This window comes from Nilaparvata lugens, chromosome 2 (genome assembly GCF_014356525.2).
Source record: "Nilaparvata lugens isolate BPH chromosome 2, ASM1435652v1, whole genome shotgun sequence".
NCBI lineage: Eukaryota > Metazoa > Arthropoda > Insecta > Hemiptera > Delphacidae > Nilaparvata > Nilaparvata lugens.
Window position 1 is genome coordinate 42,650,093 of NC_052505.1, and position 72,089 is coordinate 42,722,181.

The window sequence follows — 72,089 nt, forward strand, 5'->3', positions numbered from 1 at the left end:
GCTGAACCCCTCTCTTACATTGTAAATAAATGTTTTGAAACCACTGTATTTCCTGATTCATTTAAAATAGCAAACATTAAACCGATTCTTAAAAAAAGGGGTTAAAAATAATCCAGGTAACTATAGACCAATAAGCTTAATTAGCAACCTTGCCAAAATATTTGAAAAATTATTTAAAAAACGAATAATGAAGTTCATACAAAAAATAACATTATTAATGAAATCCAATATGGTTTCCAACCTAATAAAAGTACTGAGGATGCGATAGTATATTTTGTAAACAATGTAACAGATATGTTAAATTCCAAGAAAAAACCACTTGCAGTCTTCATGGATTTATCGAAGGCTTTCGATACCATACCACATGATAAAATTTGCAACAAATTGGAGAGGTATGGTTTCAGAGGTCATTCATTAAAGTTCATAAGACGTTACTTGGACGATAGATTCCAAATTTTAACAATAAAAGTATAGAGAAACTGTCATCTTACGGCCTGCCCCAGGGAACTGTACTTTCACCAATTTTTCTTCATTCTTTATGTAAATGATTTGCTGAATATTACGCTAAAAAATGGGAGAATTTCATCTTTTGCTGATGATTCAGTTATTATATTTTCAGAAAATAATTGGAATGATACTTTCATTGTTGCAGAGCAAGATATGAATATTGTGAAGAATTGGATGGACTCTAATGCTTTGAGTTTAAATGTAGAAAAAACCAATTACATAGCCTTTTCAGCAAATAGAGAGGGTAAACCTAACAATCAATATAAGTTAAAAATCCATTCAAACTGTTCTTCAATGAATCAACCAAACATTGATAGATGTTCCTGCCCTGTTATTAATAGGAAATCAAACCTCAAATATCTTGGTATATGGATCGATGAGTGTCTCAAATGGGACATCCATGTAAACTTCCTATGTAAGAGACTAAAATACCTATCTTATAAATTTTATAAATTGAAGAATGTACTATCTTTCTCAGAATGCAAACAGGTATATACGGCACTAGTAGAATCCCTAATGCGATATGGTTTAATAGTTTGGGGTGGGACTTTCGATACCCATATTAAAAACCTTTTTCTAATACAAAAATTCATCATAAAGACAATTTTAAAGAAACCTAGAACTTATGATAGTAAGATTTTGTTCAGTGAATTTGATGTTAAAACTATACGAGTTATATCTTAGTTGCACATCAAATTACAGTTTTAAATATGAGCATAGTTCCCCTCTAGCCGATGACATAAATTATAATCTTAGACCTAATACAATAAGAAAATATGAAATATATAAAACCAACTCAGCTCTTCTTAGAAGGCAACTCTACCACATTAGCAGTAAATTCATAAATATACTAGAAAGTGAATTTCCACTTATAATTTCCGAAATAATAAACACAGAAAAAGAGCCATAGAGGCATGGCTGAACTTGAATTATTTCCAATCGTTGACTTTTATACAACAATCAACTTCATATTATAAATTATATTTTCGAACACTTCATACGCTAAATTCAAGTTTATATATTACATCCCTGATTAAGCTGATTTACGACTCACACTGGCGCACAAGGAATCTTCCTTTTGCCTCACCTACTGTACTTATGCATGTGAACATAAATTGAATCTTCATTTTATAACTATTATTTATAATATAAAGGATATCATTTCGTCATTATATCTAATTAAATAAATGTATGTATCTTGGTTTAAGTAGTAGCATATACTTATATTTATTTTTTGTAAAGCTTTTTTGTATTTTGTTTTTGGCAAATAAAATTCATTCATTCATTCATATTAATTATAACTTCTACAATATTTCCATTAATAAATAAATCCTTAGTTTAATTAATGAAATTAACGTTTTGGTAGAGAGTTAGTGGGGAGGATATTTTTAATATTCTTTCCGAAGAATGGACATTGATATGTCCAAAGCTCCGCCAATTTATGTAGATACATAATAATATAATTATCTACAGTTATTACAGATTGCTTTTTTATACAGTTCAATAATTATTTTCTTAGTCTATATTATGTAAATTCATCTATAATTTCGCTGTATTGTAAGCTATTGTATATAAGTGTATAAGCCAGTATATATTGTAATCTACATAAAAAAGTACTCAATCAATCAATCACCTACAATCAAGGGTAGGGTAGGTCTCGTTTCTGCAGCATACATACTCAGCAAAAAAAGTAAACCACCACAGGAAAATGTCAATATGCAACTAATTCATATAAACAATTGAAGTAAGAGTCAGTTTCGACACGAATAGGCCTTATATGTGTGTTAAGGGGATTGGGAAACTCAACATGCAATACGTCAGCAAAAAGTGAGAGACGAGTTCTGAAAGGGTTGTGAACACAGTTTGAGCCATTAACTAAATTCTCTTTCTCTAGGGTACACGTGTTCAGGTGATTCAAATATGGAGAACAGAGCGCTGTGATGTTTCTAATAACCAGGAATTGTAAATAAAGCTGGGCAATTCAGTTGAGTAAGCAAAGTGAAAAAAATCGGCCACTGTTGATTTTTGTGCCAGGTCTCGTTAGTCAGATGTGATAGGGAGGGGAGCATCTGTTATTACTTGTGGTGTAATTGGCGGGAGAGACAAAGTTTGGCGGTCCTGTTTACAAGAATAATTGAGCAGGAAACTAACTGCCGCGGAAGCTTTGCGCGGTGCGCTATTCCTTTCATTCCTGTGTTCGTGTTTCTTTCCACTCCGTCAATCATTTCATCTCAATTTTTTCAAGATGGAGATATTAATGAAGCTAAAGAAGGGGAGGTGGATATAGCCAGCTGTGAGCGGGGTGAACGCCATTACAATCTCAGCCGTAAAACCGATATGAAATTTCATACCTTGATTAACATATCGGATTACATCGGAAGGAATAATCCCATGTGAGAAGACTCGGCCGAGAAACTTTCAAATTAAGGAACTCAATAATTTTAATTGGGAGGGTGGAATTACCAGAGGCCTTCTAAAACTGTTTAGTCTGACAAGGAAACACTTTTCCCGCAACGGATAGCAATATTAAGTTTTCAACAAATTTTAAAAAGTAAAAATATAAAAATGTCTTATTTCCCAGTTACTAGTAATGGGATTCAGCATTAGCACGAGTTTATTCAATTTTGGATTGAAAGTCTAAAAAATAACATCATCATTATCAAAAATAGAATTTTTATTAATTGTATCGATTTGTATTGAAATCGTGTATAGAATATTTGTAAAAGCAGCTGGTATAATTTATTTTTATGTAATACCTATTTCCGAAAGTGTGAATATTTCATCTCTGCGTGGTCCTGTAATAATTGAGAATCATTAACATTTTGATGCATTTAAAAATAATGTATATCAGTCTAGTTTTCAAAAAATCATCAAATATTACTCTTCAAATACTCAATTACAGATTTCCATCCACGTAATGTCAATTTAGAAACTAGCATATTATCAAGAAATGTGTGTGTGTGTGTGTGTGTGTGTGTGTGTGTGTGTGTGTGTGTGTGTGTGTGTGTGTGTGTGTGTGTGTGTGTGTGTGTGTGTGTGTGTTTGAGAGAGAGAGTGTATGTGCGTCTGTGTATACGATATCTCATCTCCAATAAACGGAATGACTTGAAATTTGGAACTTAAGGTCCTTACAATATAAGGATCCGACACGAACAATTTCGATGATGAAAAGATGGCGGCTAAAAATAAAATGTTGTCAAATCAGGGTTTTTCGCGATTTTCTCGAAAACGGCTCCAACGATTTTGATCAAATTTATACCTAGAATAGTCATTGATAAGCTCTATCAACTGCCACAAGTCCCATATCTGTAATAATTTTAGAAGCTTCGCCCCATCTATGCAAAGTTCGATTTTAGATTCCCAATTATCAGGCTTCAGATACAATTTAAACAAAAAATTTCGAGTGGAAAAGATTCAGCACGAAAATCTCTACAATTTATTTCTAGTAACATTTTCACCTAAAATTGAAAATAAGCTCGAAGTTCGAGAAAATGTAATTATCCAATTGCAAACTGTTATTAAATGATTCACTATGAAGAGATAGCAGACCTCGTATGTATCCAGCGTTATTGTCCTGTCAGCAGCTGGCGACTGAACACTAGCGTCAGGTGATCAATTTTCATAACGGCAAGGAAAGTTGTGTGAGTGCGCCACACCAGATTTTCAATAACTGTGATTGATAAATGTTTGAAATTAATAATCAATTAGTGATATAAATTTATTCATGTAATAGGAATGAATTGTAAATTGAAATGAAAACTATTAAACAGGTGTAGACTATGCCCGGTTGCAGAGTCGACAAATAACGTCGCCCATAGTTAACAGCGCGGACTTAACTATTGAACAGGCCAATTTCGTTGCAGAGACGTTATGTTAGCTACTGCTCTGCCGACAGGTAACAGCGCGCCAACAAACAGGTTTTTTCGTTGCAGAGACGAAAACCCTACAGGCAGATGACGTCATCTGAGGCTACCAAGAACTAAATGTGCTCTTAATTCAAATGCCCAAAATCAGTGGCATAACGTTTCCAAACCGGGCTCCCCCCCAAAAAAAATTCTGGGCCCTTCTTCTAAAATCATACCACCTTTCTCCAGCCCCCTTCTCACTTAATCCCAAGCATTAAACTCTAATGTGAATGTACATCTTTCATGAGTAAATTACATATAGTTAAAAAAATAAAACTTGTTCTCGATTGAATTCTACAATTCAAGTCAAATAAATAAATACATTTATTGAAATAATAAAGATAATTTATAAAAACCTTTGATTTTATGTCTCCTACAAGCCTCCAAGTTCTGCAATCACTGCTTTCTGGGCACTGTAGCACTTTGGTTCTTTTTCCCACATGTCTATTTTCTCACATTCTGATGTATTCTGATTTCTTGTTGAAGAAGTTTAAGTTTCAGGTTTTAGTAAAGAAGTTGAAATTTTTCAAGGTTTTAAATTAGAGTTCGATTGATAATATTATTTATTTTATTGATTTGAAAAAAATGTTCAGAAGGAATAGTAGCCTACCTTTGAGTTGTATGATTTACACTTTTAAGGCTGTGCAAAGGCTAAAAATAAACTTTCTACTGGTGATATTTTTCAAAGTTTTTCGATTTGTATATCATCAAGCTATCAAAATGAATAAGTTTTATCAGGGAAACATTTTTTTCGATCATTACTTTTTGAGATATGAACGCCTAAAGTTTAAATGTTTGGGACAGAACATTTCAAATTCGGTGAGAGATAAATCCATGAGATTTGGAGAATTGATTCTTCATGGTATTGTTGATCTAGTAAAATAAAAATTTTCTGAGAATATCAATTTTTGATGAAGTTATTTAATTTACTAAAAATTACCAAAAATAACTTTTAGTTGAGTTATTTTCGGTCATTTCTGGTAAATTGAATAACTTTCTCAAAAATTGATATTTTCGGAAAATTTTTGTTTTATAAGATCAGCAATACCATGAAGAATCTATCCTGTAAATCTCATGGATTTATCTCTTACCGAACTTGAAATGTTCTGTCCCAAACATTTAAACTTTAGGCGCTCATATCTCAAAAAGTAATGATCGGAAAAAAATGTTTTCCTGAGAAAACTTTTTCATTTTGATAGCTTGATAGTATACAAATCGAAAAGCTTTGAAAAATATCACTAGTAGAAAGTTTATTTTTAGCCTTTGCACAGCCTTAAAAGTGTAAATCATACAACTCAAAGGCACAGCCTTAATTTATTCTGTCGTCTTGCTTTTTAAGATGCAAATATTCTGATAACTCAATCGAGTTCTATTTCACGGGCTTAGCAGAGCAAGATTAGAAAGACGGTCTTGCTTCATACTACTCCTCAAGTTACTTTTTACTTCTGCTTTTTTATCAAAAGTTACCTTCATGATTATTTAATTTTTATTTTTAAAGTATGCAATATATAATTATCATTTCGGGCCCTAACCCGGGCTCCCTAGGGACCCGGGCCCCCTCTCGTCGCGGGGGCAGCGGGGTGTACGTTACGCCACTGCCCAAAATCGTGCTGCCCAAAATCGCCACTGCCCAAAATCGTGCAAAAACTATACATTCGCGCCAAGTGTATTTTAAGGTTATGTTGACTTGTTTGCATGTTTTAAAAGACAGACGAAAATGATCATACATAATTATAGTTGATTACATTATAATACCGTTAACTATTTGAAACTGCAGATAGAGTGTAAATAAACTGAATGAAATATCATTAACTATTTGAGTAGCTTGGACGAAGATTTAATACAATTTTCAATAAATTGTATAATTTAATAGATTTGAATAAACAATTATTATTAATTTTAATAATAAGCATAGTATGCAGAGTATATGCAGAAATATATCTAGTATACTGGCTGCTTTGCTTCCAAGATAAATCAAAATGCCAGAAGGCAATAAAATAATTCTGGTCAAAATTCTTTGTTTTTTTTTTTAAATTAATATTATACAATAATAAATACACCAGTCACTCATTTCACTTCTTCTACCTCTAATCTTACTTTGCTTAACTCATTCATTTAGCTATCAAAAATTCAAACTAACTTGACTGAAAATAATTACAAGTTATGCCCGGTTGCAGAGTTGACAAATAACGTCGCCCATAGTTAACAGCGCTGACTTAACTATTTAACAGGCCAATTTCGTTGCAGAGACGTTCTGTTAGCTATTGCTCTGCCGATAGGTAACAGCGCGCCAACTAACAGGTTTTTCCGTTGCAGAGACGAAAACCCTACAGGCAGATTACGTCAGTTGAGGCTACCAATAACTAAATGTGCTCTTAATTTAAATGCCCAAAATCATGCTTATAAATCCACTATACAGTCGCGCCAAGTGTATTTTAAGGTTATGTTGACTTGTTTGCATGTTTTAAAAGACAGACGAAAATGATCATACATAATAGTTTATTACATTATAATAACGTTAACTATTTGAAACTGTAGATAAAGTGTACTTTAACTGAATAAAATGTCATTGACTATTTGAGTAGCTGAGTAGTAATTCAAATAATCAATATTATTAATTTTGATAATAAGCACGATATGCAGTCATTAGAAATATATTTCGTAAATTGGCTGCTTTGCGTAGGTACAATATAATTATATCAAAGTTTTATTCAAGATACTTTTTTCAAAATGTAGATATATCACCAATATAAAAGATTCTCTCATATTAGAGAGAACATTATATTCTCTCATCTCCTACTAAGTCTAGTCAGAGACTAAGGTCTCTTCGCATTGATCCTTATTCAGAATGAATTTTACCGTTCCTTTCAGAATGCATTCTCTAATTTCCGAACACAGCAGGAACTGTAAGTGGATTTAATGTACTGTGATTAAAATAATGTAAAGCGGCTTTACAGCTTTAAATGGCACCATCTACCCTGGACCGATATATTTTTTCATACATAGTGACGACGAAAATAGTCTGATGTTCCATGTTGAAAAAGTCAAGGTTGACGTGGGTTTTCCTCTGCAATAGTTTGAAAAAGGGTTTTTCACATTTGAAATGGTCATGACGATTCTAAGTGGCTGAGAAACTTCTAGAAGTGAATATTACCTTATACAGAATCAAACACAATGGAAAGTCATCTAGGTTTTACTTTTCAAACTGATATAATGCATTATTTAATTTCAGGACGCCTTTAATACAACACCGAATACAGACAGTTTACAGAATATGACAAACTTTTCACGATTTTTCTGTACAGGTTGCGTTTACGTTCAACTGAGAATCCTGGAGACTAAAAATTCAAAGCATGAAAAGGCTAATCACCAAACAAGAGAAAAAGAATAAAAATCCATCAATTATTTTATTGACCGGTGTAACAAATTCATATAGCATTAAATAAAATAGCCTACAGTTTTACCAATAATATGAATCTCAACCCTAATTCAATCCATAACCAATTCAATAACGATGAAATTTATTTTTATAATATATTTCGACAATGATAACATACTCATTTCTATCCATGAAATGAAATATAAACAAGGATTGAATTTATTAATTATTAACAGATATATTCTTTCAAACTATTCTATGACTTGATTGGAGAGACAAATCCCCTTTCTTACCATCTGCACAGGAAAATAGTGATATGCTACTCTTCAGTAGTACTTGAAGTACTGTATAACTGATTGATGTAAGGAGGGTTGGTTTGTATGCTTTGCGAATCAACTGCTCTTTTAGTTGACTGGCATTTGCTCATTCCAAGTGGGATGGAGTAAATTTCTCAAACGTTTAAAAACATTGCTCTTATGTTGAATCGGTCCATTATAATATGACTGTTCTTATTATTGATTGACAGCTGATCTTGTTTGAATTGCCTCTCGAAAAATGAAAAGCTTTGAAAGGTCGAGGCGGGTCTTTTTGCTGGTCAAGTCCTGATTGACAGACTCTAATCGTGAGTCTCAAACGGGAGCTCTACAATGATCTTATCAATGAGCTCTACAATGAGCTCTATCATTGTGAGCGCAAACCTTAGTCGACTCTTACTTCCACTTACCTACAGCTTGCAAGTCTAACGATTTTTTGGCATTGACGTTCCTCTCTAGTGAGCTAGAATGTTTTACAAACAACTAATGACGATGAATATTCAGAATTTCAATGAAACACGAATTTAGGTTAGCATTCTATGCCAAAATGACTTTGATTGGCTTCATGAAGCTGACATGACATCTAACAACTAAATAATATTTCGACATGAATAATTTCTCTGTATTTTTGCTTTACTTAAGACTGAATTAGTATGACAATGGACTAAAAACAGTGAGACTGTAGAAGAGAAGTATTTGCAAACAATAAGGGAGGAGAACAATGGGAAGTATTTTCAGCTACATTTGAGAAACATTCAGTTTTAACATTTTTGATGTATTCTTACTCGTATGAACTCATTTCTCCACATTCAACTAAAAAGGCTAGATATAATAAAACAAGTAACTACTAGATTATTCTCAAGTTGTTACTTAATTCAGTGTTGATTAGAAGAACTTCTGTATCCTATTATATTAAGGCTGTGCAAAGGCTAAAAATAAACTTTTTACTCGTGATATCTTTCAAAGTTTTTCGATTTGTATATCATCAAGCTATCAAAACGAAAAAGTTTTCTCAGGAAAACATTTTTTTTCCCGATCATTACTTTTTGAGATATGAGCGTCTAAAGTTTAAATTTTTGGGACAGAGCATTTCAAATTCGGTACTATATAAATCCATGAGATTCAGAGGATGGATTCTCCATGGTATTGTTGAGAAAACGTTTTCATTTTGATAGCTTGATAATATAGGCTACAAATCAAAAAACTTTGAAAAATATCACGAGTAAAAAGTTTATTTTTAGCCTTTGCACAGCCTTAAGCGAGCAATCTCTGTATATTTATATCTGGTTATTTTTATATCCTATTATATTAAGCGAGCAATTTCTGTATATTTATATCTGGTTATTTTTATATCTGGTTATTTATGTTCAACGGATCTCGAAAACGGCTCTAACGATTTTTACGAAATTTGGAACATAGTAGGTTTATGATATAAAAATTCGATTGCACTAGGTCTCATCCTTGGGAAAACTCGCTGAACGATATTGAAAGGATAAATTCATCCTTTGAAAACAGATGATAATTTTATTGTCTCTCGATAACAGAAGATGCGTGTGCCTGTGTGGGAGAGAGACAGAATTATTTCCAGCTGTGTAAATCATAATCAATCAGCGAGAAATTTTATCTAGCTAGACAATTTAATCGACTTGATCAACGAAATCTGATTTTTTGACATGTCGGTCATGATAATCCTCCTAAACTAGAGTATATTATAATTTTAAAGTTGATCATTATTTGACAATATTAAGTGATTAGTGAGTGTTATTTTGTTTTTCAATTTGGATTGTAAATAATATAAATTATAAATTTTTTGTTTTCAAATGTTTGAACAGAAAATTGAACCTGAATTCAAGTGTATGGAACATAATCTGGACTATTTATAGTGTATAAATCAAAATTCGGGGAGGAAACAATTTTGGGATGTGCCTGTTAGTCCTTCCCCAATCATTTTAAAGAAGTGTGTTCGGTTTATCAAAAGTCAATAAATAAATAACGAGCGAAGCTCGGTGCCCCGATATTGTGATTTGAAGAAGGATGACATTTTTTGGAACTTTAAAAAATTATGGAATGAATCTGTTTTCGTAGCACTCTAAGCATTCAAGATTATTTTGGCGAAAAAGTGTAAGTTATTTTACCGTGAAGTATATTCTATAGCTAATCACTTGAATTCAGAACCTGTTTTTCAGTAGCAACAATCCACAACATAAAAATTACAAATTATACTAAATTTTTAATATTGTAGATGATGAAAGAAAACACTTTTTTCAAGTAGAGGAGTGAATATTCCAGGAGTTTCAAGAAGAGGGAAACAGACAAAGTTTGTTTGACAATCTCTCCAACCAACTATTTTGTACTTTTCAATTGCTCATTCAGGTGACTTCAAGTGAACATCAATATTTACTGATGGATTCTACGATTCGAGTTGAATATACTGTATTATTCAATTAACAAATTCTCTGATAGGAAGGTTACAAAAATCGATTAAAAAGTTTTTGAGAGCCATCTTAAAACTTCGAGAAGATTCACTGCAAAACTCTAATATCCACATTAGAATTTTACAGTACTATTGATTCAGCAAAGCTGAATAATCAGAGTGCAGAATGTGAGTGGAATTCGCAGTAACTGAATATTAGATTTACTAACAGTGAGTGGGGGTTACAGGAGTTTGCGGTTTTGACATTTGAATGAAACGTGGATACAATTCGTCGTACTTTGATTGAATTTCATGCAGGGAAGCATCTTGGATGTCATAAATAACTGATAATTCAAAAATTTGTTCACTAATATTCTCGAAAAGACTAAATCATTTTCAATTTTAGTGATCATGGGTTGAGAAATTTCACCTTGAATATTTTTCAAAGTGAATTCTATTTTTTGAATAAGTCGTAATCGCTTATTGGAGAGCAATTTGTATTAAATGACACTCTTAGAACTGTCCATTGTTGTTTGATTTAGGACAGATACGTTAATTTTCGACTCTGTTAAGCTAGTTTCTGGATGATCTGTCATTGCGAAATGGTGAACAATGAACGCTTGGAGGTTATAACAATAATATTATTACAACAGCTGTTGGGCTGTGGGGTGAGCAGTACAGTGTGAATTGAATGGGGTAGAATTTGGTGTCCTCTCACCTGTCTTACTCACTCTCTCTCTCTAACCTGTACAGGTGAAGGCTGCATAGTCTGCGCAGGTTGATGTTGCTCCTATTCGTTCTCTCTCCAGGTGAACGTGGCGCTAGCACCGCTTGCCAGCTGACAGTTGCTGCTCCTATTCGTGCTCTCTCTAGGCGCGTGCGTGTACCGAACCAAACCGATTGGAAGTTGGAAAGAACAATCTCAGAAGCGATAAGGATAAACGATAAGCGTTTCACAGACAATGATATTGCACGTTTTGGCTTGAAGAATGAATCACGTTTTGGAATTACAGACTTTGAGAGAAATACGACAAAATAATAGAAATGCAATAACTATTTCACAATCACACTCGCGAATTTGAACACTTGACACTCAAATAAAAGATCAAATTAGTAAGAACAAAATTAGAACTTGGATGAATAAATTTTTGGTAAGGATACAATTCACAATTACAATAAACGAGAAAAGTTTATCAGTAAACTGTAAATTAATAGGAACACTGATTACATCTGGCACGGTTTTGGACCATATCAACAACGTGGGGTAGCTCTGAGGGGTTAACAAAATACAGAGGACTGAGGAAAAATACATAAAGCGGATTAACTTACTTGATGCGGTTGTAACGTTGCGGTTTTAACGAAGACTGAGGGTCTCAGCCAGCTCTGCCGGGAGATAGCACCCTTCTCCTCCTCCTCGGAGATAGACAGAGCTAGGTAGAGAGAGAGCGCGTGGGGGGGGAACTAAAAGCGATAAGACGCACTGTACTGTTTGCATTCTAACCATTAGGTTTATAATATAAAGATTCGATTGAACTAGGTCTCATCCCTTGGAAAGCTCGCTGAAAGACATTAAAAGGATAATTATTAATCATCCTTGGAAAAACAGCTGATAATAATTTCGTCGTCTGTTGGTGATGGAAGTGAGTGAGAGAGTTCATGTGTGGTGGACTGTGTCAAAATTATGACTCAGCTGTTGAACTTTTGTAATCATTCAATCAGGTACTTAGTGCCGGTTGCAAAAAAGCCGGGTTACTCTCAATCCTGGGCCCTGTTTCATAATACTTATAAGTCATGTAATACAGGAGAATCACCATTCCAATTACATGCTCAATATAGCCGATAAAATCAGCTGTTCCTGTATTACAGGACTTCTAAGTTTTTATGAAACAGGGGCCTGATTAATTCCAGTGGATCCATCTTTTTGAAATGGTCTTCTCTGATTTGGTTCACGTGAAGTTAATCAGGATTAAAATTTAACCGGCTTTTGTGCAACTGGGCCTTTGTGAGGGAAATTTTTGCCTTCCCTTTGGGAATTAATCTCAATTTACTGTGATTAGATAGAACATTTCTGTATGATTGTTATTATAATTTCTTCTTTCGTAATACATTTTTTATGCTTTTGTACTCCAGAGCGACGCTCGGTCCCTGATATTATTAACTAATATACTATTTTTATCGAAGATAATGCTCAACTTTGCCTACTATGGTATTGTCTTTGGTATATATATTTTTATTTTTAATATTTTGATTTTTCTTTGTACGTCGATTTACAGTGATAGAGCGTGTAGCCTGTGATTTATCCATTAATCATTATGATAATCATAAATCCAGATCTATTTTGAATAAAATGGATTCCAAAAGGACTATCGATGATAGGAAACTGATATAGATAGTATTTTTCACAAGGACTGTCACATTGTAAGTAAATATTATTCATTTATTGAAAGTTTCCAAATTTTCAGGCCAGAATTTCACGAGAAGGCGTTTTGAAAAGACGGCTTCTCAGATTCGTTATCGTGGAATTAATCACGATTAAAATTTAACTGGCTCTTGTGCAACCGGTACTTAGAGTTCAAATTCCCTTTTCAAGAGTGTAGAAATGCCGCAATGACAATCACTCCAACCAACTATTTCAACGTTAAATTGGGGTGAAAACATAGTGAAATGAAAAAATTCTTTATTAGGCGGAGTTAGGACTACGGTACTGCTCCACTATCCACTACTAGAAAGCGCAAACATTCAATTAAACGAACGTAGCGAGCTCTTACTCATAACTAGAGCCTAGAGTCGTTTGTGGGTTTTTTTGTATGTATGTTCAATGTAGCCCCCCCCCCGAGGTTAATAGGCGCCCGGGGAGAGATTTTGATATGCGCCCCCCCTCCAGTATGGATGGCGCTGTAAGGTTTAAAATAACACCCAACTATAAAAAGTATTTTCAATTTAGAATATCAACGGAAATTTAAAATTAAGTAGGCTTTAGCCTGCAGAATACAAGGTAAGAAAAGAGTATAAGATACGAAGTTTATCACCCCGCACACTCACCCAGCTTGGGACAATAAAGCGACCAATGACGACCTGCATGTTGCAGGAACAGTGGACGCGTACAGGCTCACTCAATGACTGGAAAGGCCCGGGAGGAGCCAGGGAGGCAAAGACTGCGAACGTGGTGAACCCGAAGAAGCAACGATGGTAGCGGCGGACAAAGATCTCAACAGGAGTAGCGGCGTCCGGAGACGGGAGATGGACCTCAATATTCGATAATCAGTGCTTCAAAGCTCGACTTTAGATAGCGCTGGTTTCTGCAGACGATTATAGAGTCGCTATACAGACAAACTTTGTTGACGCCCGATGTCGGCAGGATGCAGTACCCAAAGTGATGAGAAGGACATCCAATTCGATGTAGAAAGATTTTTCGATACTGGTTATACAAGAAATACAAGGTGAAATAAAGGTACTTGCTCCAATAATGTCGAGGCGGTAATCCTTATAAGACCGCGGCGCCCCCCTAGCCGTGGCGCCCGGGGCGATCGCCCTTTGGGTGGCCCTGTCGATGATTACGTTTCACTGTTTTCATGAATTAACTTTTCAACACATTTTCTTTGAATCAATATACAAATCTTGTTCGTTGGTCAACGGAATTGACTCACTACTTGGTTTTTTTGAGACTACAATTTGCATGTTTAATTTACTACCAGATAATGTTAAGCAGTTACCATTGAAAACGTTTTGTATTGCTGTTGATAAATGGCTCAAGTCTGAAGCTTTCTATTCTGTTAATGAGTACCTGAATATTTCAATGTGTATGTGTAAATTTGATCGTTTTTATAGTCCAACTTGTGGTATTTTTTTACTCATTAAACTCATTATTGACGAAGCCTATTGCTTACATGTTTGTAATATTGTTTTATGGCCAATAAAATTCTTGATTCTTGATAACATTGAAAGATCATTGAAAATAGGAGTGATTTAACGTCCAGCTGACTGTTACTTTCCTTGCCCTATTACCATAGGTAAGGAAAGTATTGCTTTCCGAAAAAATTAAGGTACCCCAATTTCTAAATTTCTATACGTTTCAAGGTCCCCTGAGTCCAAAAAACTGGTTTTTGGGTATTGGTCTGTATGTGTGTGTGTGTGTGTGTGTGTGTGTGTGTGTGTGTGTGTGTGTGTGTGGTGTGTGTGTGTGTGTGTGTGTGTGTGTGTGTGTGTGTGTGTGTGTGTGTGTGTGTGTATGAGTGTATGTGCGTCTGTGTACACGATATCTCATCTCCCAATTAACGGAATGACTTGAAATTTGGAACTTAAGGTCCTTTCACTATAAGGATCAGACACGAACAATTTCGACCAAATGCAATTCAAGATGGCGGCTAAAATGGCGAAAATGTTGTCAAAAACAGGGTTTTTCGTGATTTTCTCGGAAACGGCTCCAACGATTTTGATCAAATTCATACCTAAAATAGTCATCGATAAGCTCTATCAACTGCCACAAGTCCCATATCTGTAAAAATTTCAGGAGCACCCCATCTATGCAAAGATTGATTTTAGATTCCCAATTATCAGGCTTCAGATACAATTGAAACAAAAAAAATCAAGAGGAGTAGATTGAGCATGAAAATCTCTACAATTAATGTTCAGTAACATTTTCACCTAAAATTGAAAATAAGCTTCAAATTCGAGAAAATGTGATTATTCAATTGCAAATTATTGTTGATTCTATTAAATCATTCACTATGAAGAGATAGCAGACCTCATGTGTGTCTCCAGCGTTATTGCCCTGTCACCAGCTGGCTCAAATCTTTGAATAGTAGACTTGAGATGCGCGGGAACACTAGCGTTAGGTGATCAATTTTCATAACGGCAAGGAAAGTTGTGTGAGTGCGCCACACCAGATTTTTTATTTTGTTTTGGGAGTTATCAAACAAACTGCCTATCCTTCATGATATGCTCTGGCCAACGAACTTCATCTATATAATGGTTCAAATAGTATGAAAAATGAGTTGAAAATTTGGAGGTTGATGAAAACAATCAAAAGTAATATTCGAACGATCAAACAAACCCAATAAATACGTACATTACATACACAAAATGCCAAAAACGGACGACTCGAGGCTCTAATAATCAGTAAGAGCTCTCTACGTTTGCTCAATTACAATTGACTTCTATAGCAGTGATATTTCAAAATATTGCATCATGGAATTCAAGTTTTTGTAATTCTGGATTCGGTAATGATGAATGAATGGTACAGGTTTCTCAACCATCAATGAGAAAGATCAAATTTTGAAAAAGCTTTACTAATCTAGAAAAAAATCGTCTTTGAGCTGTCGCTAATAAACATTTTGTACAGTGTGTAGTTTCATATTTAGAAATAAAACAATATTTATTCTTATTCCTTTATTTTATAATGTACAATTACTATAATCAGGCAAAGGCATTGAAGAATCACGTCCAAAACTATTTCACATTACCAATTTTTTGAAAATAATAAATTATCATGAAAAAGGCTGCAGGTACATTTTGAATTGAAGTGCTGCAGAGACAGGTAATTTCACAATGACTTTGCAAAATAGATTTCTTCCAACTGAATAGAACTTGGTTCTCTTCAAATAACGCAGAAGGCGAAAACGAGACAGTAAATCGGCCAGGTACGTTGTACTATTTGGATGGGTAAACAAACTCAATTAATGAACAAACATCTATGAATACTGAAAGGAAATTGAAGCTATCATCAATGATAATGAATAATACAGTCATTTCATAACTGCTTTTGTTTGTTCCATACATGCTTCAATACAACCGCATGCTTGAAAAACTTCAAACGCAATTGTAGCTAATTTGAATTCTATTGTTTCAGTACAAGTGTGTTTATTCAAAATCCTAATGGGAGTTTTCGCGCTCCCATGATCACAAGGGTTGTTCATTCAGAAAGAACAATGCCCATTTGCCAATATGTTGCAGGGCTTCAAAAATTGAATTGTCCCTGGTGAACATAAAAACCTAAATGGAGCGAAATGGAATTGTAATGAGGTCTTCATAATTATTGCACAATTGAATTTTGAAAAAGACAGGAAACAAGAGAAAACCGTACTTGACAAAATAATTGAGTAATATAATCTTCAAAGATAAGCCTAACGTTTTTGATAGTAATGAATATAAATTATATAGGAATCATTATCGACTGTCGTCGAAGGATGGAACAAAACAAAAAGGGAAATGATTTTGTGGAATGCGTGCTCATGTAGCCTTTCTTTTGTTTCCGTGAAAAGGTAAAAGTGTAATTCATAGAATAACGGGATGAGTTTCGATGAAACTGAAAACAAGAATTAGGTATTGTAAACTGTTGTAACTCATGCTTGCACCAAAGATGAGAACAATAGTTATTTTCAAAAGAATAACTTCTATGGAATCATTGATTAGATTTCTGGATTCATTGATAACAACATTCATGGCTCAAAACTCAGGGTTCAGGGATTGTTTGGTGACAGCGAAAACGATCCAACAACAGAAAAAAAACATGTTTTCGGACAGAATTTCAGGGACCAAATTCAGGAATGGAAGACATTTTTAACATGTGTATGTTTTTTCTCATTGGGTATTCTACGCAGTTTGACTTTGATGAACGAAATACATTTGCTCGTCTTATCCTGTTTATCCAATACTGAAATATTAGAGCAAGTTTGGAAATTGAAATGTTCAACTTCATCCTCCAAGCAATAATTATATCGCATAAGTTGAACTAACGAATAAATGAGAAGGCTTCTATCCATATAACACAAATTATTATCAATTATTGTAAAGAAAAGTTTCCATGACACTAGAACATTTTATAGACTTGACTATGGACTTGAAAGTGAGAGTTTAGGGATCACTAAGGTTAAATTACATCTAACAATCAAGTGATATTGAACCACACAGTAGAGTAATTTTCAAATACACACAATAAAAGTTAGTGGTGTAGAAGTACCGTACTAGCCTACATATCTCTCCTGAGAAATGGGAGTAACATACCAAGAGCTCTACACATAATTCAACTAAGTTATTTGAATAATAACATTTATTTTCTAGCTACAGATAGAAATCAATACTCAAAACAGGCGCGAGATTGATAACAAACTGAAAAATACGGAGAAAACTATGTGGTTAGTTGTTGAACTCTTTTTTTTATGCAATAGACTTTTGTTGATAATTCGACTACTACATTTAATAAGAGAAGTCTGGTACTGTAGAGTTTAAAAATATGAAGGATGAAGTTTTTGTATGACTAAATTTGAAATCATATAATTGGCGTTACAAAATTATTAGTCTGTGCCTAATTATGTGCAGTCTATTCATAGGCCTACCGTACACATCGCGTGTGTAGTCCATGTTGAGTTACGCACAAATCTCTCTGATACTAAAATAGGATGGATGTGCAGTGCACTCATAGAATAAAATACCCTTTAGGCTATCTATTCCAAAATGACTGCAACTATTTCTGAGTAGAGGAGGATTCCTCAATAGAATATAACATTCATTATTATTATATACAATTTTATATTCTAAGGCTTTTGGAAAATATTATACTTTATAATATGTAGCCTACTGAATAGAATGTATAAGCTTAACATTTTCACCTATAACTCTGGATTAACATAATATCAATAGTGCAATTCAATAACATACGCGTAGTAGAGCACATCCACTTCATAATCCAGTAACACAAGTTCTCTACAAGATTATAACTTCAACTTCAACAACATAACCTACCCACAAATTAATACTCGTACAAAAATAATGAAATTTGATATTATATAATGAATAGATCATACTATAAACTATAAAATAGCTTGAGAGATCAGAATTGATTTGATGATAATAATAATAGGCCTGCATAGTTCACGTTTTGAAATATCGCAATATTTGAAATATTGTAGTAATATCGCATGCGGCTGCATTCTTCCGCTTCCCGCTTATGCATTTCCATACTTTAGTTTATTATATCGTAAAACAAAAATAGAACCATCCTTCCCACTCTAATCCAATTGATTGAACTTCCTAATTGGAATGCATTGTATGACCTATCTTATAGGCCTACGCGTGTAACACTAATTCGGAAGTACATCAAATACATCAAGTATAATAGCAACAACAAATGCAATATCTAGGGTATATTCTAGTCCTTGTTTAATGTGTATAATGTTCCGTAGAATAATATAAATTTTCTTTGGAATCAATACAGCTCATAAGTTCTGTGATAACGGACAACATTTTTAATAGAATCATCATGTAGCATGGCTTCAGTAGCTAAGTTATCTATGAGGCGGATATCTGGCAGGTCCAAAAATATGAACCAATTCTATAAAGGGCCATTCTTGACTATTCGAGCAGAACTGATAAAGAGGTTCCATCCCCTTTTGTTATATTCAATGAGAAGCAGTTTCCTCAAGTACTTTCCATTGAGCCCGGATATTTTGTTTGCTTCTTGTGAGATTTGATTTTTGAACGGAGACTACTTGTTCTTATTGTGGTACCTACATGGGAATCATCGATTTGGATTCTATCCTACGCAATAATGTTGAGTGCTGTATAGCTACACTTTCCACCTACCTTGACATTAAATTTGTATTATGTTTCAAGAACACAGAGCTAAAATTCCCGACCATCATAACGTATCATTTCAAACGTATATTACATTCCTCATTAACTTGCATCATTATCCTTTCAAGATTTCAACACAGCAATATAATCTTTTTTAATTTGGAATCACTCCTCAACTGATTTCTAAAGCAAAAGTAGATAACTAAAAAAATTGGTCATTGGCCAGAGACCTTTGCAATATCTTTAGATGTATAGACAATATCATATGAAATTTATGGAATACCTCCCAACAGAAAGGGTCGGGGAATTGTTTTGATAAACTAACTTTGTTTTTGAGCATCTTAAAGCGTTTTTAGCCTAAGAATGAAACACTTGCATAACAATCAATTAAATATATAGTCTATGTATTATTTATTTGAACAGGATTGTGTGAAGGAACATTTTTCTTACATTTTATTTGACAATTGCTTTAAATTATCAAATTAAGACAATTGATGGTCTAGTATGAGAAAAAATGTTGGTTCCTAACAAACACGAATTTATATGTATTACATTATACGTTTCGGTTGTCAACCCCCAACTTTGCCTTAATAATTAATCATTTGTGCGAAATCCGGGACGTTTGGCAACCCTGAACAGAGGTCATCATTGAAGATTATTTTAATGTAGTTTAGATCTCTAATAAAATTGATCTCTCTATATAATTATTTTATAACGCATATTGTTGATAACTCGAGCTTACGCACAGGCCTTTGTTGCCTATGTAAGCTCTTTCCTATCTTATACAAAAATTTTATACAAGAATAAAATTGTGAAAGCTCAAGAGTTTTATTGTTTAGTATAGTTCTATATTTTGTAGTTTGATTTTTGTAAGTATATTATATCGTTTCTTGAATTGTATAAACTTAATTATTGCTTAAGATTCTATGTAACTGCTTTGAATTGTATTCAGAAGGAAAAAATAAATTGAATGTGAGTAATGTTGAACAGTAGCGTTGCCAGGATATTGGAATTGTCCTCTATAGAGGTTACTAATGACCTTGCCAACATAAACTTGATAGAGAGGGGAAGGAAGGGGGGGGGTAGAAAAACGTCTCTTTAGCATACCCAACAATATAGGCAATTGCCTTTTCTTGTTTTTCTTATTGTAACTTGGTTTTCGTTGTGTTTTATGGACGTTCGGATTACAAATCCGACATTGACGAGACGGTTTGTCTCAATATCATTACCAATGTGATTGTTATTGCTCAAAGCCAATTATAAATCATATGGATGAGTTTAATAGTTTCCAACGTTCAGAAAACAATATTGTAGTTGAATAAAGTTATTTGCGATCATTTTTACAAGTTCGATTTTCGGGTCTCTTTTTGGGCTCATGGGGGGTTTTAAACTGAGCCCCCCTTTGCTACGCCACTGTCGTTGAAAAAAGTAATATTTATTTTTTGCTTTTCAAGATCATATTATTCACATTCAAATTAACGGGTCAGTAAGGTTGTTACAATACCCTTTTCAGTAAAAAATGACCTATTACCTTTCGTTCAAGTGGGATTTTGGTATATTTCACCGAGTTATTATTACTTTCCTTGCCCTATTACCATAGGTAAGGAAAGTATTGCTGTCCAAAAAAATTAATGTACCCCAATTTCTAAATTACGTTTCATGCATGACCCTCTGAGTCCAAAAAAAGTGGTCTGTCTATACGATATCTCATGACATATAACATGTGTATGTCTGTGTACACGATATTATCCCATCTACCAATTTACAGAATGACTTAAAATTTGAAACTGAAGGTCCTTACACTAAAAGGATATGACACGAACAATTTTGATCGAATGCAATAATCAATTTTTGATTGATCGGCGGCTAAAATTGCGAAAATGATATCAAAAACAGGGGTTTTCACGATTTTCTCAAAAACGGCTTCAACGATTTTAATCTAATTTATACCTAAAATAGTCATCGATAAGCTCTATCAAATGTCACAAGTCCCATATCTGTAAAAATTTCAGGAGCTCCGCCCCATCTATGCAAATTATTATTTTATATTTCCAATTATCAGGCTTCAGAAACAATTTTAACGAAAAATTCTAAGTGGAAAAGAATAAGCATGGAATTTATGTCCAGTAACATTTTCACCTAAAATTAAAAAAATAAGCTCGGAATTCGAGAAAATGTGAATATTCAAATGAAAACTTAATGGGAGAGAACTGTTGATTCTATTAAATCATTCATTGGTAGAGATAGCAGAATTGATCTCGTCAGCTGATCAATTTTAAATTATATTTCCGAAAACTCGGCGAGGAAAGTTGTGTAAGTGCGCCACACCAGATTTTTCTATGATTTGAATCCACATTACCTACTTTTCAATGAATATTATAAAAGTTTCTAGTATATTATCTGCATCGCATTGCGGCAATGCAATCGCTTTATCTCTTGAAGATCTTAATTTTGATCTCATCTAAGTTGGCAACTAGCAGTAGCCTGGCTAATCACGCCTGCAGAACACCCCCCCCCCCATGGCAATCACCCTCCACATGTTTTTCGAACCGGGTTTGAAAATAATGTAGCGCACTGTTTAGGGGAAGAGCATTATGTTGAACCCTTACGCCGCATCCGCAACGTAGCCTTCACTTTTTATAGACTGAAAACAAAAAAGCTTTGTTCATCTATATCCTAATTAAATGTACATGCTGCTGGCAGCTACCAGCTACCATACTAACTATTCACTACAACAGTCTACTTTACACGGCCGAGTTTGTGCCGAGTGGAAGGGTGAACTGCTCGCATGATAACGACACAATTTGAGCGAATAGGGAAAGTCAGTGATTCGCCCCTTCAATCACTTCCACCTCCCCTCCCGAACGCTCCTCCGTGCTTTTGTTGTTATGAGTGGGGAGACGATGCTGATAAAACCCTCCCCCGAATTCTTACGAGATTGCTGGAATCGTGTGGTGTAATTAAATGGGGAGTGACATAACTCCACAATAATTGGGACTATATAAAATGCACGCCCTTTTTATGCAAGAGTTGAGTGTGAGAGCACTGGAGTTGTACCAATATTACCACACAGAATTAAATTCTGTCTTATGATTAAAGAGAATAAATTTTATTCTCTTAATCATAAGACGGAAGATATGAAAATGAAAATGCATTGTATTATTTTTAGAGAAATTAACAAATAATCAAAATGAACAGATAAGATTATTGTTTAATCTCCACAATTCGTAAATCTCTAGAACAAGTCAGAAAATATATTTCCTTGCATATGGTAACAGAGAATGCAGTTTTGGAAAGATAAATTATTCATTTATTCATGGAAAGGGAATGAATAGCTTGAATATTGATTTTTAGATCTATCATTTTTTCAAATCATCATGGAAATAGCCTACTGATATATGGGTCTTTCTTCAAATTTCAAATCCCCTTCCAGGGTCGAGTCCTTTCAGGAATCGTATAGGCCTAACATATTTAATTTATAAATTCAGAGTTTTGCCTATGATGAAGCAGGGCTGTTCAGATTACAGTATTTTGCTGGCAACGCCTATAAGCTAATTTTGAGAAGAATTATTATGTGTTTTTGTTTTGAAAAAATTGTATTGTATTATGGCAAATAAAGAATTTGAATATGAATTTTCTATCCATCTACATCAAAATAAGGTTGTTGTTTGAAATAAAGTAGGTGGGTACCCCAAGTGACTTATGGAATCAATCAATATTAATTTTGATATACTGCACTGTTCAAAAACAAATACCACCTACCACAGAAAAATTGAATACAATACACTTCTATCCTCTTTGCTACATTTATTACATTTTGCAACATTCCTCAAAGATTCGATGTCTAGACTATTAATGGAGAATCATCAGTGAATCCATATTGCCATCTGAAAAGATTAACTGATTAATACATCGATAAAGGATAGAACATGGCGAAGTGGTGAAAGATGTATTGGAAATGGTTGAGAATAATTCATGTAATTAAATATTTAAATATCAACACATTGTGGAGCAGCCAAAAAAGATCACTGAGCTTTGATTACTGATTCCTTTTGACGCTTCAACTAGAAGCTCCAAACAACTAGATACAAAGCTCGAATATTCTTCCCCAATTTCTTTATCTCGAGAGTAGATTGGATCAGATTTCTTTTTGTAAATAGAATATATTCTGGCTTATGCGCTAATTCACAAGGAATGGCAGTATAAACCTGACAGTATAATATTTTTCAATCAATATTATCAAAGTTTCTAGTATATTATCTGCATCGCATTGCGGCAATGCAATCGCTTTATCTCTTGAAGATCTTAATTTTGATCTCATCTAAGTTGGCAACTAGCAGTAGCCTGGCTAATCACGCCTGCAGAACACCCCCCCCCCATGGCAATCACCCTCCACATGTTTTTCGAACTGGGTTTGAAAATAATGTAGCGCACTGTTTAGGGGAAGAGCATTATGTTGAACCCTTACGCCGCATCCGCAACGTAGCCTTCACTTTTTATAGACTGAAAACAAAAAAGCTTTGTTCATCTATATCCTAATTAAATGTACATGCTGCTGGCAGCTACCAGCTACCATACTAACTATTCACTACAACAGTCTACTTTACACGGCCGAGTTTGTGCCGAGTGGAAGGGTGAACTGCTCGCATGATAACGACACAATTTGAGCGAATAGGGAAAGTCAGTGATTCGCCCCTTCAATCACTTCCACCTCCCCTCCCGAACGCTCCTCCGTGCTTTTGTTGTTATGAGTGGGGAGACGATGCTGATAAAACCCTCCCCCGAATTCTTACGAGATTGCTGGAATCGTGTGGTGTAATTAAATGGGGAGTGACATAACTCCACAATAATTGGGACTATATAAAATGCACGCCCTTTTTATGCAAGAGTTGAGTGTGAGAGCACTGGAGTTGTACCAATATTACCACACAGAATTTATTCTCTTTAATCATAAGACGGAAGATATGAAAATGAAAATGCATTGTATTATTTTTAGAGAAATTAACAAATAATCAAAATGAACAGATAAGATTATTGTTTCATCTCCACAATTCGTAAATCCCTAGAACAAGTCAGAAAATATATTTCCTTGCATATGGTAACAGAGAATGCAGTTTTGGGAAGATAAATTATTCATTTATTCATGGAAAGGGAATGAATAGCTTGAATATTGATTTTTAGATCTATCAATTTTTCAAATCATCATGGAAATAGCCTACTGATATATGGGTCTTTCTTCAAATTTCAAATCCCCTTCCAAGTCCTTTCAGGAATCGTATAGGCCTAACATATTTAATTTATAAATTCAGAGTTTTGCCTATGATGAAGCAGGGCTGTTCAGATTACAGTATTTTGCTGGCAACGCCTATAAGCTAATTTTGAGAAGAATTATTATGTGTTTTTGTTTTGAAAAAATTGTATTGTATTATGGCAAATAAAGAATTTGAATATGAATTTTCTATCCATCTACATCAAAATAAGGTTGTTGTTTGAAATAAAGTAGGTGGGTACCCCCAAGTGACTTATGGAATCAATCAATATTAATTTTGATATACTGCACTGTTCAAAAACAAATACCACCTACCACAGAAAAATTGAATACAATACACTTCTATCCTCTTTGCTACATTTATTACATTTTGCAACATTCCTCAAAGATTCGATGTCTAGACTATTAATGGAGAATCATCAGTGAATCCATATTGCCATCTGAAAAGATTAACTGATTAATACATCGATAAAGGATAGAACATGGCGAAGTGGTGAAAGATGTATTGGAAATGGTTGAGAATAATTCATGTAATTAAATATTTAAATATCAACACATTGTGGAGCAGCCAAAAAAGATCACTGAGCTTTGATTACTGATTCCTTTTGACGCTTCAACTAGAAGCTCCAAACAACTAGATACAAAGCTCGAATATTCTTCCCCAATTTCTTTATCTCGAGAGTAGATTGGATCAGATTTCTTTTTGTAAATAGAAATATATTCTTGCTTACTCGCTAATTCACAAGGAATGGCAGTATAAACTTGACAGTATAATATTTTTCAATCAATTTTCTAAAGTATAGAGAATTTGTATTTGATCGAAGTGAAGATTGGATGCAATTTGAATTACAATGATCTCATATTGTTTTTCAACTACATAAATCACCTCTCTCTTAGCACAGCACAATCGGGATATGGTGGAATAGAGTTGTTGGAGTTTATAACTCAAAATAATACTCTTCAATGTTTCTTTCCATTAAGAACTGCTTGTTAATAATCACTTTTGAATACTTAGAATACTCAAAATAATAAATTATCATGTATTAATGTAAAACAAAGAGAATGGGGTTATTAGAGTTTTAAAATAATTAGATGGATGGAATTCGAATGGATTAGCTTATAGTGGATATATGTTTGAGTAGGTAGGTAGATAGGAATGATATTATCAAGTTCCGGTACCAGCGAAATTATTGTCATGAGAAGTTTCCATTTGGATCGGTGTTGCTCAAAACCCTTGAGCTTCAATCTACCTTTGACGCTCCATTTTTGACACATTTAAATACAAATACATGAATTATTTTCAACCCTCTCAGCTACCTTCACTGTATTTAGACCCAATATTTCGTAAATTGGAAATGCTCTCCTACAGGCTTTATACGTCATTGAAATGAATGAGTTCTACTATTTGGTATGATTAGAAATTAGAGTAGGCTATATGGTCTACCGATGTAGAAAAAACTAAATTCAATGTAATTACTGTATTATCTTATCTACCGGGAATAAAATTGATATTGCTTAATGCTTTTCTCATCCATATTCATTATTCATATCAATTTTAATTTCCCAATTTTATTGAAGTAATGTAAATCAACACATTCCGGCCTAGGATTCATTGAGAGGTCAGGTGTTGTGGAAGAACCAAAAAGGTGGAAGAATAGAAAATAGTAGTGAAAGTGAAGAGTAAACAGTGATGACTGCTGGCCAGTGTCAGTTACTGTGACTGTGACGTTCCCTGGATGTCTGTAATGGAAACTAGAAAATGTGTGAGATGTTTAGGCTTTGCTCGGCTGCGGGCTGACGACTGACTATTGATGGATGCAACACAGTCTGAGATATTTCAAGTGAACTTGCTCCGACCCACCCCTCCCCCCTTAAATACAGGAGTCATCATGTCTTTCTGCTCATCCATCCTCACTCTATCTTCTTCTACTTCATTGGATCTCCAGCTGGGTGAGAAGTGAGTCTGGAGAATCTTCTTCCCATTCCCCTTTCACATTTTTGGGATGCTTGAAGGTGGAAAACAATTTTGTTGGAGATCTGATATTTTTTTACAATTAACTATAAATATATTATACTTTACTACTGATATTTATATATTCACTGATTATGTACGTATTATGTGCTACAAATTCACAATTTTGACAGTTTCTGTAGGCTACATGGCCCATCAAGAACTGATGGTTTCATTTCACATTATGAGAGTAATTTGAACTCTTCTAAAAAATTAACATAATTAAGTTACCTATGAGGTAATAGTATATTTCGCACCTAGGGCCGAAAATGAGATATTTCCGGCTCGAAATCGGTTTTTAAGTCCGAGGCCGTAGGCCGAGGACTAGAAAAGATTGAGAGCTGGAAATACATTTTTGCCCATGGTGCAAACGCTATTTTCGCCACACCAAAAAAAAACTTCCCAATATATAAGAAATTAAAAAATAAATAAAATTCAAACAGCCTATTTTGATAGTTTGAATCTTGGTTATGACAACTTTCACTGTCAATAATTTCAATATTACTAATTAATAATTTACAATAGTGACAATATTTTTATACTATTGATATTTCAAATAATTATTTGAATTTTTATAGCTCGCGCTTTGCGCCTGGTGCAATATCTCATGGATAGATGGATGAATAGAATTTTCATTACTATTTTGAAATAATGTGATTAAAAAATTAATATAATTGCATATTTCACAGTTTTGTCTCAAAATATATCTAAAAAATGATTGAAATTTAAATTACGGTAACTAATATAAAAAATAGCTAATAAAAGTCGAAATTCATCGACAAAAAAAATGTCACTGACCGAGGTTCGAACCTAGATCATGTTTGTAATTCACTAAGCTTTGAGTTTTGATGTACTATGCCTTTACGCTCTCGGCCATTGTATAATTTGATCAAGAGGCCTGTAAGTCAGGTAATGTATGTAGGCTACTATAATATAGTGTAGGCCTATAGCGGCAAACTTGAAGCCGGTTTGCCGGCATTTTCACAACAAAATATTGCTCTGAAAATAGTTAAATCATAATGTTAGTGGGCCTAATGTTTTCTCTATATGGTTTGATATTGAAGAAAAATTATCTAAAAGTTTTAATAATGAATTACGGAAAAATTACTAGAAATTTTTCAGTCAAGGCTGAGTTTCACCAGTAGGCTTACCTTAAACTTTAGATCTCTGCTGTATTTTCCTATTATTATTGTTGATTGTATTGCATTAAGAAGTGGAATTCGATAATAAAAAAGAAACAATTATTACTCTACCTCACTTTTAATATTGATACAATTATTGTACTTTGATTTCAAATTCGATTCTTCACTTTTAAAGACTCCAAAGAGGAACATAAGCGTTCTAACGTCACGCCTTACTTTTAAGGATGTCATATGAAATAAACTTATCAAGTTATATCAAATATTGATTATAACCTTATGAATACTTATTGTACCTATTTTAATTTTTGCGGATGATGCCCACAAAAGATGTTTGCTTGTGCGTGGGTGATTGATGAGATGATGATCAAGCATCCATGACTAACGGCTGGGGAACCCACGACCAGGCAGTGCTAGCAGACTGAAGGTTGTAACTTGGCCAAAGAATATAAGGCTCGTCTTTATAGTTTTTGAAAAATTCAGTGTGATTTGAGAGAGTAATCATTGTATTTTATAATAGTCACTTGTAATCAGTCATAAAACATCAGATATGAATGCAAATGGCCGATTGTTAAAAAGTTATTACATGAGATTGGAAATTGAGATTTGAATAAAAATAAAACCTTGAACACATTGACGCGAAGTGAGTGCGGGACAATCGGTGTTATATATTTAATAATTATCACGCTCCCGTCTCGTCCCGCGTCTCTCGCTCACCTGCAGCGAAGTGTTCCACGCTTAAAATGTTCATCAGAATTGATAATTCGATGTTGGCAACTTACTGTGTCCCTATAAACTATAAATATCGGGGCACCGAGCTTCGCTCGTTATTTATTTATTGACTTTTGATAAACCGAACACAATTCTTTAAAATGATTGGGGAAGTACTAACAGGCACAGCCCAAAAATGTTTTTTCCCGAATTTTCATTTATACACTATAAATAGTCCAGAAAGTAGTTTATGTTCCATACACTTGAATTAAGGTTCAACTTTCAGTTCAAACATTTGAAAAAAAATATATAATTTAGATTATATACAAACCAAATTGAATAACAAAATAACACTCACTAATCACTTGAAATTGTCAAATAATGATCAACTTTGAAAATTATATGATATACTTTAGTTTAGGAGGATTATCATGTCATGTCAACAAATCAGATTATGTTGATCAAATCGATTAAAAATTGTCTAGCTAGATAAAATTTCTCGCTGATTGATTATGATTACACAGCTGGAAATAATTCTGTCTCTCTCCCACACAGGCACACGCATCTTCTGTTATCGAGAGACGACAAAATTATCATCTGTTTTCCAAGGATGAATTATCCTTTTAATGTCGTTCAGCGAGTTTTCCAAAGAATGAGACCTAATGCAATCAAATCTTTATATCATAAACCTACTATGTTCCAAATTTCGTGAAAATCGTTGATGCAGTTTTCAAGATCCGTAAAACATAAATAACCAGATATATACAGAAATTGCTCGCTTAAAATAATAGGATATAATCAAGGAAAGAATCGGCTTAGACATGTACGGGATAGGAAATACACGAACAAAGTATCATCACAACTGAACTACTAAACTGATTAACTTGAAATTTTACATAACGATTCTGAATTTACTGAGATAGGCTTATTTTCGGGTTTTCCACTAGCAGGAAAACTTACTTATTTATTCCATGAAAACATAGAAAGGCTCACAGACAAAATCCAGTACGAGCCTTAATGACATATTTGATAGTATAACATTACAATTAACATACAAAAAAAGAAAGCAAAAGAAAATAATATCGCATTCCATTAAATATTCACGATTCAGTATAACTAATAAGATTAGAAGATAGAAGAGAACGATATTTGAGTTAAATTCCGGAAAGTTAGTAAAGGGGCATAGGATGAAAGATATATAAAATAATTATACAAAGAAAGAAGAAACATTTGAAAAAAGGAGAGTTAGTAGAGCTCAAAAATAATAATTTATTCATCAATTGAGCAGCATAATTTTTCACAAGATTTTTTGAATGTATTGTAGCGGTCATTGAAGGGATCAAGGAATGGGTTAGTCTATTGTACGATCTCATTGTTCTATTTAGGTAGGAATTGAAATGGTGAGCGGTTCCGACAAACGGTACCTATTTGAAATAGCATATTAAGTCTTGGTCCATTGCATGGAACATGGAAATTTAACAAGTTCATGAAATCTGGCATGAATATATTAATATTATTATTTAGAATTTCATATAGTAACATTAATACTCTAATGGATCTTCTGGTTTTAATTTTTTGGACTTTAAATGTTTCAGTGGAAAAAGCTATTGGACAAAATGTATTGTACTTTTAGAGATAGAGATACCTCAATAATTTAATTTGTATAATCTCCAAATCATTAACGGCAGTGCTCTGTGATGGCTCCCAAACAAGTGCTGCATACTCTAGCTTGCTCCTCACTGCGTGTGGCTTTCAGGTTATCTATGGCTGAGCTGACTTCTTCCTCAGAGATAAATTTTATTTGAGGCAAAATATAATAAATCATTATTGTTATTGCAATTAACATAGGTTAATGAAAATAGTCAGCAAATGCCTGAGGCACTTCCTGATTGGTATATTTACATCCATTCCATTCAAAACAATCTGTCCCTGACCTTGATTCTTTTTAACTACCTATGTAATTCCAGAATTGTTTCATATTTGATTTAATGTCGTATTGCAATGAGTCTATGTACTTCTGATAAGCTATATTTATTTCTGATTTTATTGACGCTCTTAAATCTGTGAATTTGTTCAAGTAGTATCTGGAGAACAATTTTTTACGCACACACTTGTTTTTAGATTTAATAATTTGAATTATATTCCTCGTACTCCAAACTGAATACCTAGGTTTAATTTTTTTTATTCTTTGGTATATGCAAAGTAAAGTTGTCATTCATAAAGTCATATGAATTAATAATCAAGAGCTAGATCTACATCATGAAATTCATATAAACTATTCCAATCAGAATATCTGAGTATTAAATAAAATTCAAGGAAATTTGCTTTTTTGAAGTTATAATACTCAATATTTAAAGGAGGCTGTTTTGGATTTCTTTTAACGGTAAAACCAATATCCAAACTTGGATGATGCGGATCCTCTGCCAGCAGAGGACTAGTATCATGTAAAACAACCAAAGGCAGATTACTCAAAGCCAAGTCAAGAGTTTTAGAATTTGCATTTCAAATCAAATCAAATTTTATTCACTTGAAATTAATACAGAATATTAACAAAAGTATAACACGACAAGTTACAAGTGAACAAGATACTACTCACAAAAAGAACAGTATGTTACTAGACTTTGTCCGCGAATAGGAGTCTGATTCAGTTATAACTGGATATCCATTATAACAAGTGTTATAAGTAAGATTATTTAATTTATAACTTGATATAGTTGAAGATTTAGTAGGTCTAGGAGAAGGAGTTGGGAAGAAGATTTAGAAATTCAAGTATGATGTAATTAAGATGATTGAGTGCAAGCTCGCGCATACATACAAAACAAGGATTTTTAGTATCATTTACCATTATAAATTACACCCATTTGTAGGAAAAGAACGATAATACCTATCAATCTACAGAGAAATAATATAATTAAAATATCAATCAATTCCATAGTGTATCATAATTCAACAGAAAGACAGTTATTGGTGACATCATCGAGACAAAAACGTATCACACACAATAAATTGATGGACTATGTAGTAGTTAATATAAGGTAGACTTGATTTGTGGATATATATTGAAACTTATAACTTAAAACCTTAAAGAAGCTTTCCACCTCAACTGGCGAATGAAGCCATAGCCAAAGCTTAGTTTTATTCATGAAGTGTTTATGGGTATTTATTCTTCTCAAATCAGGGTGTAGTAAGTTATAAAATTTCGGAGCAAAAAAAGAAAACACCTCTGGAACGTGGTATAGTTCGATTTTGGAATCCTAACAATCATTTGAATAGTTTGCCGTGTTACAACAGAAATTTCAACATCATTGTTATATACTGAAACAGGTATCTGTTACCACTTAATTGATAAAATAAAGACACATAAGTGTCTTCAGCACATAAGTGTGTCTCAGTGGTAGAATATTCAGTGCCTTGAAAATTGGAAATGTATGTGACCTCCTATTAACTCCCTGTATAATCCTTATTACAGACTCCTGTAGCACTACAAGCCTTTTATAATGAGAAACAAAAGTGGATGCCCAACAGAAAATTCCATATACAAGCTTAGAATGAAAAAAAATGCATAGTACATAATCCGTAGAAAATGTTTAGGGAAAAACTGCTTCAAGTGATAAAATCGTCTTATCAAGAACATGAAATACATCTTCATTTTCTTTATGTGGGAGTCCCGAGTTAATTTATAATCAAGAATCAAACCTAAGTATTTTATTGTATCAGATTGATTTATCTCATCACAGCTACATGACACACTATTACAACCAACTTTATATTTTAGAGAAACTGGAAAACTGAAAGGAGCTGATAAGGAGAAATTTATATATATATTTGGTTTTAGATGCATTTAGTGCTAATTTATCATATTGGAACCAACAACACAAGTCATTAAGATCCAGCTGCATCATTTTTAGGAATTTTATCTCACTGTCAGAAGAATATGCTGACGCAGTATCATCTGCAAAAGAAGTTAAAGAGCCTTGAAAGTTATGGGAAAAGAGATAATTCAAGTAAATCAGGAAAAGGATCGGACCCAATACCGATCCCTGAGGTACACCACAAGTGATCAAAGCCAATTCACCAAAGGACACATCATGTCTACGATTATATAGGTATGACTCGATCCATCTAAAGGCCACCCCCCGTATACCAGATTCATGCAATTTGCGTAAAAGAATGCAATGATCTGCCGTATCAAAGGTTTTTTTATGTCCAGGAATAGACCCGAAGTTCTACTCTTATACGGTTTGTTAATCCACAGAGAAGAGATCCTCTTCTCTGTGGTTAATCCTATTTTGGATTCTAGACATGAAATTTTAGTAAAGCATGCTCAGTGTTCAGACCCTCCTGAAACCCATATTGTTGCTTATTGAAAAATTTGAATTGCTTGTAAAAACCGATTAATCGCTTCTTGAATAGTTTTTCAAGTAATTAAGAAAAAATAGAGAGCAAAGAAATTGGTCTGCAATTAGAAATGTCGGTAAGTGATCCAGAATTGAAAATAGGAATCACCTTGGCAATTTTCAGATCGGCAGGAAATCTACCCTCCAAGAAAGAAGTGTTAAAGATATCACTTAGAATTGGAACTATTGAAGTAGATATAGCCTTGAGAAGTTAAGAATAAATTGAGTCAGGACATGGAGACTAGCCCTTTTTTAATGAATTTATTTCATACAACAGTTCGTCAGGAGTGACCGGCCTTGAAAACAAAGAATTACAGGAACGATAAGATTTGAATTTGCGTTTAATACATTATTGTACATCCTAAGATTGAAAAGGCACATGAAGTTTCTTAGCCTGGCATATTTACCTATCCCGCACACAGTATTACGACACTATGTAATTCTAGCAGATTCTCCATCAATTGTGGACGAATTTTTTAGTAAATCGAGATGAAAATAAATGTGAAATACTGACATAATATATAGATAAATCTTCAAATAATACTTGAAATATCTATCCATTTATTAAAATAAAACAAGTTGCTCATAAAATAAATTTTCATTGGATTTTGAGGATAGACGTTCCACGGTGCTATAGATAATATAAAAGAATGATTCTAAAAAAATTAATTTTGAAGAAAGTCGTTCAGTTTTTGAAATGACTCTAAATAGTAAAAATAGAGTAGGAGACATTTTCAATTTTTGTTAGATAGCTGCTCAAAATTGCAGCTGCTTTTCTGTTGACTTGAATCAATATAAATTACTGTGAAACAATGTAAATTGAAGATTTGTAACACTTATTCTAAATTTATAACAAAATTAAGAGAAGTTAACATTTTTTATTAAAAAATGAAAAAAGAAAGATGAAAAAAATTGAGGTAAATGTTTTATTTGCTAGAGGAATTATAAAAATTGGTCGAAATCATTTTCTTAAAAAACTATTCAATATAATTACAGACAGTATTTACAGATTGTATATGTTTACTTGCGACATACATACAGTTAGGTAGCGAAATTCATCTTTGGGATATACGTTTGCGATAACACCAACGGACGATTTAGTAGGAGTGAACACATCGATTGCACTAACTTCTCAACTACTTTGATCTGGAATAAGACAAACACAATATGCTCCAGTTATTGATTAGCATTTACAGGCACATGCATTAGGATGATGCGATCTTACGTGATGAGGAATCAACAGTCCAACAGCACTATTTTAGAATAAAGATTTAATAAGAGATAAGATACAAAATAACAAAATATGAAGAGTCGACTTTGAGAGCCTATCAATCAGATCAAAATTAAAATGCATAATAACTAAATTATCTACTCTTGCGAAATAATTAAACAAATAGAAAGTTCAATCCATTAAATATTTAGGAATATTAATTATAGATCAAAGCTTGAAATGAAAATCACATCTTTATTCGAAATTAAATTACTTGACTTATACTATATTCTACAAAATCTATAAAATTAAACATCCAGGTATTATTAGAAATATTCATTTCGCTTATGCACATTCTCTATTTGTGTATAGTGTTGAGGGAGCCCACGACACACACTTCAACAAACTTTTTGTTCTACAAAAACATATTATCAGAGCAGCACTGGGAAGACCAAGAATGTACCCGAGTAGACTACTATTCAAAGAAATCGGTCCACCGACAATAAGACGTGACAAATGCAATTTTATACATTGATAATAACAAACACAAATTTACCACACATAACACCATATAATATAGGTCCAAATCTGATAAATACTTATAATATTATATTCACTAGATTAACAACTTGCAAACACCAGTAATGCTATTTTACTGCCATGAGTTAATAAATAGAGTACCAGAAATATTAATTAAAGATAGAATCACAGAGTTTAATATATGAGGAAACACTGGGTATACTCGAAGCTTGAAAATTTTTGAGTTGATCTTTCAATTATTGATTTGTTTCTTTATCTACATGTTGTATCTTTTGTATTCTGTTGTATTTCTTGTGACTTGAATCTTTCAAAATGGTATTTACAATGTAAATCGACCTTCCTTACAGAGCTCAAGCAGCTTGCTTTTCTGGAAGGGTACTATTTTAATTACTATTAAATTATTATATTTATATCATATAGTATGAAATTTCAATATTGTATTATATTATGTATTTGAATTTGAATGAAGAATAAAATAACAAGAATCTTGCTTCACTAAATCAGTGCCTACAGTAAAGATATTTATTCTACGATAAAAAAATGTTGGATAGTTCACATACAGTCCAGGCAATGAATGTTCTAAAAAAGGTATAGAGGGAAAAGTTTGGAACACAATTTTTGACCCTTCAGCTCTTTTGGGGATAGTAAGGGGGTAAACATATCAAAAGTCCTCACTCCTACCCCTGTGCTAAAGGGGTGGTGGTGGTTTGAAAGTACCATATTTTGGTTTTTTCGTATATCTCGAACAATATGCGTATTTCGGAAATTTTTGTCGAATACAAAATTAAAGTTTACAAATTAGCCTACGAATTTCATCTGTAACATTTTTCCATATCTCTCATAGTTTTCTAGGTATGAGCTCTCGAAGATATCACATTTTGAAGAAAAACTCTTCCGGCTCCGATTTTTCATCTTTTTGGCAACTTTTCTGAGCTTTTAAACTTTTTTTTCAACTTTCATAACTTTCAATTATTTCTAGACAGCTAGTTCTAAATACACTCACCTTGCTCTGGCCGTGAAACATGATAGAGTCCCATGAACGCCTCTTGCAATGCCCTCATACAAGCAATATTGGCCGTGTATCCTCCAGCTCTCTCTTCGACTGTTTCGGGCCGCATATGCACAATGTACCTAGCTGTCTCTATCTCACTCCATGCCGGTGGTTCGGGACCGTCCACTACTTTTTCAGGTTCGCTGTAAGTGTAGAGTGGACCGTCTTCGATGATCGGTATCTGATAGACACTCTGTTGTGAACTCCTTCCAAATTTAATACCAGTTGAGAACTGCGTAGCTCTAGCGGGAGCAGCAGCTGGTTTGTTCGTTTGTTCCATTTCTTTGGCAGCTTGACTAATTTGAGCGAATTCGTTGACAATTTTCTTGGCATCTTGACTAGAAAACATTAGCTCATCTATTAGGTCTTCTTTCTCTTTAATTTTCTTCCTCTTCAACTCCAACTCTTCCTTGACAATTTCTTTCTTCCTTATCTGGTCAATATGCTTCTCCTCCTCTAGTAATTCTTCCAGCTCCAGCTCTTCCCTTCCAATTTTAATCTTGTTTTTCAAAATTATTTCTTTGTTTTCCCTCTTATACTGTTCAATCCTCTTATTTGTTTCCATCACATCAATATTATTGGTCAGATTGAAAATTATGGTTTCAACGGTCTCTAAATAGTCATTGTAGTCGTTAAGTGAGCTGAAATCTTCTTCCTTCTTATTGAAATCCTTCAATACTCTTTTCCTAATATCGACTTCTTTTTCAACAGCAGGATCTTCGAAAAGTTGAACACGGAAGTTGCTGCGTCTCAATGGAACGTCACAATCCGGGCAAGAACCAGATCCTAGAAATAGATAACAAACTTACTTGAGATAACAATAATTGAAGTGAACAAAGTCGTTAACAATGAGAAACATGACTCGGTTAATAGTACTGTAGAATGACTACGTTAATAATCGAAAGCATTGATAATAACTCATTCAATATTAGAACAATGAATATTAGATTACACTTCTTTCAAATATTAAACTGTTTTATTTCTGGATAAATTTCTATTCTTAATATTCTGGACATAATATGCTGAGTTGCATATACCTCAGCATATATGTTGTTATTTGTGATAATTAAATAAGACACAATTCACGGAAAATAACAAATCAACTGTCTCAAATAAAGTAAAACTTCTCAAGTTCTAAATTATTTTTTTTCCAAGATTACGTCCTAAGGACTCCAGTTATGGAGTATAAGACAAGTCAGGTCAATAATTTTACGTAATACATAATCAACACTAAGTGAATCAAACTAGTGTTGGTTTGAAAGGAACTCTTGTACACTATAAAATACTCTATCAACTGAATATTTTTTGAAAATCTTCAAATCATCATTACTTTTAAGGAGTTGTGGTAACCTGTTATAGGATTTCCTTCGAATATAATCTGGTTTTTGTTCAAATGATCTACTATTGTGAGTTGTTATATGATAATCATCTCTGTTTCGTGTTTTGTACTGTGAAATGTATCTTTCAATTTTGAAACCACACCAGTCGTTTTCACATACTTACATATACATACATTATAACTACTTCATATACAGGATGTCCCACCAAGTTTGTAACAGCCGTTAACCATAGATTCTACACGACATTTTTGACAAAAAATGTTCAGTAATTTTTTTCCTATCAACCTTAGTTTTCGAGATATATCGATTTTTCGATATTTTCAGAATATGCCTACTTCCGGTCATTAAATACTCAATAACTCGAAAACTACTGGTCAAATTTCAATTTCAGGGGTATTGTTGGAAAGAGGAAAAAAATTTAAACAAGATTAATGTAATTTTATTTGTTGTTTGAGATTTTGTAGTTTTTTATTAGGGCTTAAACTTGAAAAAAATTCTATTCTTTAAATTCAAAGTCAAATTTCAAACCGTTTTTTCCCGATTTTTCTCAGGGTAATTATAGTGGTTTCAATATTTCAAAAACTTCTCCATTTCATAAGCTTTCGAATGAGTATAAATTCGAAAAGGTAAGTTCCATGATAAAGTGTTCAATACTGCTAATATATGGGATGAACACCTTCAAAATGAGGAAATTCACAAACAGGCATGCACCATGCATCAAGTGATGATTCTAAAGTTGAAATCACCTGATTTCTCTCTGACAATATTCAAAAATTTTATCAACATTCTAACATTCTATAATGATATGATTTTTTCAATAACTTACATTATTTCCTGTATCATATAGCCTAAATCCTAAATAAAATAACAATAATAGTCGGGACACACAAATCCGCACCGAGCCCGCGCCGCGGCACAGCCGAGTGACGTACGTACTACGGCGAGGGACACATACTATCGCACCGCGTCAGCACCGTCATCGTGTTTGTTGCCCGCGCCGTGCCCGCGCCGTCACCGTCTAGTATAGTTTACTTTTTGACGGAGACGGTGCGGCCTCGTTCAACATGGAGAATGAAAAACTGATTGAAGAGAAACGGAATTTTCCAGTTTTGTACGATGATTTTTTAAGGAACCCATGGCAGTGTCTTGAATTTTAAATTTAAAATTAATTACGTTTAGATGTACATAAGGCAGAAGATAATTATTTTATTGCTGATATATTATATTTCCGATACATGACTGAATGTGGAATTGTTATGCATCGAAGTATATACCAGCACTATGATTCTCATCTTCTGTGTCTACAGGTAATTAGTTTAAAATTTAAAAATACATATTTAAATCGGATGTAACAAGCTTTAATAGTGTTATATTACTAACAATAGTTCAACACATTCCGAAATCAGACCATAGTGGCACTACAGAACTGAGACACTGCTGCTGCTCGGCTGTCGCACGGATATGTGTGTTCTCCTACCATCATCACCGTGTCACGGACGTAGCTCGGCCGTACCTCGGCACGGGCTCGATGCGGTTATATGTGTCCCGAGCTCAAGTGTATGTTTCAGCCTAATTTTCAGTTAATTAGTATAAGCTTTAGTACAGTTTTCAGTGTGCTCTCCAGTTAATTGGCATGATATGTATCAACTTCAACTAGTAGAGAAGTGTTCGCGTTCATTATCATGAAATTTACTTTGATTGAGTAGCCTACTTGAACATGTTATTGGTGTATGGAGAGTGTGGATGCAATTGGAGAGGCCCGCCTTAATTTCTTAAGCTTTTGAGAATCATATTCTACATTATTTCGAGCAGAATTCTCTATTCAGCAGCCGGCGGGCAGCTGGGATGTTGAATGTTTCAAGAATAATAGTTCAAAGAGTATTGAAGAAGAATAACTTTCGACCATTTCATGATAACCCAGTTCAAGAGTTGAATGAACCTGATACTGTCTCTAGGATGCAGTTTTGCCGTTGAATCTTAGCACAAGATTGTGTTAACATTTTATGGGAAGATGAAAGTCGGTTCACGAGAACTGGTGCTTTAAATTTCCACGAAACACATACATGGTCCTTGGAAAATCCTCATAATTCTAGACCTTATCGATATTAACATCAGTTTTCAGTTAATGTTTGGGCTGGCATGATTGATAAACATATTGTTGGACCTTTCATTTTCCCCGCAAGAATAAATGTTTTATTGACTTTCTGGCCAATGAGCTTCACGAGTTGATGGAAGACATGCCTCTCAATTTGAGGCAGAATATGTTGGATGGCTACCTCCATCATTATGCTAGTAAAGTCCGTGGGTGGCTTGATAACAATTATGCTATGCGGTGGATTGGCCGAGGTGGACCCGTAAGTTGGCCACCACGCTCACCTGATCTTACTCCAATGGACTTATACTTTTGGGGGGTTGTAAAAAGTAAAGTTTACAGAGAACCTGTAGAAACCAGGAAGGAACTGATTCTCAGAATTCGATTGACGTTTCAAGTAATGAAGAGACGGGCCAACGAAGTGACACGGGCAACTCGAAGCTTCATGAGACGCAGCAGAAGTTGCATAAATTGAAATGGAGGCTATTTTGAATCCATGTAAGCAGTGAGCATGACATGTTACTTGATAATCATCTGAATGATTGTCATCAGATTTTTAATTCTGTCATACTTTGAATTATTATTCTATGAATAAATTTTGTTGGATCTTGTAAAAGTATATTATTAATATATTATTCAGGATTTAGGCTATATGTTACAGGAAATAATGTAAGTTATTGAAAAAGTCATATCATTATAGAATGTTGAAATGTTGATAAAATTTGTGAATATTATCAGAGAGAAATCAGGTGATTTCAACTTTAGAATCATCACTTGATGCATGGTGCATGCCTGTTTGTGAATTTCCTCATTTTGAAGGTGTTATACAAAATTTCAAACAACAAATAAAATTACATTAATCTTGTTTAAAATTTTTCCTCTTTCCAACAATACCCTTGAAATTGAAATTTGACCAGTAGTTTTCGAGTTATTGAGTATTTAATGACCGGAAGTAGGCATATTCTGAAAATATCGAAAAATCGATATATCTCGAAAACTTAGGTTGATAGGAAAGAAAATAACTGAACCCTTTTTGTCAGAAATGTCGTGTAGAATTTATGGTTAACGGCTGTTACAACCTTGGTGGGATACCCTGTATATACAAAGATGGTACAGTCAAAAAGCCAAGTTTTTTAAAATAACGGACTACAAAAATCTAACCTATCTACTTTCTCTATACACCTGAGTGCCTTCTTTTGAATCTTAAACACTCTGTCCAAATTTTGTTGAAATGAATTAGGCCTACCCCATACTAAAATAGCATACCTGATATGTGATAAGCAGTTTTTTATAACTTAACGTAGCAAGCTGCCGCAAGACAAATATCCCACATGGAATTTTATTACATATTTTCTCAATGTAAGGTTCCATGTTAATTTCCTACCCAATACAACTCCCAAGAACGCTACTATCTCTTCTTGGCCCAATTCATTTTCCTCTAAAAACACGTTCATTGCTCTATCCTCTATTAAATTATATTTGCTTTTGAATTGAAGGAATTGACTTTTTTACTATTTATTTTCAATCGTCTCTGACTCAGGAATTGAACAATTGACTTGACTCCAGTGAAAGCATTTATTTCCAAACCATCTAATTAATAATTTCTAAAGATCAGCGAAGTGTCATCAGCAAACAGCAAAGCTCTTTGATATGCTAAATCTTTTGGTAATTTGTTCACATATAACAAAAAACAGTAAGGGACCTAAAATTGAACTTTGAGGTACGCCAGCCTGGACCTTTAAGTTTTTAGATTTAATTTTTACTATTTCATTCCCATTCAAATTAGTAAGTTCAACACACTGGGTTCAACCTGTGAGATATGATTCGAACTCTTCCAGTTCTATCCCACTTATACCTACAGTAGAATTCTCATAATGTTTTATGGTTCACACAATAAAAGGCTTTGGATAAATCAAGAAATATTGCAGCAGCCTTATCACCTGAATCTATAATATCTATTAGTCTTTGAACAAGGGATACTATTGCAGTTTTTGTTGATTTTCCTTCCTAGAACCCATGTTGTTAAGTGTTAATCACATATGAAATTAATTTCTTCCAGGTGTGACAGTATTCAAAATACTATAGGTGCAACCTATTCAAAACTACTCTCTCAAAACTTTTAGTTATTACATTTAAAATGCTAATATATATATATATATATATATATATATATATATATATATATATATATATATAAATTAAAACAGGAGACATAAGACATAAATAGATTGAAAACACTTAAAAACTTACATTAGAAATGGGGAAATTTTCGGGAACTAAGTTCCCTTCCACAACCGAGCAGACTGCAGTTTAAAATCCAACGGTCGTGTGACCACAGAGTACGCACGGAGAGTCAATTTTAGCAGCAGAGACCACAGATTACGCGGTGCAGACGGATGGAGAGAAAAAGGGTACAGATTCAGGGGACATTATGGGGTATTTAGGGGGCTGTTACAAACGGGATATTTAAGATTTGAGTGGGTTATGAATAAGGAAAGGTGTAGCTTATGAATTTATAGAAAAGAGGAGATTTAGAATTAAAAATCAAAAAAGAATTAGACTAAAATTGGAGAAATGAATTGTAGAATTGAACTTGAATGAAATTTATATTTCATTTTTATTGAACATTTAATATATATTTGATAGCTGTGAAATTTATTATGATATGATGCAATTTAATTAAACAGTTGGTGTAGAGTTGATAGCTATGGTACTATTGCTGTCTGTTGAGACCAGGACTGGAAGCAACTCCAAGCACCCAAATAGAAGCCAATTCTTTTGTCTTGACATCTTAAATATCCCGTTTGTAACAGCCCCCTAAATACCCCATAATGTCCCCTGAATCTGTACCCTTTTTCTCTCCATCCGTCTGCACCGCGTAATCTGTGGTCTCTGCTGCTACAATTGACTCTCCGTGCGTACTCTGTGGTCACACGACCATTGGATTTCAAACTGCAGTCTGCTCGGTTGAGGAAGGGAATTCAATTCCCGAAAATTTCCCCATTTCTAATGTAAGTTTTCAAGTGTTTTCAATCTATTTATGTCTTGTGTCTCCTGTTTATATATATATATATATATATATATATAATATATATATATATATATATATATAATATATATATATATAAGCGAATTGGCACTGATTCATTCACTCACTAACTTATTCATTCATAATCAAAAGAACTAAAAATCTACTGGGCCATATACTTTCAAATTCGGCATCTATGTTCAGTTACCCATCTAGAGGCGCACTAAGAACGGATTTGAAAAAAATCCAAATATACGCCCGAAATCCAGCGTTTTCTCAGCTTTTTCAAGAACTAAGTGACAAAACATGTTTGAATTTGATACACAGGCTCAGCTGAGGTATAAAAATGTCGTATTGGAAGTCAAGTTTCGCCTAAAGTTTAGAGGCCGAAGTTCCGCCCAAAATCGGAGGTTTTCGATCGTTTTTGCTGCGTTTTCTAGGCCTTCTCGAGAACTAATTGACAGATCATGTTCAAATTTCATACAAAAGTTCAGAAAGGGGCTAGAAACTTATTCTTAAGAGGGTAAAGAATTACGCCAAAGATACGCCTAATATTGGCATTTTCACAGTGTTTTCCAAGCGTTCCCCAGCGTTTTTAGATGGTTTCTTTTCTCAAGTTTTTCATTGATTTTTAATGCGTTTTTCTACATTTCTGAAGCAAATTCATACTTGAGAGTGTTAAATGTTTGTTGAGGTCTCCATATCATTCTTGTCTCAAATTTCAAAGAACTATTGGACTGAAATACAATAGTTTTTATAATATCCTAACGACGTCTCTAATTGAGAAATAATTGAATTCAGTTAAAAATAGTGATTTTTGCAATCCTGCACTAAATAATTCATAAAAACTGGTGATTGATCAAGCCAGGAAGTCTCTTCACTTTTTGAGGGAAGGAAGAACGCTCAAATGAAAAATGCAGGCAAGCGAATCGAGCCTGCTGATCCTTTTTCTGGATGATCCAGCCGGGGGTCCAGACTATCCAAGCTAGACGGATAAGTGCCTGCCGTCTGTTGGGTCCATAATTTTCTAAACTAAACAAACCTAACCAAACTTAATCTCACCTAATCCAACCTAAAAACCAACTTATCCTAACCTAACCTATTCTAACTCTTTTATTCTTGAAACTTTGAGCTTTTATACATAATAGCTTCTTCTCAATTTGGCTTTAGGAAAAATAACTCCACTGTAGATGCTCTTCTAAAACTAACAAAGAAAATATTGGTAGCCTATAAACAGGGGAACTATGCTCTCGCCACCTTCTGTGACTTGAGTAGAGCCTTCGAATTGGTTGACCATGGAATTATTTTAGATAAGCTACAATATTATGGAACAGGTAAAAATGCCCTCAAATTGTTCAAGTCTTACTTGGTGGATCGAAGTCAACTTGTCACTTTGGGTAGAAATGGTAACAAGTCATCAATGTTAAAGGTCGAGTCCGGGGTTCCTCAGGGTTCTGTACTTGGACCTTTCTCTTTTTGATTATGATCAACGATTTTTCAGCTTACGTCCATTCTGATACATTTTGGTATGCAGATGATACCACACTCTTGATTATCAACAATTATCTCAATAGCCTTATCCAGGAAAGCAAGCATCTCGATGGTTCAAAGCAAACGGCCTTGCTCTTAATAATAGTAAAACCGAGCAAATGAATTTCAATTTGAGGAGGGGAATCCCAGTTGAAAATCCTGCAAGTGTAAAATTTTCAGGCATCCATATCGATTCGAAGCTTACATGGGAGCCACACTTGAAGTATGTCAGCTTAAAACTTAGCAGAGTAATATATATTTGCTTAAAAATCTCACTGGTCTTGTGTCAAAAAAGTATTTGAGAACGGCTTACTTTTCATTTTTCCACAGTATTATGTCTTACGGTCTGATCTTATGGGGTAATGCCTCTCATATAAATAAATGATGTTCCACTTCTTCAAAAGAAAGCTCTGAGAATTATTACAGGTTCATCTTATCTTGAGCATTGCAGACCATTGTTCATTACTGAAAAAACTCCAACTGAGATTAATTATATATATATATATATATAATATATATATATATATATATATATATATATATATATTATGTCCTCATTCATACCCGGAAAAATCTGAGTAGTCTGCAGTTTAGAAGTGACGTGCATTCTTTTAACACTAGGCATAGTTGTCGCATCAATATACAGCACCAAACATTGTCAAAGTCTCTCAACAGTTTTAAAATCACAGGACAGAAACTGTTTAATAAACTGCCTCCTCATATTTGTAATATGTCTCAAAAAACATTTGAACAAAAGATGTACGGATGGCTGATTTCAAATCCTTTTTATAAATTGACCCAATTTTATGAGTGTCATAATTTATGAACATATTGTGATAACGAATCCTAGATTGTGACTTAACTATAATCAATTATAAAACTGTAATTTAGTTATATGACTTTGTCCATGCTGTATAATATGGCTATAAAATGTTATTATTATTATTATTAATTGGTAAAATCTTCCTTTCTTTCAGGTCATTCATGTTCTAATGAATAATTAATGAGACGGTTTAATGGGTCCATTAATACATCCTTACATTCTATTAAAATTTTACTTACGACCCAATCCAATCCTATTGTTTTTTATTATTTAAATTGTTGATTATTTTTGACAACTGATCTTTTGATACTGGATGAAACTTAAATACCTTTTCAACTGGCTCAGCGGTTACTGTAGTTGAAATATTAGTATTTAGCGTCTTTAGGAGATTATTTGCAACCTGTTGATAATATTCATTGAAAAAGTTACAAAAATTGTCAACAATATTATATATAATTCCCATTTAATCAATTATTCCAGGAACACCAGTAAATGTATCTTTTTGAGCTGATCTCCTATTTGTATTTATTACCTCCCATACTGCAGAGTTGAAATTGGTACTAGTTGTTAATATTAATTTCAACTGTTTTTTTTACATTTGGCTTTCTTCACCTCTTTTGTGTAGATTTTCTTTAGTAATTTGTAATTGTTTTATTTGGAACATCCCTAACTAATTGAAATTCCTCATAAGCTTCCCTAAGGATATTTCTCTGAGTGAGAATATCTTCAGTTATCCATTCATCTAATCCGTCTAATTTAATTTTTACTTTGACTTTTTTCATCTGATAACTTTCACTAATATGAAATCTTACAATACCAATGAATCGCTTATATTTGTAATTCACGTTAAAACTGTTATAAACACTACTCCGGTTTTCTTGAAGCAGTTTCTGCTTCAAACAATTTAAATTTCCCAGTTCACATTGCTCAATATCTTTCAGAACTTTATTTTAATTGGATATTTACCCTGCAACTATACACCTAGAATTTGATAGTTATGATCCGATAGATGTGAGCTATCTAATCTAACATTACAACCTCCTTTATTTGGAAGGATATTATCAATTATTGTCTGAGAAGTTCGCGTTACTCTTGTATATTCGTGGACCATAATTTATAAATTGTTCATATTAACAATATATCTAATATCATCTATCCTGTCTGGCAAAATAGATGCCAAAAACCGCTGCTTAAAATCTATTATCAATTTTCAACTTTAATCCAGTTACTTCTAAATCCATTTCAACAGAAAATCTCTGAACAAAACCCAGCTCATACGTATTGATTGGTTTAGCTTTGCTAGTGGATATACATACACCACCACATCTATGAGCTGTTATACAAAATACTGATTTCAATGAATAACCAGGAATCCTTACTTGATTGATTTCATATATTTTCAAGCCATGTTCTGTAAATATAACAATGTCAGGATCCTCTTGTTTAAGAAATAATTATAGTCTGTCAATTTTGTTGCGAAGGTACTGAATATTCTGATGATAACACTTAAAACTTCCCTATCATAGTGTTTGTAACTAGTTCCCTTTCCTGTTTTGGACCAATTTACTAAAATAAAATTTATTTGTTTTTTAGCGGGTTTTGGTCAGAGGATTGCAAACGGCTTTCAATCAACTCTGCCATTCTATGACAAAATATTACTTTGCCAGATCAATTTAGATGCAGACCATGATTAGTGAAATTCTGTCATTTCAACCTTTCATTCAGAAAACAATCCCCAGTTGTTCTTACTTTTTTAGGCTGTTGATTGTATTACTAGTAGTTCTGTGAACAGTAGACCTCACGCAGTATTCTCATCCACAAGTACCTGATTGAAACTATAGCCCTTATGGAAATACAGCAATAGACTGGCTTCTCCACACATCTGTGTAATCACTTGTCAGCTGATTTATGATGAATATTAATCTATAGTCTGATTTTTACTCTAATATTGGCGTATGAAGGAGGCTCCTTTTTCCTTTTATATTATCCTTGAAATGCAAAATTTCCAAAAACCTTGTATATACGTCGACGCGTAATTTAAAAAGGAACATAACTGTCAAATTTCATGAATATCTATTACCGCGTTTCGCCGTAAATGCGCAACATATAAACATTTAAACATTAAGAGAAATGCCAAACCGTCGACTTGAATCTTCGTTCGGTCAATGAATTGATTTGTTCATTAATTGTTTCATCAAGTTCTGCACTATCAAACCTATTGGGAATAGTTCTTATTATTACAGTCATTTCTTGGCTGAGTGGCACAATTTCCTTTATCTTTTATGTTATTTGAGGAAGATGTGCACCCGGCTTAAAGAAAAATTGAACATAAAATCTATTTCTTAATCTCTTGCTAAAGAAATCACTGCAATCACGTCCATGGCTGGATATCAGTAGCAGAACTCTCCCTCCCTTTCCTACCTTTATACTCCCCAGTTTTATTTTTGGTTGCTGTCTTCAAAACCTCACAGTAAGTTTCATTGTTTCATTTTGACCATTTTCAGAGCATTTCCCTTCATCTATGTTGAATTCAAATTTTTTTTTGGCTTTTGGTCAGAGGTATACCATATACAGCAATGTAAAATTGTATTTTTAAGTGAAAAATGAATTATTTTTCATCAATAATTGATGAAACGATATTCAATAATACCTATTTGAAGAATGTAATCTAAAAATAGTACCTATGTAATTGCTTGAATGTATAAGCCTAGTAGAGTGAGTAGTAGGCTATTCAATCATACATCTTACATGAGGTTTCAATATAGACTACTTTACCTTTTAAAAGAGAAGATCGACACAACTTTCACATAATGCATGTCCACATACGTTGACCATAAGTTTTAAAGAAGGATTTCGATATTTTGTTGTTTTGCATCTTGGGCATGCTTGATCATCCATCTAAAAAACAAATATAAGTACTGAAAATTGATCATACTACATTAACGAACATATTACATTAAAAACATCATATTACATTGGGAATAGAAGTTATAGTTGAAATTAGCTTATCAAGTAAGTTATAATAACCTTAAAATATTTTGTCGTTGAAGATGGAGAAAGACTACTTCCTCAGCTAGCTTGAAAATTGAATAAATACAAACAATTGACCTGGTTGGCTCAGACTACTGTGGTGTTGAGTTTTCAGGTCACACCTGATCAATTTCGGTTTCTTGCACGATTCAACGACTATTTTTATGCAGCCGGGTCCGACGGTAAAACGAGTTTATCCTAATCAAAATAAAAAAGAAAAATATCGGTCGGCCAAGAGTCGATTTTGGGATCTCTGGCTTACCCAATTCCAAATTCGGGCCAAGAGTCGAATGGGCGTAGTAGATTGGTGTAGACTCTAAACCACTCGACTACGGCCATCCCAGCTTGTAAATAAATCTAGTTAAACTCAGATGATGAAGCTTTAGAAAATGGAAAACAATAAGTTATATGGCTGAAAGGTTCTACAGAGTCAGGCATAAAAACCTGATGATTTTTGAGGGATAATAATCAAAGTATGTTCCGTACAATTAAAACATGTAATATATCAAATTAAAGATCAAATTTTGCAATTTACAGTGAATTACGTAGATCACTCACAAAGTTTTTTCATTTGAAGATTATGTCATCCAAATGTTTTCCGTTACTTTTCACACACTAACTTGAACTAATTCTAAAATTTTCAATTGCTCACTCAATCATCACTTGTAGAATTACTTCAATTTCTCGTTGAATGACTTCCTTTATATTAGTTCTGTGGATTATTGGCTGCCCAATAACGGTAATTTTGTTTATTCACAATTCCGACAAATGAAAATGTGTCTCGTCACTTGAAAGAATAATGGCATCCTGGTGGACATTTTCGAGAATTAACCCACAAGCGGCTTTGCGATAATATATGCCCTATCATTTACATTGAGTTGTTGCACTAACATTATCTTATACGGTTGGAATTTTAGGTCGGAATGAAGAATTCGTCGTCCACTCCGATCAGAAATGGCTTGCGCAACAGCATGTTTCGCTGCTGAACGTCGTGGAGACCGTGTAACAGCTATTCTTACCGCGTTAATGTTTTCAGGCGTTCTCACAGTCCGTTTTCGTCCTGATGGGTTTGTTTATAAAGCAGACGTTCCTAAAATTCTTTACCCAAAAAAAACATATTCCTACTGAGAACAGGGCGTGTCAATTTAAATTGAAATGTCTGCGAAATAAACACTGTGTTAAAATAACTGAGTCATTATTTTAAAAATAAGCTTCAATCACAAACGCTCGATGTTCACTTGACCACGACATACTGGCTACTGAAATGGCATGAATAGACCTGTCGATGTACAACATTCCCGCATTTTCAATGACAGTGGTGTCAACACAACAGTTACTACAAAATCGTCAGATTAATATGCCGGTCACTGTATAATGTTTTAAAGTCAGTACCTGATTAACAATGGTTTGCTATCCTTGTCTGTCATTAAACGAAGAAGATAGCTATCCTTTTCCTTCTCCGCTCTGTTTCCAAATAGTTTATAAGTTATTAAGTTTAAGAAATAATAATTATAATGAACTACCAGAATATTAAATCAATATTAACATTATAGATCTATAACTTAATTACAACTAACTTATAAATTTATAAAAAATATATTTTTTTAATCATCAATTATAATAAATTGATATCTTTAATAACTTAAAACTTTATTATTGAATCATGAAAAGATATACCGGGTGAGCATTAATTATTGAACACATTTCAAAGGTCAATAATAACATAACAAATAGTGGAGCGCGTCTATTTTTGTGGCAAAAATTGGTGATGACCTTCATCAAAACACTGGCTCAATGGTGGGGGTGGCACAGTCGAAAGTCAAAACCCTTGATGAAAAGTACTGGTAGGCCTACCACAGAAAATTAAACTTTATCGGATTTGGGGTAGCGAAAACCCCCATGTTGTTCAAGAGGTTGAACGTGGGAGCCCCAAGGTTGATGTTTGGTGTGCATATGGCGTTATCGGTCAGTTCTTATTCGCCGAGCCTACTGTAACTATAGTGAGGTCCACGTTATAATGGCAGTGGAGAACAACGTTGCAGATCCTGTTTTGGACCAATTTACTAAAATAAAATTTATTTGTTTTTTAGCGGGTTTTGGTCAGAGGATTGCAAACGGCTTTCAATCAACTCTGCCATTCTATGACAAAATATTACTTTGCCAGATCAATTTAGATGCAGACCATGATTAGTGAAATTCTGTCATTTCAACCTTTCATTCAGAAAACAAATCCCCAGTTGTTCTTACTTTTTTAGGCTGTTGATTGTATTACTAGTAGTTCTGTGAACAGTAGACCTCACGCAGTATTCTCATCCACAAGTACCTGATTGAAACTATAGACCTTATGGAAATACAGCAATAGACTGGCTTCTCCACACATCTGTATAATCACTTGTCAGCTGATTTATGATGAATATTAATCTATAGTCTGATTTTTACCCTAATATTGGCGTATGAAGGAGGCTCCTTTTTCCTTTTATATTATCCTTGAAATGCAAAATTTCCAAAAACCTTGTATATACGTCGACGCGCAATTTAAAAAGGAACATAACTGTCAAATTTCATGAATATCTATTACCGCGTTTCGCCGTAAATGCGCAACATATAAACATTTAAACATTAAGAGAAATGCCAAACCGTCGACTTGAATCTTCGTTCGGTCAATGAATTGATTTCTTCATTAATTGTTTCATCAAGTTCTGCACTATCAAACCTATTGGGAATAGTTCTTATTATTACAGTCATTTCTTGGCTGAGTGGCACAATTTCCTTTATTTTTTATGTTATTTGAGGAAGATGTGCACCCGGCTTAAAGAAAAATTGAACATGAAATCTATTTCTTAATCTCTTGATAAAGAAATCACTGCAATCACGTCCATGGCTGGATATCAGTAGCAGAACTCTCCCTCCCTTTCCTACCTTTATACTCCCCAGTTTTATTTTTGGTTGCTGTCTTCAAAACCTCACAGTAGGTTTCATTGTTTCATTTTGACCATTTTCAGAGCATTTCCTTCATCTATGTTGAATTCAAATTTTTTTTGGATTTTGGCCAGAGGTATACCATATACAGCAATGTAAAATTGTATTTTTAAGTGAAAAATGAATTATTTTTCATCAATAATTGATATTCAATAATACCTATTTGAAGAATGTAATCTAAAAATAGTACCTATGTAATTGCTTGAATGTATAAGCCTAGTAGAGTGAGTAGTAGACTATTCAATCATACATCTTACATGAGGTTTCAATATAGACTACTTTACCTTTTAAAAAGAGAAGATCGACACAACTTTCACATAATGCATGTCCACATACGTTGACCATAAGTTTTAAAGAAGGATTTCGATATTTTGTTGTTTTGCATCTTGGGCATGCTTGATCATCCATCTAAAAAACAAATATAAGTACTGAAAATTGATCATACTACATTAACGAACATATTACATTAAAAACATCATATTACATTGGGAATAGAAGTTATAGTTGAAATTAGCTTATCAAGTAAGTTATAATAACCTTAAAATATTTTGTCGTTGAAGATGGAGAAAGACTACTTCCTCAGCTAGCTTGAAAATTGAATAAATACTATAAATACAAACAATTGACCTGGTTGGCTCAGACTACTGTGGTGTTGAGTTTTCAGGTCACACCTGATCAATTTCGGTTTCTTGCACGATTCAACGACTATTTTTATGCAGCCGGGTCCGACGGTAAAACGAGTTTATCCTAATCAAAATAAAAAAGAAAAATATCGGTCGGCCAAGAGTCGATTTTGGGATCTCTGGCTTACCCAATTCCAAATTCGGGCCAAGAGTCGAATGGGCGTAGTAGATTGGTGTAGACTCTAAACCACTCGACTACGGCCATCCCAGCTTGTAAATAAATCTAGTTAAACTCAGATGATGAAGCTTTAGAAAATGGAAAACAATAAGTTATATGGCTGAAAGGTTCTACAGAGTCAGGCATAAAAACCTGATGATTTTTGAGGGATAATAATCAAAGTATGTTCCGTACAATTAAAACATGTAATATATCAAATTAAAGATCAAATTTTGCAATTTACAGTGAATTACGTAGATCACTCACAAAGTTTTTTCATTTGAAGATTATGTCATCCAAATGTTTTCCGTTACTTTTCACACACTAACTTGAACTAATTCTAAAATTTTCAATTGCTCACTCAATCATCACTTGTAGAATTACTTCAATTTCTCGTTGAATGACTTCCTTTATATTAGTTCTGTGGATTATTGGCTGCCCAATAACGGTAATTTTGTTTATTCACAAATTCCGACAAATGAAAATGTGTCTCGTCACTTGAAAGAATAATGGCATCCTGGTGGACATTTTCGAGAATTAACCCACAAGCGGCTTTGCGATAATATATGCCCTATCATTTACATTGAGTTGTTGCACTAACATTATCTTATACGGTTGGAATTTTAGGTCGGAATGAAGAATTCGTCGTCCACTCCGATCAGAAATGGCTTGCGCAACAGCATGTTTCGCTGCTGAACGTCGTGGAGACCGTGTAACAGCTATTCTTACCGCGTTAATGTTTTCAGGCGTTCTCACAGTCCGTTTTCGTCCTGATGGGTTTGTTTATAAAGCAGACGTTCCTAAAATTCTTTACCCAAAAAAAACATATTCCTACTGAGAACAGGGCGTGTCAATTTAAATTGAAATGTCTGCGAAATAAACACTGTGTTAAAATAACTGAGTCATTATTTTAAAAATAAGCTTCAATCACAAACGCTCGATGTTCACTTGACCACGACATACTGGCTACTGAAATGGCATGAATAGACCTGTCGATGTACAACATTCCCGCATTTTCAATGACAGTGGTGTCAACACAACAGTTACTACAAAATCGTCAGATTAATATGCCGGTCACTGTATAATGTTTTAAAGTCAGTACCTGATTAACAATGGTTTGCTATCCTTGTCTGTCATTAAACGAAGAAGATAGCTATCCTTTTCCTTCTCCGCTCTGTTTCCAAATAGTTTATAAGTTATTAAGTTTAAGAAATAATAATTATAATGAACTACCAGAATATTAAATCAATATTAACATTATAGATCTATAACTTAATTACAACTAACTTATAAATTTATAAAAAATATATTTTTTTAATCATCAATTATAATAAATTGATATCTTTAATAACTTAAAACTTTATTATTGAATCATGAAAAGATATACCGGGTGAGCATTAATTATTGAACACATTTCAAAGGTCAATAATAACATAACAAATAGTGGGAGCGCGTCTATTTTTGTGGCAAAAATTGGTGATGACCTTCATCAAAACACTGGCTCAATGGTGGGGGTGGCACAGTCGAAAGTCAAAACCCTTGATGAAAAGTACTGGTAGGCCTACCACAGAAAATTAAACTTTATCGGATTTGGGGTAGCGAAAACCCCCATGTTGTTCAAGAGGTTGAACGTGGGAGCCCCAAGGTTGATGTTTGGTGTGCATATGGCGTTATCGGTCAGTTCTTATTCGCCGAGCCTACTGTAACTATAGTGAGGTCCACGTTATAATGGCAGTGGAGAACAACGTTGCAGATCCTGTGTCTTGCCAATGTCTTCTACAGACGGTAGCTAATAATTTCATGATTAAGATGAAATATTTTGTAATTTATTATTAATTCTCCATTGTTGAAAAACAATCTGGCAACAGAGCAAAGCGAGAAAAAGATAGCGCTATCCGCTTTGATGAATGATAGACAAGGATAGCAATACAGTTGCTAATTAAGCACTGCCATTATAACGTAGACCTCACTGTAGTGCTTCGTATCTTGACATGCTACAAGAGTATGCAGTACCACAAATCGAATATCGACAGCCAAATGTCTACCAACAAGATGGTGCACCTCCACATTGGGGTCTACATGCACGAAATTACCTGGATGAACAATTTCCTAAACGTTGCATTGGCCGCGATGGACCGATTCCCTGTCCTTCTTGATCCCCTGATATTACACCACTCGATTTCTTACTTGGAGATTTATAAAAAATAAGGTGTATGCAATGAAGTAGCGTAATATTGACGAGCTAAAACAAAGAATTGAATATGGGATATCTCTCCAGAAATAATAGTCAATGTATGGTGTGAAATTGAATATAGTCTAGATATTTTACTTGCAACAAAAGGTGTTCACTGTTCACCTAGAAATTTGTTGAACTTGGCATGTGTTATAAAAGAACTGTTTGAAATTGGTTTTTCAATTAATCAATATCCATGTAAGTAAATTAATTTGTTATTTTTCTATTCACCTATGAAATGTCTTCAATAATATTCATGCTCATCCGGAATTTTCTCGGTGAATATAAAGTATTTGAAAATAGAATTTATTCATCATTATATCGGATATACCAACAACCAAATTTCTATAGAACGACGTAGAGTATAGTGGCCAAAGAAATTGGTCATTTCCACAATTCCTATCATTTCCATCGACTTTATAACATACATTTCACTATATTCTAAAGGCACGTTTTTGTTGTTGAAAGTGGGAAGGTTGAGAGTTGACCAAAACCAATGAAGCGTACCGCAAAACTTAGCCCAGCTCCCAAAAAAAACTTACAAAAAAAGGTCGGCAGTCGTCATTTTTAAGGCTTATTTAAAACCCCAAAATTTGTTTTTGTGCCCCCATCCTAAGAATCTCAATGAAACCCTGCGTCAAACCTCCCACCCCATGAGGATACTCCTAGGATCCTGCTCAAGAAATTAACTTGGAAAAATAAAGAGTAAAGCTACGTTTACACTATGTAGCTGGAGAGCTATGTAGCTCTGCTATAGCAGAGCTATATAAAATTTAAGATACATATAGCTCTGCTAGATGTAGCTCTGCTATAAGTAGATTTTAACGCTACGTTTATCTAGCAGAGCTATATGTAGCTCTGCAAGATGTTTGGAATAAAGTTCTCTGTTCAGTTCCCAGTCAGATGCCGAAGAAGAAGGTAGTCATTTTAAAATTAAATATAATGAACTTGAAAACTCATTTAGAAAAACTGTAAGGAGGGCTAAATTTGAGCATAATTGCAACCGTGTATTAGCATCAAAAAATAAACCCAAAGAATTATGGTCTATTGTAAAAGAAAATCTTAATAAGAATGATTTGAATAATGTTAATGTAAACGACTGTCTAACAGCTGGTGGTTTTAATGATTTTTTTTTGAGAGTGTAAGTAGTATTGTTCAGAGTGTACCTTCTTCTGTTAATGATGTTTCGTTTTATCTTGACAATTTCAAACTGAATGTTCCTATAATAAATTCGTTTTCTTTTTTCATTTATAAGTGTTGAACAAGTGTATAATGCTGTATTGTCTCTTAGTAATAGGCTAGTGCTTGTCTAGATATTTATTGCTTGAATTCTTCTATAATGAAATTGGCTGCACCATTTATTTGTGAGGTTTTGTGTTACCTTTTCAATATGTGTATTGAGAATGGGGGTTTTCCTGAATGCTTAAAACTAGTTAAAGTTATTCCATTATTGAAAAAGGGTTCACCTCTTGACTACAATAATTATAGGCCAGTGTCTATTATACCTATAATTGCAAAGATTTTTGAGATTATACTTTATAATCAAATTGTAAAATATTTTGAAAACAACTCACTTTTTACTAATAGTCAATTTGGTTACATAAGCAATAGAGGTACTCATACTGCTATCTCAGAGTTCTTAAGGAATGGAATTAGCTAGCTAGATGGAAAAATTAAGGTCACGAGTAGCTTTTATGATATGTCAAAAGCTTTTGATACCATTTCACATGTTATTCTGGTGCAAAAACTCAGGTTTTATGGGTTCGATGATTTATCTATGAAGCTTATAATGTCTTACTTAAGTGATAGATTTCAGACTGTTATTCACAATGGCTCTTTCTCTAATTTTCTAAAAGTTGAATCAGGTGTGCCACAGGGTTCCACACTTGGTCCCATACTTTTTATTATCTATTCAAATGACCTGCCAGCAGCAATAAGTGGTAGTGATGTCAAGGCATTTATGTTTGCTGATGATCTAGCAAAACAAGTCAAGTGTAAGAAATTATTTTACAACATGCATATCCTAACTTTTATCAATGCAACTATCGAAGACTGGACAGCTGCTAACTCTCTTTGTCTCAACAAAGACAAAACACAGTTGTTAGAATTTGATTTAAGTGGCCAATGTAATAATCATGTGAAGTTTCTGGGCATCACATTACAAAATAATTTAAAGTGGGAAAAACATGTCAGCTTACTATGTAGTAAGGTATCTAGAGGTATTTTTATGCTTAGCAGATTAAGGCATATTGTAAGTCTTGATGTGTTGATTGCTGTTTATTATGCATATATTCACTTTTTTTAACCGAACATTTTTAACGGCTGTGAATCTATCTTTTCCTGTTAAACATGTTACGTGGAAGAGAAAGAATGCTTATATTGGCAAATGGTATAATGATGATATCAAACAATTGAAGAAACAATGCTTACTTATGTATGAGTTGTTCAAACGATCAGGTCTACATCATTTTAAAATTAAATATAATAAATTTAAAAACTCATTTAGAAAAACTGTAAGGAAGGCTAAATTTGAGCATAATTGCAACCGTGTATTAGCATCATAAAATGAACCCAAAGAATTATGGTCTATTGTAAAAGAAAATCTTAATAAGAATTATTTGAATAATGTTAATGTAAACGACTGTCTAACAGCTGGTGGTTTTAATGATTTTTTATTGAGAGTGTAAGTAGTATTGTTCAGAGTGTACCTTCTTCTGTTAATGATGTTTTGTTTTATCTTGACAATTTCAAACTGAATGTTCCTATAATAAATTCGTTTTCTTTTTTCATTTATAAGTGTTGAACAAGTGTATAATGCTGTATTGTCTCTTAGTAATAGGCTAGTGCTTGTCTAGATATTTATTGCTTGAATTCTTCTATAATGAAATTGGCTGCACCATTTATTTGTGAGGTTTTGTGTTACCTTTTCAATATGTGTATTGAGAATGGGGTTTTTCCTGAATGCTTAAAACTAGTTAAAGTTATTCCATTATTGAAAAAGGGCTCACCTCTTGACTACAATAATTATAGGCCAGTGTCTATTATACCTATAATTGCATAGATTTTTGAGATTATACTGTATAATCAAATTGTAAAATATTTTGAAAACAACTCACTTTTTACTAATAGTCAATTTGGTTACAGAAGCAATAGAGGTACTCATACTGCTATCTCAGAGTTCTTGAGGAATTCGATGATTTATCTATGAAGCTTATAATGTCTTACTTAAGTGATAGGTTTCAGACTGTTATTCACAATGGCTCTTTCTCTAATTTTCTAAAAGTTGAATCAGGTGTGCCACAGGGTTCCACACTTGGTCCCATACTTTTTATTATCTATTCAAATGACCTGCCAGCAGCAATATGTGGTAGTGATGTCAAGGCATTTATGTTTGCTGATGATCTAGCAATACAAGTCAAGTGTAAGAAATTATTTTACAACATGCATATCCTAACTTTTATCAATGCAACTATCGAAGACTGGACAGCTGCTAACTCTCTTTGTCTCAACAAAGACAAAACACAGTTGTTAGAATTTGATTTAAGTGGCCAATGTAATAATCATGTGAAGTTTCTGGGCATCACATTACAAAATAATTTAAAGTGGGAAAAACATGTCAGCTTACTAAGTTATGTAGTAAGGTATCTAGAGGTATTTTTATGCTTAGCAGATTAAGGCATATTGTAAGTCTTGATGTGTTGATTGCTGTTTATTATGCTTATATTCAGTCTCATTTGGCATATGGTATTGTTGCATGGGGAAGAGATTCAAATGTGAAGAAGCTTTTTATATTACAAAAGAGAGCTGTTAAAGTAATTTGTAATAAGGATAATAGAACCCATTGTAGACCATTGTTTAAGAACCTTAGAATTATGACAATTACGGCACTGTATGCTTATGAATGAATGCCTGATGTACACAAAGAGAAATGTAAACAGTTTTCCAATTAATAGTAATGTTCACAGCCATTTCACTAGACAGGCTACAGCACTCAGATTGACTCAGTGTAACTACCACATAATGTTGAATAGTCTAGTGAGTTTGGAAAAAGAATGTACGTACAATAAATTACCAGTTGAAATAAAGGAGCTTGAGATTAGACAGTTCAAAGTTTGTGTGAAAAATATTTTAATTGACTGCTGTCCTTACAGTAGTGATGTATTAGTTTTTTTTTGACTTGTGATATATTGATGTTAATTTTGTTATGTGAAGAATATTTTAATTGACTTGCAGTATAAATGACTTCATGTAATGTATTAATAATGTGATATATTTTATAATTTTTATGACCTGTGATATAATTATATTGATGTTAAATTTGTTTTAATTGACTGCTTTCCTTATATTTTGAAATGTTTAATAATGTGATGTAATTTTATGACCTGTGATATATTGTTAAATTTGTGATTGCTTGTATGTTTTTTGACGATGTCTTGCATTATTGTTTTTAATTTTCTGACAATAAAGGAATCTTGAATATCCATAGAATATCTACAAACATAAACAGGACTTCATAGACTTTTTGAAATGTTTTTGTTTCTATTTCTTTAGATTTTGAGCCATATATCTATAAATGAACAAATAACAAATAAATTTAATTGAATAAATAAACAAAATCAATATTAAAATAATACCTTGCATCTGTAGGTAGGTACCCTAGGATTATGTGACCAAATGTAAGTCAAGTTGAATGTTTATAGATTTAATGACAGATAATCAGCACAATTGTCAATAAATGCAGTAGTATGGGAATGATTATTGTAGATGGCAAATTTTAAATTAATACAATACCTACAATTTAAAAATACGGGATCAATCTGTTTCTACTTACCTCTGGATATAGGAAGTAGGTATTCTTTTTCAAGTCTAATAATAAATCAAATGTAATAATTTGATGAGGAAAAGTTTTTGCTGAAGCTTCAATATTATTTTGACAGTAAAAATCCTTAAATATAATTATCAAAGCATTCAAGAAAATCATAAAATCCTAACCTCAATATAAAAAACAATAACAACTCATTTTCATTATGACTATGACCGGGAATTTCATTTGACCTTCGATTCTAAATATCGATATTTTAGATACATCAACATATCAGAGATAGGGAGCGTTTGTGGGTACCCACAAGGACGACATTGTAAACAAAAGTATTATACATCATCACAAGGCATTCGGTCGACGTAGAACGTCATCATTTTATATAATAGCATAATTAAGGTTCGAACCCACTAGAACGTATCATACCATGACCGTGCCCGTACCGACACATGCAAAAAATATTCTTTGCATCATTTGATATGTAATGCACCCATTAGACCGTTCCGTCACCGGCCAAGCACGGAGCGTGCCATGCACGTCCAGGTCAACATTTGTCAGCCAGTATATTTTGTCTGTGACGGAACGCTCCTTGCATGGCACGTGACGCCTGCAACCCCCGTTGTAACCGCGTATGCACCGCGTTGGTAACCAGTTCACCGCTACATTCTCTTGCTAACTGACGCGTTCCCAACAACTTCTGACCGGGCATCATACGCGTATCATACGCGTATCATACCCGTATCATACGCGTACCATACGCGTAATGTACTGGCATAGACCGCTGTTGATCCGGTGTAGTGGGCATAGTTGTTATTTTACGTGCCTGGCATGGTCTGACACGGTCCGTGTCTGATACGTTCTAGTGGGTTCGAACCTTTATACACTCTAGATCCGTGACGTTTTGAAGATTGATACTAGCGCTGCCTATAACATTCTTACCAGCTTTGTCTCTCTACATTTTTCTACACGTGTACCGGTAAATTGTGACTAGGGGTATAGTGAGGTCCACGTTATAATGGCAGTTGATAATGGGTGCATACCAACTGACCCAATTCCCATTTGACCCAACCTACCACTTGACCCAATTTTTTTAAATCGAGAAAAGCCGCGAAACCACTTGACCCAATAGACATCTGACCCAATATACCATTTGCCCCAATATTATAAACATCACAAAACCATCTGACCCAATTGACATCTGACCCAACCTACCACTAGACCCAACTACTGTGCTGCGCTCTCGTGGCATAGTTTATGGTGCGCAAAACATCAATGCCTTCTTGATGAGTGGTACTCCTTCAACAACTTCAACAAATATCTCAACTGAGAAATGCAGTCTCATAAGTACCATAAGTAACCGAGAATTGTAGGGTACTATATCATGGAGATTATTTGATTTTTTTTTACAAATTTTGTTGTGCAAATTGTTTATTTCTCAGTAAATAAATAGTACAACCAGAAACATAGTTTCTGAAATATTCATAAAACTATGTAGGTAGGCTACTCTAAATCGATGTATTCTAGAAACACTTATCCAAATTTACTGAGGGAAGAAACTTGTGAGGAAATTTTTTAAGGCAGATTCCATCAAAGTCATTCTCTACAATTATTTATGTTGTAGGTTTTAACCTAGGTTATAAGGAATGTCCATAAATATTCATTTCCATTTCCATTTCTAATACAGTAACTCAATTCCATTGTCTTACAGAACTTATATCGTAGGCTGTAGGATACCTGTCAACAGCTTTTTTCTGACTTGATAAAAACTATGATAGCAACAATAGACTACAATACTTGGAGTAAGGTAAAATCTAGTTTTGAAAAGTTACCTATATCAAATTGAATAATCATCAATCATTTACTGATTGATAAGATGCTTTATGTGGTTTTACCAAATCTAATAACCTCATCCAAATTTAATAATACAGATCTAACCTCAAAATCACAAAATAACACAAATCCAACCTCAAAGATAGCAAGAACTGTCAAAACAGTTGTGCTTGGTTTCAAGGCCTTCTAGACTTTTACCTGAAGAGTAAACCGTAGGTAGAGAGTAACCAAGCCTGGAACATTGCAGACGTTTTGCCAGAGTGCAGCACAGTAGTTGGGTCAAGTGGTAGGTTGGGTCAGATGTCAATTGGGTCAGTTGGTTTTTTGATATTCATAGAGTTGGGACAAATGGTATATTGGGTCAGATGTCTATTGGGTCAAATGGTTTCGCGGTTTCTCTCTATTTTAAAAAATTGGGTCTAGTGGTAGGTTGGGTCAAATGGGAGTTGGGTCAGTTGGTTGAGCCCCGTTGATAATGATAGAAGAATAACGATGCCGATTCTCTGTATTGATTAATTATATTTCTACACTGTCAAGAGCATAATTGGCATCGTCGTGGGCCTAGAAAAGGATAGTACCACCGGCTTTGTCGATTGATAGACAAGGATAGCAAAACCAAAGTTAATCAAATACTGTCATTATAACGTGGACCTCACTATAGAAATTTTCTTACCGCATGGGAACCATTTTCACAGTTGGTGCCGTTTACACAGTGTACAGAGAAGAAAGTTTCCTTCCCAAAAAGAAAATTCCTTCTACTTTGTGCACAGTGGCAGCAGAGAAAACTTCTATAATATGATATTCTATATTGATGCTCTATTCTGTGGTGATAGTTCAAACTAAATTTCATTCTAAACAGGATTTCAGGATACTCTCGTTCGTTATAATGTGGTTCATATTCAGTTTAAGCCACCAGCTGATTGAATTCAGTTTAAGCTTTGACTGTGTAAACGGGCCTAAACCTAGCACCGCAGTGCAAGCTGGTTTCGCACAGCTTGGCTGAGTTGTCATTTCCATTTGAGATGCCTGTCTGAAAGGGAAGGGTTTCGGCCGCATTGCAGGATGACTGTTAATGGTTGCCAGATGATCAGCAGCTGGGGTTTTTTGTTATTTTTCAAGATAGACGAATTCTAATTGAAGATTCGTTCTCAGCGACACCAAGTTTAGCCATAAGGCTCAAAATGTCAAAAAACAATGAAAAAATCATCATGAAAAAAAGTCAAGTTAAGGTCCCGCGGATGTGTTTTGGAAACGTTTTCTTCTCAAACTTCAAAAAGTGCTACCAGAGCAATTTACATACATATTAAAATCCTGTCTGACTGACAGATACTTTAGAGTCAGGCATGAAAATTCATATTCTGATTTGAAGGAAATAAAAGCAGGAGTTCCTCAAGGAAGTGTTCTAGGACCATTTCTCTACCTACTCTATACCAGCGATATTCCCAGCCTTGATTTGAATACTACAGCAACATTTGCAGATGATACAGTCATATTATCAGTAGACAGTAATATTCATATTGCAACAGATAAACTACAGAGATCCATCAACAAAATTCAAGATTGGACTAGAAAGTGGAGGAAGAAATTTAATGAAACAAAGTCGATTCACATTAACTTCACGGGTCGAAGCCAAACGAGGCAAACGACAGAAGAGTCCTGCGACAGTCGAGACCAGCGACGGTAGAGACCGGCGACATTCGAGGCCAGTGACAGTAGAGGACTCCTAAAAAAGTTGCCTCAAATGTCGCCTGCGTTAGGCAACAGTTGAGGCCACTCTAATTTTTGTACAGGCCCGACAGTCGAGACTAGCGACATTCAAGGCCAGCGATGGTAGAGGACTCCTGAAAAAGAGGCCTCAAATGTCGCCTGCGTTAGGTGACAGTTGAGGCCACTCTAATTTTTGTACAGCCCCGACAGTCGAGACCTACGACGGGAGAGGACTCCTGAAAAAGTGGCCTCAAATGTCGCCTGCGTGAGGCGACAGTTGAGGCCACTCTAATTTTCGTACACTCCCGACAGTCGAGACCTACGACCGTAGAGGACTGTAAAACAGTCCTCTACGGTCGTAGGCCTCGAATGTCGTCGGTTTTGACTGTCGCGCCCCCAACTTCACCAATGAGAAGGAGCTGCCCATACCAATAACAATTAACAACCAAGTTGTACCATATGCCTATGATGCCAAGTATCTAGGTATGACCTTGGATGCAAAGCTTTGCTGGAAGGCCCATGTCAAGAAGAAGAGAGAGGAACTTGTAATCAAATATAAGAAGCTGTATTGGCTGATTGGTAAAAACTCCATCCTATCAATCCAAAACAAAGTACTTCTGTACAAACAGATACTAAAGCCAGTATGGACATATGGTATACAACTTTGGGGATGTACCAAAGACAGCAACATCAATGTCATGCAACGGTTCCAGAACAAGGTGCTGAGGAACATTGTGGATGCTCCTTGGTATGTCAGGAACAGCGATCTTCATAGAGATCTGCAAGTCGACCTGGTGTACACCGAGATCCAGAGGCATGTGGAGAAGCATGAGGGGCGACTTCACCAACACAACAGTGTTGAGGTGATCCAGCAGCTAGACAGTGGAGGGTTGGTGCGGAGGCTCAAAAGGAGGAAACCATATGAACTAGTATAGTGTTTGTTCAATTAGTGTCCAGTGAAAGAGCAGAGCAGTGATTGAGTGAATCTAGCTTCTATAGTACAGTCAACAAGTGTACATAAAATATAATAATTAAACAATCAATATCAGTAAGAATATCTAATGAGATATTTGCTGTTTACATTTTTTAAGTAGTATGTTAGGGTAGAAAAAATTAGCTCATTTGTTTCCAGACTAGATAGCTATAGTATTGACAATAAAAAAAAATGTTTGCTGAAAGGTGTGATGTTTGGCAGAATGCACAGTTTGCTGTGCGGTTCAAGGTTCGGTTCAGCATGAAGGTGGATGCACCTTTAGATTTTACAGGATATTTATAGGCCAGATCACAGGCCAAAGCAACATAATAATCCATACTATTATAAAGGGAAGAACTGGCTTATACAAGTACAGAATGGGAAAATTATGTTTGACACACAATCACGTCTTAAATACTGGACTGATTAACTTGTAGTTTTGCATATAAATTCTTAATTAACTGAGGATGGTTACAGTTTTCAATTTGTCATCCTTCCAGTTGTTGTATGGGAGCAGCTGAACATTTCTTTTAAAAGGGGAATTGAAAGATAGGTATGATAGGGAGTCCTATTCGAATAATAAAATAGCTATTTATGTATTAAGAGCGTAATGCGTGACTTTACTGCTTGCACAAAACAGTTATCACATGACAGGAAGCAGACCATGATAATATTGCAAGAGTGATAAAGAAGCATTACGTGCGAATTACATACTACATTTTTTCTACAACTGCACAAATTACTTACAACTGGCGGAGTTAATAATAATTCACGAAATTATATAATAAATAACGAAATTCACAACCACAACACTCGCCATATTACCAATCTGGAACTTCCAATTTATTCATTGACTGAGCTGGCTGAGGAGCCACTATTTTAAAACCTTTGACACAGTCTGTCTGGTACCCCCAGTCAAGGTCGAAGACATCAAGTATCAATTGCTTGATATGGATTATGGATTGTATCTGATTTAGTTCCTCAGATTTAGATCACCATCCTGAATTTGGGTATCCAAGCGCACCACGGGGTGACGCTTCCAGCTTCATTGAATGATGTTAAAGGTGTTAATTAGGGGAGAGTTTGCAAAGCTGGAACAAATACTACTGCATTATATAAATGGCAGTGTCTTTGCTATCCTATGATATTGCTATCCTTGACTTTTACTCAACAAAGTGGATAGCACTATCTCTTTCTCGCTTTGCTCTGTTGCCAGATCATCTTTTAACAATGTAGAATCAATAATAAATTAACAAAAAATTCTATCTTAATTATGAAAATTCATTATGAAATTATCGAAAAATATCATTTCTTGCTTAATAAAATATAATTGATCATTTTAAACAAGAATGAACAGTTAATATCACATCAATAAACCTGTATCAGCTAACGGCAAAAGGCATTGACAAGACAGAGGATCGGCAAGGTTGTTCACCTATCTTCCTCCACTGTCATTATAACTTGGACATCACTATGGAATAATTTATCTATAGTTTTATTTGTTTTAAAATAGTTTTTTGTTGTTCCCAGACCAAACCCCGCATTTACTGTCATAATGGTTTCCATGAGATGCAGAAGTTTTCACCACAATTCACCAGTAAGTTACCACAAAGTAGAAGGAATTATCTGTACCGGTACACAGACTGGGGGCGCGACAGTCGAGACCGACGATATTCGAGGCCTACGACCGTAGAGGACAGTTTTACAGTCCTCTACGGTCGTAGGCCTCAATTGTCGGGAATGTACGAAAATTAGAGTGGCCTCAACTGATGCCTAACGCAGGCGACATTTGAGGCCACTTTTTCAGGAGTCCTCTCCCATCGTAGGTCTCGACTGTCGGGGCTGTACAAAGATTAGAGACTCGCTTGCAGCAGGCGACAGTTGAGGACACATCCTACTGCGATTCCAGACAAAATACATTTTATAATGATTATAACTTATGATTTGTTGGAAACTAAATAATGGAAACTTCCTTCATGGAAAAGCATAATGAACTTTGAAGGTAGATAGTGCTTATCCTTGAAGGATTTTCAGAACGATCATCTTTGTGAAGAATTACAGCTTAATCAGTCAAGTATTTCAAGTGTGATGAGCTCACATACAAACAGACAGAAAGACAGACACCATCTCGTCTTATAGATGGATAGAAGAAAGATAAATATTTAGATTTGTCAATGAAGGAGGCATAATGCAGTAGTAATGGATTCCCATTACTTAAAAATATGTTTAGGGACCATCATCCAAGTACTGGAATGTATATGACTTGACCACCTTTGTTGACGAAACTCAATTGGAGGATGGAAAGATGCTGGTATCTTTATTTTACATGCTGAACTTTCAAAGTTACACAAATTTAAAGTTATAAAGAGTTTAAAAGTTACAAAATTAATAAGCTTCAGAGAATAGAAAAAGGTTGTATACAGTAATATGATGCTTAGAGTAATGAACAAATTTACCTTTTTATATAATCTAGGAAGTTGATTTGAAAAATCAATAACTTTACATATAAATTCTGTGCCTGACCCTTTTAAAAGTTGATAAAGAAGATAATTTTGAATAAAATTTAGAATTTAGAAATAGGCCGACACATCTAGAAAACACCTGAGTCTATACCTAATTCATCCAGGTGAACGGGCTAGAGTCAAGAAAACTTCAATTAATCTTGCCATGCCTGATTTAATAGGTTTCTACTATAGAATAACACTACAATTTGAAATAATTGAAAAATACAAACAGCTTCAATAAACATTGGCAACTAAAATCGAACAACAGAAACAACAATATCATGTTACTTTGTTGACATTCTTCATCTGATTCGGGGGTGCATTACTATCCCCGTTTAGATAGCAATACGTCACAAAACCAAACAATATCAGTCATAAAATAACCAATTGATTTCAACATGAAATTACTCAAGAAAGAAAAACCCGTTGAACCCAAATTTCGTCGATAGTAACCCATATAACCCATTTCATAATAATTTTGAAACCTCACTTTTGATTGACATTCTCGAATGGACCTTTGTTTCACTACACTGCACTTTCGTTGGTCTGTACGTTGCTTTATCGTCGGGGTTACAGTACCTTGTTTTTGGCGGTGAACTTTTACCGGTTGAATTTGGCTTGACGGCGAAGTCCTCTTACGTCCCTAGACCTGTCGTCTGAACAGGTGTCTTGAAGCGGTGTTACATAAAGTTACAGAACCAAAGGGGTGGTACATGGAGTTGGTTTGGGTACACACATGAACCGCTGTAAATAAATGTATCACAGCATTAATTTCTAACTCTTCCTACAATTCATCAAAAGCTAAAACAGGAGTTATCTATTGATTACAATTAATTAAATTCTCTCATTCTATTTGAATCCTCATTTTATATAGATTTTTATCTTTAAACTACTGATTCTTTGTATCAGAATTAATGGATCTTTCTTCACAAATAATTCAAAAGTTCTGTTATAATTTAATAGATTAGCGTTCAGTTAAAAGCCTTAACGCCATGAGAAAAAAAAGTCAGAAAAATATAAAATTGAGTCTTAAACTCAATATGAACATAATCTTAAAAATTTCATTCCAATTTAAAGGCTATCTTCCTGACTTTCAGCAATACTCTACGATAATATATCTCCAGAAACAATAACTCAAATGTAATGTAACTGAAAACTTTCTATACTTCTTTAGAAAAAAATTATAAGTATCTTCCATCACTAATAAAATCAGAAGGATTATTCTCAATCAATATTATTAACTTGAAAAATAACAGGCTTTGTTAATACAATACTCTTATTGAAGTTTCAATCAATCAAATTCCCTAAATTATATTTTAACCTTATTTTACTTACCTTAGCGGTTATTTGAAGAAACAATTATTCGTACATGATGAAGAAACACAATTAAACTTTTCAGGACATGGCACTACTAGAAAATTTAAACTTCAATAAAAATAAAACTAGCTCCAACATTAACTAATGAAATAAACTTGCCCAAAAACGGCAAAACATAATGACTACATCTTTACTCTCGTAGTGCTCCTAGCAAAGTGTCCTCTGAAACATAATCTGGTCTCGCGACTGGGGAATTGCCCCACTACTGTATTTAGAAACAGGTCTCCTATTGGGCGAAGGGAATCAATTTGACCAATCGTCGCGTGGCTTCTAGAGCCTTTGGACCAAATAGTAACTGCAAAATCGGTAGTTTGTTATAATTTCAATGCTTGCTGTTTTCCATCTTATCGCACTCTATGTTGCGACAGGAAGGCTAAGTTTTAGAGATAATTCCATAATCTACATTCCTCGACGACTCGGAGCCACAATTTTTAAATATCTATCATGGGAAACTCGAAGTCATGGTCGTTCATAATAGAGAGAGAAAATAATTTATTTTGCTAACTCACTTACAATAATTGCTCTAGTCTATTGCGTATTAAATTTACTATTATAACTTGGGAAAAGGCCTGAATTAAAAAGAGTGCTCGGCACAATTCTTCCTTAAAAATATTTTTTACTGTGTTTTTGAGGGAGCGACAGTCGAGACTGACGACATTCGAGGCCTACGACCGTAGAGGACTGTTTTACAGGCCTCTGCCGTCGCAGGTCTCGACTGTCGGGGCTGTACAGAAATTAGAGTGGCCTCAACTGTCGCCTAACGCAGGCGACATTTGAGGCCACTTTTTCAGGAGTCCTCTACCTTCGCTGGCCTCGAATGTCGCCAGTCTCTACCGTCGCTGGTCTAGACTGTCGCAGGACTCTTCTGTCGTTTGCCTCGTTTGACATCGACCCCACAGACCGCTTCCATAGAATATCGAGCAAACTTGATGTGGTATCGATATTCGATATAACTGGTATCGACCAGCCACAAGTCATATATTTTCAGTTTATAGTATAGGTTATGTAGTAAGTTCCAATCCAATAGCGTTTAGTGCTGTTTACAGTATTACCCATGTGCTAACAATAATAATTAGACTATTAGGCTTCTAAGTTACCGTATCGTAATACATTTACAATTATTATTATCATCATCATCATCTATTTTATTTGAAGCTTTCATATAAGTTATTCTCCAAAAATGGATTATCCAGACAGAGATTCAATTCGTGATAAAGGTAAGAATTTATACTTATTCTTTAGATAGTTTGCCATGCTTGATTGCTGAATGCTTTTATTTTAGAAAACAACATTATTTGTGGCCCAATCTATGTGCTCTGTCTGAATTCTTGTAAGTATTTTACGTAAAACAAATAACGTGTAAGTATCCAACCTTGATCATTTTACAATTTTTTTTTCAATTTGATTATACTACTGCCACTGTTATTTGCGAATTTGAACATTGCAAGGTCTACATTTTCTTCAATACAATTAATAGACATGTGGAATATTATATTTATTGCTTAGTTTATATAATTATCTCTCAGCTGTAACGTATACTATTTAGAAATAGGCCACTGTAAAATTCACTGATCAGCCTATTAACTTACTCAACTCTAGGGAGGTATATGCTACTAGTATCTTGGAGAAACGTAAGTTTATACACTTGTGTTTTCATGATTATAGGCCATAAAACAGCTTGATAAACAATATTATTTTATGTGCCAAAAAATATATTTAGGCTATAATAGGCTAGAAATAAAAAATAAAAATCTAGCCTAATACCCTTTCTTTAAATAGTTTATTTAGGCTACGATATGTTTCGGCCATGATGCCATTAATAATGGCCCATTATCAAGTACAGTACCTAATTGAATAAAATCAGGCTTTGTCTTTGCATGATATCAGAACTTCCTGTGCCGGTTGCACAACAGCCGGTTAAATTTAAACCGTGATTAATTTTACGAGAACCAATCAGAGAAGGCGTTTGTACAACCGGACCCCTATACAACTTACATAATTATAGGCCTAGGAGGTCCTGATCCTAACAATATTTTTTTCAACCAAAATTGAGAAATTATCGTTGAAAAATTATTTCTCATTAGAAGAGAATCATAAATATTGTCATATAGCCTATATTTAAAACCTCCATCAACTTTCTAGATGTCAATGTAATCCTTTCCAAATTAATATATATATATATATATATATATATATATATAATATATATATATATATATATATATATATATATATAGGCTATTGCTCGATTCCACAAGTTATGTGGGTCATAAATGAAGAAAAAGGTATAATTTTGCTTGCAGTTCCAAAAAATTCTATTGTTATGTATGAAGCCTAGCCTACGGATTATAATGTATAGCCTATATAACATTTGTAATTTCTTTAAGATCATGATAGGGCAAAACGGATATTTTGTCTTTGAAAAATCGTCGATGCTATAATATTAGCTCTGCCATATCAGCAACCGTGATGATAGACGCATATAAAGTATTTTATGCTCACACACATAGTATGTTAATGATAAGCACTGTATACTTTGGTAAGTATGGTTCGACTGGGAACAAACTCTTCTAAATTCATGCTTAATGACACATAAAATAGTATCGTCTTAATATGTAGATAGATGCATTTCTTTTCATTGTAGTTTGAGTATGCTTCCCTTACAGTATGAATCCAATATAGTCACTACATTAATATTGTATTCGAAAATATATACGAATGCTGCAAGAATATAATTAGTAATGAATGTTGCCTGATTTTTCATAAATTTATTTGCAGGAAATCTCTCTGAAGGTTCCGAGAGCAGTTCCTCAGAAGCTGAAGACGAAGAGGCATTTGTGAGTAAAATCTTCTTAGTAAATTGATTACTGTATTGTGAATCAATTCTCTTGAAAATCCATTAATGAATAGTTATTTGTTACTTACTTACTTACTTACATATTGGTTTGGTAATCTTCTCCGCAGTCCGGTGACCGGGGAATCGTCTATTTCCCCTCAATGGGGTTGTCGTCATGAGTGTGTTGGTGATCTCTGGAGAGATGTCTCTATCTGAGGTGTGTGAATGTATGATCCTCAATGAATTCGGCAACATTGTAATATGGTCTATCCGTCAGATACTGCTTCAAACTTCTTGTGAATGTATTTCTGTTCTCTGTAGATTTTATATAGCTGGGATGTAGTTTGTGAAGGTATACACCTTAGTAAGCTGGAGAGTCACTGTACTTTTTTAACCTGTGTTGAGGAAGGTCTATGTCTCCTCTATATCTAGTCCTGTAATTGTGTTTGTCTTGACTTTGAGTTGGGTTTGAATTTGTTACGGGTATTACAGCTTCCAAGATATATATTGAAATAACAGAAAGAATATTCATTTATTTAAATAGGGGTTTGCAGTGTTCTAAGTAGTTGGCTCTGCATATAATTCTTACTGCCCTCTTTTGTATTTTTAATACTCTTTCTAGATTTTCCTGTGCTGAAGAACCCCAGGCGGCAATGCTATATCTTAGTTGTGACACTGCCCCCTGTGGGTTGGGGGAGCTTTGAATCGAACATTGTACTCAAGAATTTTTTGAAAACCAGAATACACCCACAGTATCCCTGCTTGTCGTAGGAGGCGACTAAGAGGGACCCTCCTACCGAAGCCCTTCTTCCAAAACCCTTCTTCTCCTTCTTAATATGCTTTGGAACTTTTTATTTCTAGGATGGCACTTTTTCCATTGACTTAGTTTTGTCCCAGTTTTTCTTTCTTTTTCTATCTGTCTGCCTTCCTTGTCGGTCATATTCTTACTTCTTCTTAGGCCAACCCAAGGTGTTATGTTGACCGTGCTGATGGGTGGTGCTTTTATATGGTGTCTCTAATGGTGCCTGCAGGATTCCAGGCGCCCTCCTGTAGTATTTAGCCTTGTCTAGACATGCGGGGCTCTGTCTTGGGACTCCACTTCCCTAGCTGTTCTTGGGAACCACATGAACAAACCAAACCCCAAGGCAACTCCAGAAGTTGCATTGCCTTCAAACTCACGGGATCTGCCCCATCAGGGCAGGCTCCTTAATGTGAAATGGGTGCTGCAGTAGCACAGGAGGTTCCGTTGCACTCTTATGTAGAGACTGTCAACATTGAGAAGGCTTCTACTGATCACGTGATGAAAGCTCAATAACGCCATCTCAACTGAAGAGGTAAGATGAGTTTCTCAGACCACTGCTCAAAGAAGGACGGCCATTCAGGCAAAACTTCTGGGAGAGTTGAGGCCTTTGACTCTGCAAAGTTTCGCATGGGCAAAAGAAATAACCCAAGAGACCAGAGATGGGTGAAACTCAGGCATAATTGTGGGTCAAGAGGCTGAGTCGAGGGTGGCCGGGCGTCGTGCGCTCGAGAGGCAGTTTGGCGTCCCCTCCCTCAGCTGAAGGACATACAAAAAGGCCAGGAGTGGAACTCACGTAGGTCACGAGTTTGTGGGTGGAGAGACCAAACCTCACCACTGCTCAAAGAAGGGCGGCCATTCAGGCAAAACGTTTTGGGAAAGGTGAGGCTTTTGACCCTGCACAGTTTCGGAGAGGCAAAAAGAAAAGAAACCCAAGAGACCAGAGATGGGTAAAACTCTAAAAAGGCTGACTCTAAAGGATAAAAGGCTGAGTTAAGGGTGGCCAGGCGCCCTAGAGGCAACTTGACGACCCCTTCCTCAGCGGAAGGACCTACAAAGAAGGCCAGGAGTGGAAATCACGTAGTTCATCAAGACTAATCAGTCTGAAGACGGCCAAGCACATCACACTGGATTGCGACAAGCAACCAGGTGATGAATGGGATGTTATAGTATAGGGTAAAACTCCTGGTTCCACTAACCTAACGTGTTGCCTAACTAACGTGTTAGTTTTTTTCTAAAAACTAAAAGTTTGCCTAACTAACGTGCTACTTGGGAACACAATAAGCTTCGGTTGACGTGTGGGGTTCTTTGAACCTTTAGATCCTTGAATCCGTCCCTTCAAAAATAATAATAATAATAGTTGTGACACAAATAGTGCATGGTATGCTACTAGCGCTGTCTTCTGATCTGAAATGTTTCGCATTCTCCGGATGAGGTACACAGCTGATGAGAGCTTTTTACATAGGTAGGCTACCGTACTTTGTTGCTTCCATGACAGATGGCTGTCTATAGTTAAGTAAACGGAACCCGTGACATCCTTTTTAAAAAGATTTATTGTTGATACAAACCGGCATAGTGACTGCCCAAAATACACAAATGAGACAAAGAATCTTAATTCTGTGCTCTCCACCGTTTGCACGGTAGTGTTTTGATGTTCGTCTTGTGCATGATTTGTTGGGATGAAGTCTATGTGGACTGTCTTCTCATTGTTTATGGCCAATCTCATATTATTACATATTAAGGTGGCTTCTGTAAGAGTCGAGTCAATTATGTTGCTTCTGTTTTCCTTTCTGTTAACTGGAAGTAGTATGGCTGTGTCATCCGCTAACAGGATACATTTCTTATTAGTCAGTAATTTGTCTGGGAAGTCGTTAATGTATACTAGGAAGAGCAGTGGTCTCAGGATTGACCCCTGTGTCACTCCTCTTTTTA

The 72,089-nt window shown here is 34.4% G+C and overlaps 3 protein-coding genes across 5 annotated transcripts in view; 1 reads left to right on the plus strand and 2 right to left on the minus strand.

Moving 5' to 3' along the window:
* Nucleotides 1–11,880, minus strand: part of LOC111044633 (protein Wnt-4) — a 79,393-nt gene extending 67,513 nt beyond the window's left edge. The window contains exon 1 of one of the 3 annotated variants that reach the window (XM_022329832.2): nt 11,250–11,880. In XM_022329832.2, coding sequence (XP_022185524.2) covers nt 11,250–11,284 — 35 coding nt within the window. In that variant the 5' untranslated portion in view covers nt 11,285–11,880. Of the gene's footprint in view, nt 1–11,236 lie in introns of all 3 variants that reach the window. The other 2 variants (XM_022329833.2, XM_039421256.1) reach the window with 2 other exon arrangements.
* A 21,648-nt stretch (nt 11,881–33,528) lies between these two features.
* LOC111044635 (CDK-activating kinase assembly factor MAT1) lies at nt 33,529–58,377 on the minus strand. Its single transcript, XM_022329836.2, has 4 exons — nt 58,144–58,377; nt 50,524–50,647; nt 35,370–36,203; nt 33,529–33,762 (listed from the first exon to the last, which is right to left on the minus strand). The coding sequence occupies exons 1-4, from the start codon at nt 58,291–58,293 to the stop codon at nt 33,749–33,751; spliced, it is 1,122 nt and encodes a 373-aa protein (XP_022185528.1). The 5' UTR covers nt 58,294–58,377; the 3' UTR covers nt 33,529–33,748.
* Nucleotides 58,378–67,513: 9,136 nt separating this feature from the next.
* Nucleotides 67,514–72,089, plus strand: part of LOC111044636 (protein KRI1 homolog) — a 28,723-nt gene continuing 24,147 nt past the window's right edge. The window contains exons 1-2 of the mRNA XM_022329837.2: nt 67,514–67,739; nt 69,301–69,359. Coding sequence (XP_022185529.2) covers nt 67,703–67,739; nt 69,301–69,359 — 96 coding nt within the window. The 5' untranslated portion in view covers nt 67,514–67,702. The remainder of the gene's footprint in view (nt 67,740–69,300; nt 69,360–72,089) is intronic.

What these genes read in the sequence shown, in the direction of transcription:
- LOC111044635 (XM_022329836.2), bottom strand. Translation starts at nt 58,293, where the DNA reads ATGATTTTCTTGAATGCTTTGATAATTATATTTAAGGATTTTTACTGT. An exon ending in CCTACTTCCTATATCCAGAG is followed by an intron (nt 50,648 to 58,143) that starts GTAAGTAGAAAC and finishes TTTGTTTTTTAG; the next exon opens with ATGGATGATCAAGCATGCCC. An exon ending in CGATCTTCTCTTTTTAAAAG is followed by an intron (nt 36,204 to 50,523) that starts GTAAAGTAGTCT and finishes ATCTATTTCTAG; the next exon opens with GATCTGGTTCTTGCCCGGAT.